Here is a 60,948-nt window from a genome sequence, read left to right as displayed (position 1 = left end):
GAGGATCTGTGCCTGCTCTTCAAGTGACAACTGTGAGGAAAGTAACCAGAATCGTAGATCCCCATGGTCCTCCCTTGTCATATTTTTCTCTTTACTGTTCTCTTACCCCATTTTACTCTCACCGCACCCCCTCCATGCTGCTGTACTACCAGTAGCTCCCCTTACCAAGAGCTTCTATGGAGAATGCGGCTTCCCAGTAATATTGATGCTCCATTGTATAGGAGTTTTTCTAAAGGAAACCCCACTTTCACGGCCCACACCCATATGCCCCTGCACTTCAGACCATACATTTCAATCCCTGTATCTTAAACCTCCTTGTTAAGTTTGTCTCTTCCAGAATCGAAGCTGTAAAACTACAAATCGTTCTTCAAATGGAGCCCCAGATATAGTCCATGACTAAGATCTACTGTGGACCCCTGGACCAGCCTGCTAGCCCATGCTCTGATGTTGATGACATCGAAGGCACCTCTCCCAAGGAAATCTCAACTGCATGACCCCTACTACACCCCACTTCAGCAGGAAGCAGTTAGAGCGGTCGTCAGCCAACCTCCCCAACAGCACTTGGGTTTTCCTGTTGAGAGAGGGGACTGAGAGACAGGACTAGCTGGATTTCCTAGGCCGACCAAGAATTCCTAAGCCTAGCTGGGGAAGGTGACTGCGCCTACCTTTAAACACAGGTCTTGTAACTCAGCTCACACCCGATCAATCAGGTAGTAAAGAGGGCTCACTAAAATACAAATTAGGCTAAAAGCAGGAGGTAAAGAAATAGTCAAATCATATATTGCTTGAGAGCACAGGGGGAGGGACAATGATGGGGATATAAACCCAGGCATTCAAGCAGGGAGTGGCAACCCCCTTTGGGTCCCTTCCCATTGTATGGGAGCTCTGTTTTCATTCTATTAAATCTTGCAACTTCAAAAAAGAAAAAAAAAATTTAAGTATCTTCAGGGCAAGTACAGTGGTTCATGTCTATAATCTCAGCACTTTGGAAGGCTGAGGTGGGAGGATTGCTTGAGCCCAGGAGTTTGAGATCAGCCTGGGCAACATAGTGGACCCTGTCTTTACAAAAAATAAAAAATTATCCAGGTGTACTAGTGCTTGCTTGTAGTCTGGCTACTTGGGAGGCTGAGGTGGGAGGATCACTTGAGCCTGGGAGGGTGAGGCTGCAGTGAGCAGTGATCTTACCACTGCACTCCAGCCTGGGTGACAGAGACCCTTTCGCAAACAAACAAACAAACAAATAAATAAATATTTTCCTTAGCATAAATGTCTTAAAGTCAGAGTAGTTGTAAAAGAATGTAAATGATTCCATTACTCTTGATGTATAATAAAAAGAATTATGTAAATATGGGCTGCTAACAGCAACATATAATAATCTAACTCTTCCCAACTGTGCTTGCAATGGATATTAATCTCTTAATTTTTGTTAGGTATACTTGCTTACTTTTTAATAGGCATACAATAGGATTTCTTTCCTTTTAATTTTCATTTATTTATTAGGCGATTCAAATATTTTCTTTTCTTTTTTTTTTTTTTGAGACGGAGTCTTGCTCTGTCACCCAGGATGGAGTACAGTGGCCGGATCTTAGCTCACTGCAAGCTCTGCCTCCCGGGTTTATGCCATTCTCCTGCCTCAGCCTCCCGAGTAGCTGGGACTACAGGTGCCCGCCACCTCGCCCGGCTAGTTTTTTTTTTTTTGTATTTTTTAGTAGAGACGAGGTTTCATTGGGTTAGCCAGGATGGTCTCGATCTCCTGACCTCATGATCTGCCCGTCTCGGCCTCCCAGAGTGCTGGGATTACAGGCTTGAGCCACCGCGCCCAGCCCAAATACTTTTCAATAAAATATTTGCTCATTTATTGCCATATTTGCTGCAAATATATTTCCAACATGTTTTCCTTTTAAATTCCAATTTTGATAGTTACCTTCACAGAAATTTAAAACTTTCACAGGGTCAAATTTGTTTGTCTCTTTAGTTATAATGTCTCCTATTTCTTGATTTTTAAAATGTTATCACATATTGTGGGTCATTTGTTTAATGGCCAGAATACTATTTGATTTTTGGTACAAAAGTTTTAAATTGTTAGGAAACTATAAAAGTCTCAGAAGTGTCTAAAAGGCTCTAAAGGAAATGTAGTTGGAGCTACATAGAAAACTGTAGTGATTGCTCTGTGACTTACCATATCTAAACTATGCTGTAGCAGTTCACAATTTAATGCCCAGTGTTAATTGAATTTATTTATAGTTCAAAGACCCTGAATCCTTTCCTGTAGCACAGATCTGGCCCGAGACAATAATATCTCCAGTTTTATAGGCTTCAAGCTGTTTTACAGTGTGGAACATTGGAAATGAACTGGCACATACACACCCAACACTGTTAAACTGTTATTTGTTTAAATTTAAAAGGTGGCATGTGGCAATGTTGGGATGTTATCAAGGGAGGTTGGCTGTGTGAATGCTTACATAGCTCCTCAGTTGGCATTTACCTTCTGCAGATTCCACATGATAGCAGGTCAGCTTTTCAGCTTTGCAGCTTCAAATGTTATAAATTTTAAGGATACTTGGTGGGAATCCGGTTCTCTGGGGGCAAAACTCCCATTAACCAATATGACAAGAGACTGATGTATAAATCAAAGTACCAGTATCATTTTGCAATAAAAACCTTGAGCTTTCTTTTGACAGATATTTCAGGCAATATGATGAGCCTATTATCTCTCTCAGCACCTTTCCTAGGAGAGTCAAAATTATACACAGGAGGTTCCCTGATGAATATAGAATAGGAGAAAAGTGAAGGAGTTGTCTAATTTAGATAATAAATCAGTGTGTTTCAGAGGCCATATGTATTTATGTCCACTGACTATAGTACTAGTCTCTACAGGCCACCCTGCCTCCTCCCTTCATTAAGTTTGTGTGGGTACTAACCTGCCCGGTCTTCAAGTTTACCTATTCTGTGTGTGAGGTTGCCTGTGCTTTCAAGTTCAAACAACCTTTCTCGTAACATAATTCAACAGAGTTGACCAAGTTCCTGCTTACCTGATTGCAGTCACAATTTAAGTCCACTTTCCAGTGGTGATCCTTGGGTCCCCTTTACTGCATCTTGGGTGTTTTCAAACGTATTTCAACAGTCTTGGTGAGACCAGACCATGAAGAACTGGAATCGTAGATCCCCTATCTTATATCACATATAGACTTGCTGATTTAGCTCTTTGAGGACAAGCTTTTCCCCATGTTCTTGGGTGGGAGGTACCTCCATGCTACTGCTCTTGGCTCTCTGCATAAGGTGCAGGGAAAATGAGGGGTTTCCATCCCTGTGTCCAAGTCCAAATACCCTTAATTCCTGGCATCTCTTGTTTGCCCCCTCTTGGGAATGTTCCTTAGGATAAATATCTTAAGACGCTTGGCCTACACCTCTCTTTTTTGGCAAATGTCAAACCACACCGATTTGGTGCTTGGTTCTCCCCTGGCAAAAGTCCCACGTGAACCCTCCTGAGCTGAAGCAAAAGGCCCAGACCTGTCTGTGGGCTACCTGAGTCCCCAGATGCTGCATCCCAGCTGTATCCCTGGTCTGTCCTGGTCTCCCTCTTGGGCCCCCTGGTTGCTCCTGTCATGTGAGCCTGGCTCCAGGCTGCACACCTGGCTCACCAATGCCAAACAAGCTTTGCCAGCTGCTGCATGATTGTTGACACTCAGGGGTGCACTGGCTGTTTGGTCACATTCCGGAACACTCTTTGCTAAAACCGACAAAGTAAAGTATTCCTGAACATATAATGTAGTACTTTGGGGGGAAATTTAAGCACTTTAGTAGTATATTAAAAATAGTAAATTTCAGAATATTTCACAGTGCCTAGAGCAATGACCTAGTAGACCAGGGAGCTAGCACATAAGAAACCAGTATTGCAAAAGTGAATTGGTTTTCATTGTAAAGATATAAAATGCAGCTACTGTGCACAAATATAATCCCCAAACAATAACACTTTTGTTATCGGAACTCTGTTAAGTAATCAAGAACTTATGAAACTTATCAAATATTACAGCTGGAAAATTCATCATCATCATCTTTTTTTTTTTTTTTTTTTTTTTTTTTTTTTTTAAGAGGCATGGTCTTGCTATGTTGCCAGGCTGGCTTTGAACTCCTGGGCTTAAAGGATCCTTCTGCCTCAGCCTCGCAAGCAGCTAGGACTATAGGTGTGTGCCACAGCACCCAGCTCATCTTTTTCTTATTGTTACATAATAAATTAAATGGTAGTAGTGCATATGAAATGCACAAAATTAGTCAAACAATAGTTTGTATAATATATATTAGAGATTGTGTGTATATGTATATACTAGTATATATAAATATGCTAGTATTGATTATATTATAGTGTAGCAATGGTTTTATCTGCCTGAATCAGTGGAGACAGACAAACGGGACAATCAAGGCTTGTGGAGATATGTAAGAGCCCTCTCTTACAGAATGGGTTGTCATCACATTAGCTCAGTGGTTCTCGTGAACTTTTGGCTGGAGCATCACTTCAGTAGTGCAAAACTAAGCAGTTAAGAGTATTTGCTCAAAAATGTTCTATCAGAATTCCTGAAAAGAAAATGATGAACTTGAAAAATTAGTTGAAAAAATAATAATTCTGTTGACTGTACATCATAGTGAATCTGACAACCATTTTTTTTTGAAAATGCGCCCTTTGGAGAATACAAGCATGCCCTGTACTGGCATAGCACTTTTAAGCACCTTCATGTCTCCGATCTCCTTACAGCCTTGTGATACATGTGAAACTCATGTTTTCATAGACAAAGAGGTTCCCTTTATAAGAAGCACATCTGGGACTCTAATTTCAGGACTTTCCCTCCATGTGGTGGCCACTCCTGGAGAAATGATGCTTGTGTGTGACTAATGAAAGGTAGGCTTCCCACAGACACACTTTTCTTGCTAAGAGCCTATTCCTTCAGGCTGTTGTATTTTGTTGTTAACAGTGACGATGACAAGCGCTAACAGGATGCTCCCTCTGTGTTTGAGAATGTATAAGTGCTTTTCTGTGTGTGTGCTAGGCGTTTGCTTGTTTGCTCTCAGGCCCAGTGTCTGTCCTTTCTCTCTGCTCTGTCTCTGGATACACTTCCCAGCCTCCTGTATCTTCTGACTTCTACCTCCTCTGGGCAAGGAGAGGCACTGGTAGGAGACTACAGGGTGAGGGGAAAAGAGTAGCCTGGGCCTTTCTCTCCTTCCTATCTTCCTTGTGTGGTATCTCCACATCCAGCAGCAGCTAATTCTCCGTGGCATTAGCTCCCCTGCCCCGCCATGCTCCAGCACCTACTGGGGTGCCTGGATTGACTCCCCGGCTCTACAAAACAGCCATCTTCCTTTGTCCTTCCAGCTGCCTATCTCTAGATGGCCTCTGTTCTGTTTGGCAACTTAGCTCTTCTATCCCCTGTAGAACTAAATCCCTGCCTTGAAATCTGTCTGCTGAAAGACCTACAGTGGTTTCGTTTCATGACTAGACTGTGCTGCTTCAACTTGATATGACTTTTTACCTTCACAGCATTCCTGGAAGGAGTAATATTATTATCTCCATTTACGGACAAGGAAACCGAGGCTTGAAAGAGAAAGAATGTGCCCAAGCTCATACTGTCTATAAGTGGGGGCTCTGGGACTCCAGAAATTGTGTGTTGTGCTTGCCTCCAGAGGACAGGTGACACTGAGAGAGTGCTTCCTTGTGCCAGGTCCCAGGGCATGACTGTGCCTACATGTACCGTCTCATGGTGTCTCCACAGCAACCTCCCCAGTGACCGATGAGGAAATGGAGCTCAGAAGCATTACCTTGCCAAAGGAGCTGAGTTGGTAGGCAGGTAGGCAGCAGAGATGGGATTCAAACCTATTTTTTTTTTTTTTTTTTTGAGATGGAGTCTCACTCTGTCGCCCAGGCTGGAGTGCAGTGGTGCAATCTTGCTCCCTGCAAGCTCTGCCTCCCAGGTTCGAGTGATTCTCCTGCCTCAGCCTCCTGAGTAGCTGGGATAACCGGAGCGAGCTACCACACCCGGTTAATTTGTGTATTTTTAGTAGAGATGGAGTTTCACATATTGGTGAGGCTGGTCTCGAACGCCTGGCCTCAGTTGACCTGCCCGCTTGGGCCTCTGCCTGTACAGTGCTGGGATTACAGGCATGAGGCACCACACCCCACCCAAACCTATTCTTTCTACTACTACTAGTTCTTCCCAAAAGTTAATGTGTATCACCATGTGGAATGTGGTTGAAATATACATTCCCAGTTCCCACTCCAGAAGCTCCAATTCAGTAGATTTGGGAAGGGTGTAATAGCCATTTTGCACAACTCCCCTAAGTGATGCTGAGGTCACATGGGACCAACCCTGCTTATTCCGTATGGCCTTCCTGTTCTACTGGTGACGCCCTGTGTGGCTGGTGCATGCCTCTCCTTGCTGGCCTCAGTTTCCCTGTCTGTAGAGTGAGGGGCTGGACCAGAGAATCTCCCAGGGCCTCCCAGGTTTTAGCTGAGTCCCCTAAACCTGTGTGCTGCAGAGATGCAAGGCACATGATGTTGTGCTTCCAGGGGGATTGCTGCGTCCACTGTGCCCTCCCAGATCAGCAGCCAGACAAGGAGATCGGGGTTTTCTCAGGCACCCCCAGGCCGTGAGGCTCCACAGGAGCCCTCTGGCTTGTGGGTAAAGGAAAGCCCTGTTTATTGGTTTGCAGCAGTTGGCAAACTGACATTTAAAAAAGGAAGTGAATTGTGAGGTGAGGATTTTAATTCAGGGAAATATTTGAAGAACTCAGTGTTTGCTCAGAGAGGTCATTAAATAGGTTTTGTTCCCACACCCTCTGGAAAAATGATGCTTCATTAAAATGGCAACACGAGGTGTAGTGAAAATGGTGAAACTGGGAACGCTGAAAAGACACATTCACTAGATTCCACTTAAAATGTAAAAGGAGTGTAAAGAAAACAAATGGACATTTTCCTGAGGCAGCTGAGCGATACAAAACACAGGCATCTTTGTCTCCTTCTTGAAAACTTCCACAATGCGTTCTCCTTTCTTCCTCTCCACTAATCTGTACTTCCAAGAGGTGTTGAGTTTCGGCCAAACTTTCTGCTCCGCTCGCATCAAAGGCTGCCCTCTTGTGAATAGCCAGCTCTCACCTAATGATCTCCCTGCTCACTCCTGACCAGGATGCAGGTCATTCCCCAGAATAATTAGCTCACAGGCAGAGTTTCCAGGCGCTTCCAGGAGCATCAATCACCGGGATGAATGGGAAGCCCGTGTGTGGGAACTGCAGGGGGAGCTGGGTGCATAGCCACCCCAGCCTTGTCACCCTGCGGCTGTCCTTGCCATGCTTCCTTGGACCCCCATCTACCCCCAGTTTTGGGTGACAGGACGAGTTGGGCCAGTTACCAGGTAAGTGAAGAGGGCTGTGGAAGTATCAGCCCTAACACCCCACCAATGCGAGCCAGGCTGAGCTTCTGTTTCCCTTGTGACAGGATCTTGTCGCCTGGTTCTGATGGTGTCTTGGTTCCCGGCTGGGGTTTTGTGTTGACCACGACCGTTGCCTGCTGTCGGGGAGCTGCGTGTGTTTCACAACAAACAGGGAGCCAGGGAGACCACCCTGCGGGGCTGCCCCTTCCCTCAGAGCTTTCTGCTTGGGTCGCTGGCGTCTTGCGGTGCCTTCATTCGTCTGTGGTGTGACGTGCTAGTCCAGGCTTACGCGCTAACAGTGAATGAGAAGGAGAATACGCTCTGCGAGTGCAGCGGAAGGTCAATATGGAGCCTGGTTTGCTCTTAGACTCTTTCCAAGGCCGATGGGCTTCCTCTTCCCTCCTGACCAGGGGTTTTGATGCCCCTGCCCTGGGCTGCCTGGTTCCTGCTCCCAAGTCTTCAGAAAGATCCCAGGGCCTGGAGACCGTGAATTCAGGTTCAGATGCCTTGCGTGGCCTGTGGATCCTGGGCCTGGTCTCTGTCCCCGGGCCCGTGTTCAGGGACCACCCTGAGCGCCAAAGGCAACCCAGTCCTGCTTTGACTCAGCTCCCAGGGCGGAGTCCCTTGCCCAGCACTGGGCAGAAGGAGGGCCTCTTCAGGGCAAGGGTCTGCCATCAGGGGGCTCTGGCAGCAGCTCCCGGGCACTTTCAGATTCCTGCAGCGCAGAGAGGTTTTCCTGGGGGAAGGGAGGACTCTGTGGCTGGAGAAACCCTGCAGCGAACACCCAGCGACCGGGTCTACAGCAGCACCAGGTCTGTGCTGCCCCCTGGTGGTCACAGATTTTACTATGCGCGGCCCACAAATAAAATGAGTTTCTCTTCAGTGGCCCGGTTATCTTCTGTCGTGTAGGAGGAAGCCCCGAGCCACGGAAATTCGGTAAGGATCGGATAATGGCAATGAAATCACAGCTCTAAATCTTTTCATGGAGTTGAAGACAGACATTTTACTGTGGGAGCCATCTCATCTTTATCTGGTAAGAGCATAACCTGCTAAACAATGCCAGAATAAAAATAACAAATTCAATGTATTTAAGTCGGTTTTGACAATGAGGAATTGAAATTAAATTCATTTAATGTATTTTGACTTTTACCCAAGTTTTTCTTACAGCTCCATCTCATTTTCCCCTCCTTACATAGTTTGGGGAGCAGAGAACAGTCTATTTTTCACTCCCGTGTAACTGACATGGAGACAGAGGCCTGCGGTCCCTTGGGGGATTAGTGGCCGACGCAGGTGTGCAGGCCACGGGCCCCTCAATCAGAAGTGGGATGTGAAGCAGGGAGTTTGGGAGAGCTTTCATTTTGGATTAGTGGTTTCCTCTCGACTTTTCCTCATTTTTGTCACAGCACACTCGAAACATTTCTCATCAGCTGTGTACACTATGTCAGGCATTTCAAATATGTTTCTGGAAGTTGTCAGTGCTGTTCTCTATGAGGCCTGAAGGAAAAATTCAATGTTTGCAGTAAATAAAGTACTAAAATTATATCAGCTATTAAGAGGATGGATTATTTCCAAGTTGCTTAGCCATATTGGTTGAGCATTGAATGCAGCAATGGTGCCAACATATTAAGCACAAAAATCTTGTATTCCTAGATACTGAAAGTTCCTTAGAAGATGGTGGCGGAGGGTCAGCTGGCTGGGGATGTCAAGGGGTGTTCAGTGGACTTCAAGAAGGAGTTTATGGAGATGCAAGAGAAGGTTCTGAAAACTTTGCTAGGATGGACCCTTTGTCGAATTAGTTCTCAGGGAGGCTGATTTGGAGGAGACCGGTGACATCAGAAGCTAGAAATAGTGTTTCACAAACATTGAGCTTCCAGGGAATATTCATTCCTCAAACTGAAGACACACGTATATGGGTTCTGTCTTCCCCTCTGTCTAAGTCTCTGTTTTGGGTGAAATTGGGTCCTCACCCCAAATTCACATGTTGAAGTCCTAACCCCTGTACTTCAGAAAGTTGATTGCATCTGGAGATGTTTTTACTAAGGTGATGAAGTTGAAATGAGGCTGTTAGGGTGGGCTGCAATCCCACATGACTGGTGTCTTTATGCGGAGAGGAGATAAGGACATAGACACACACAGGGGCGGGGAAGATCATATGAAGATCCAGGGAGAAGATGGATCTGTACTGCCCTAGGAGAGAGACCTCAGAAGAAACAACCCTGCCGATGTCTTGATTTTGGGTATCTAGCCTCCAAAACTTGGAGAATATATATTTCCATTGTTTAAGCCACCTGATCTGTGGAGCTTTATTTCAGCAGCCCTAGCTGACGAATCCAGTGTCCTTTTGAACTTAAGGAGCATGACTGGATGACCCATCCATTCAGTATCAGCACCAACCAAGTAGAAACCACCAAAGCAACTGAGCGCGGTGGCTCAGGCCTCTAATCCTGGCACTTTGGGAGACCGAGGTGGGAGGATCACTTGAGCCCTGGAGTTTGAGACCAGCCTGGGCAACATAGGGAGACCCTGTCTCTAAAAAAATTAAAAAATTAGCTGGGTATAGTGGCATGTGCCTGTTGTCTCAGCTACTTGGGAGGCTGAGGTGGGAGAATCGCTTGAACCTAGGAGGTTGAGGCTGCAGTGAGCCAAGATTGCTGCCACTGCACTCCAACCTGGGCCACAGAGTGAGATCCTGCCTCAAAAAACAAAAACAGGCTGGGTGCAATGGCTCATGCCTGTAATCCTAGCACTTTGGGAGGCTGAGGCGGAGGGTTGATTGAGCCCAGGAGTTAGAGACGAGGCTGGGCAAGATGGCGAAACCCCGTCTCTACCAAAAATACATACAAGCAAAAATTAGCTGGATGTGGTGGGGCATGCCTGTGGTCTCAGCTACTCAAGAGGCTGAAATGGGAGGATGTTTTGAGCCTGGAAGGTGGAGGTTGCAGTGAGCCCAGTTTGCACCATTGCACTCCAGCCTGGGTGACAGGGTCAGATCCTATCTCAAGAAAACAAAAAACAAAAAGCAAACCCAAACCCCAAACAAACCAACCAAACAAATAAAAACAACCAAAAAACCCATCTGATATGGTTGGCTGTATCCCCTCCCAAATATCATGTTGAATTGTAATCCCCATGTGTCAGGGGAGGGACCGGGTGGGAGGTGATTGGATCATGGGGGAGAACTTTCCCCTTTCTGTTCTCATGATAGTGAGTGAGTTCTCATGAGATCTGGTAGTTTGAAGGTGTATGGCAGTTTCCTCTTTGCTTTTTCTCTCTCTCCTGCTCTGCCCTGTAAGATGTACTTGCTTCCCCATCACCTTCCCCCATGATCGTAAGTTTCCTGAGGCCACCCAGTCATGCTTCCCCAGTTTTGTGGTGTCCTGAAAAGGAATCCAAATAGTTTGGAAAATATCCTCAAGTCTAAATGAATCATGCAGCCAAGTTTTATGAAACCAGCCTACAAAGTTATCAATTGTTCCACGAAAGAAAATATTTACTTCTGTTACTCCTAGTTTTGTTTTAGCTCTTCTGAGATATCTGGGGTTTAGCTTATGGATTGCATGATTTGATGAAACTCTACACAACAGTTAGCAAGGAAATGAACCTTAGCGCTGAGGACTTAGGGTCCAGCCGATGGTCCGGGTACTGCAGTGTATCTTTCACTCATGGTGGTGGTGAAGGTAACACTGATGATTAACCTAACCTCTACCAAGCACTTCCTGCCCATGGCCACTAAATTCAATGCTTGACATATTTCATCTATGTTTCACAAAAATGCTAAGACCTGAGACATGGTATAAGGGAGTGGTTCAGTTTTGGTTACACTCAGCGATGTGGCCTTGAGCAAATTGCTTCACTCTCTGTGCCTCAGTATTTTCATTTGTAAAAGGTTGTTGGTAACGCAGGTGAGACGCTTGAAGCAGTGCCTGGCACTGACGAAGGTTTTCCTAAGTGTTGACCACTAGTATTTTTCTTCACACCCTCAGTTGAGGAAACGAAGGGCGGTGGAGGTGTTAAGCAATGTGTGTAACCACTTGTATGCCATCACGTGGGGGGAATCTGGCAGCACAAGAGGCTGCATCACTGAGACTCTACACCGCCTCCCAGTTGGGCATGCTATCCTTGCAGGTACTTGTCTCATTCCTGCTGAGATGCACAAAGGTGACTTTAATGTACGTGGCCCGGCTGGGTGTGGTGGCTCATGCCTGTAATCTCAGCACTTTGGGAGGCCGAGGCAGGTGGATCACCTAAGGTCAGGAGTTCAAGACAGCCTGACCAATATGGTGAAACCCTGTCTCTACTAAAAATACGAAAACTTAACTGGGCTTGGCAGCAGGTGCCTGTAATCCCAGCTAGTCGGGAGACTGAGGCAGGAGAATTGCTTGAGCCTGGGATTTGGAAGTTGCAGTGAGTCATGATCGCGCCACTGCACTCCAGCCTGGGTGACAGAGCAAGACCCTGTCTCGAAAAAAAAAAAAAAAAAAATATGTGGCCCATGCTCTTTTACCCCCAACACTTCAGTGTGCATTCTCCAAAAACAAGGTCATTCTCCTCTATATTGATAAAATCAGGAAATTGACACATTTAATCTATAGATCTTATTTGAATTGTATTAACTGTTTCCCTTATGTACTTTTTAGGAAGAGAAAATGGTTATTTTCCTGGTCCAGGAGCCAATATCCAACCAGGGGTCTCACATTTCATTTCACTGTCATCTCTGTCTTTCTTCTGTCGGGAACAGTTCATCAGCCTTTTCGTTTTTAACTTTTATGACCTTGACTTTTAGAGTACAGGACATTTACTTTGTGGACTGCCATTCAATTTGAGAACAGATTTGTTTTTAATGTGCACTTTCTGGAAACACGATATTGTTCCTCAAAGAAATGAAAAAATGTTGGGAATACATGACACATCATAACAGACACCAGGTGGGAATTTTTGAGGTTGGATAGGTCTGAATAACATTCAAATTGAACTGTAAAATGGATATCATGACTGACCCTGCTATGAAAGTTGTTCATGGTTTGTATTGGTAGTTCGGTTGCCTTATATAAAATTATGGGTTTGATGTATGTGGTCTCTAATATTTTGTCAAGCTCTGGCATTATTCTAATGTGAACTTCTGACACATTGTTAATGATGCTATTTACATGCTTTCTTTTTGTTTTGTTTGTTTTATTTATTTTTTTTTGAGACAGAGTCTCGCTCTATCGCCCAGGCTGGAGTGCAGTGGCACAATCTTGGCTCACTGCACCCTCTTCCTCCTGGGTTCAAGTGATTCTCCTGTCTCAGCCTCCCAAGAAGCTGGGATCACAGGCACCCACCAACATGTCCAGCTAATTTTTTGTATTTTTAGTAGAGACAGGGTTTTGCCATGTGGCCATGCTGCTCTTGAACTCCTGACCTCAAGTGATCCACCTGCCTTGGCCTCCCTAAATGCTGGGATTACAGGTGTGAGCCACCATGGCTGTTTGAACCTTCCCACACTGGTTTCCCGTGGTAAGGAACACCCTAATTCATATCACTTTAAGACACATCTTAGTTAATATCCCGTATATCCAGCTGTTCAATTCCCTCTAACTTTACAGTTTTTATTCCACTGTCTTCATGTACTCAAATGCCTTATTCTGAGCATGCCTCTGCCACATGGCTGATTTGGAATGTAGTAAAACCATCACATGCTAGGACTGGGATCCAAAACATTTCCTCCGTAAAGGAAACCACCAGCCACTGGGGGCAGCTCTATGTGTAGAACTTTCAGCTCACTGTCACCTCCGGGGCTGGCTGTAGCTTAGTCTTCCCAAGAAATCCACTGCTGTGTATATACACCTGGCAGCCACTGGACCACCTGCTGAACCACAATGCAGGCTTGGGTTAGCCTTAATGCCATTGTTCCCTGGTGGATGTTCTCAAGCACATTTTGTAGGACCCTCCCACCCCCAACCCAAGGGGCCTATTTGCTCCATGTTTGCTTTTTAGGGTAAAAGAGAGAGGTAAAAGGCCCATGGTAATGTTAGACTTTGGAAATAAGTCTCAGAGAATAATGATGCTGAAAAGAAAGATAAAATTTTGCTGACAATTATAATACATAGCGAAGGTGTAGAGTTTCTAGTTCCTATTGAAATGGAAAAGAATTGGCTCTCTACTTGGAGGGTGAGAAGGATGGAATCTAGGGAAAAAGGGATGTTTGAGTTCCAGATAGCCATTTGTGTGTGATAGTTATAGAATGAATGGAAATTGAATGGTTTGCGCTTCACAAAGCACTTCTAAGTATCCGTCCGTCCATCCATCCATCCATCCATCCATCCATCCATCCACCCACCCACCCACCCACCCATCCACCCATCCACCCATCCACCCATCCACCCATCCATCCATCCATCCATCCATCCATCCATCCATCCATCCATGCATACATTCATCATTTATTTATTTAGCATATTTCATGGTTCATTCTAGATCATGAGAATGCAGAGGTGGAAAGAGGAAAATCTCAGTCTATTTGGTGGTACGGGCAGCACAAAAGGTCATTACAATGCGATGTGCCAAGAACTGTAAAGAGGCCATCGATGGCCGGGCACAGTGGCTCATGCCTGTAATCCCAGCACTTTGGGAGGCCAAGGCAGGTGGATCACAAGGTCAGGTGTTTGAGACCAGCCTGGCCAACATGGTGTAACCCTGTCTCCACTAAAAATACAAAAATTAGCCGGACGTGGTGGCACATGCACTTCCAGTTACTTGGGAGGCTGAGGAGGTTGCAGTGAGCCGAGATCACACCCTGCACTCCAGCCTGGGTGACAGAGTAGGACTCTGTCTCAAAAAAAGAAATAAATAAAAAAATAAAAAAATAAAAATAAATAAATAAATAAAATAAAAAACCACTGATAACTGTAAGGAGGCCTTTAATGGGATATTAGGGATCACAGAAAGACTAAGTCAGGAAACACAGAGTGGAGACAATTAGTCTGGATTTTGCAGAACATGTAGGAGTTTGCTGTGTGGAGAAGAGGAAGAAAGCATTTTAGACGCAGGCAAAGGCCTGGAGTTACATACGAAAAGGAGCTGATCTCTGGAGGCTGGGATTTTGACCAGTTGTTTGGGTAATTGGAGCCATTTTGATTAGGCAAAATCAGCCCAGATGAAGTAGGAAAAGGGAGAAGAAACTCACCTGACCCCCTTCCTGTGCTTTTGCTGGGTTTCATTCTTTTGTTGTCAGAGGGAATGGGCTTGGAAAGTGTGTAATGGAAGAATACAATGAATAACATTTTGAGAGAGTTGTTCTCACCCAGGCATGCATTTCAGAATCTCTTTGGGAAGTTTTTGAAATGTACGTGGCCAGGCCTGACATCTGACTCCGAGGCCCAGGGTGGAGCCAGCACTGACCTGCTCTGCTGAGCTTCTCCTGGTGTCCTTGGTTGGGAACACCTGTCACGTGGGTTTCCTCTACTGGGAGAATCTGCCTATCGGAAGAAAGGGCACAGATGCTGTACAGCCATCTCTGGAGACAGTGCCTGTGGAATTTTTCAGGGTAACCACACCCTTTATTCTGCTAGCTGGGTGAGAATTCTAATGATAGCAACGTCTGCCAGTGTTCCTAGGAATCTCAATTTCAGAAGATACTTTCAAATAAGATTTTCGAATCTCTTCTAGAGTTCTAGAGTCTGTTTACATCCCATTCCTTTGTTAATGTTTATAGTTGGGTTTTATCATCATATTAGAGATGGGGAAGAGGCTGACTGGGGCCTCCTTGCGTGCTGACAGTGCTTGATTTCTTGCCTGGATATTGGTTCCATGGGTGTATTCATGTTGTAAAAATTCAGTGAGTTGCTCATTGAGCATTTGTGCACTTTTCAGTAAATATATGATACTGCATTTAAAAGTCAATTTAGAAACAAATGAATATATTTAAGAGTTGAAATTATAGTGCCGTGAATGCAGAGACCGTTTTCCCCATGGTTAAGTCCCCAAAGGCTGATGTACTCCTAGGATAACTGGCCCCGTGGCTCTGTGCTTTGCCAAGGATGCAGTTTGGCACCCCAGCAGGGACACAGGGTCACCTGTGCAGAGAACCTCCGTGGGCGGTGGGAATGGCAATCTTGGATTTCCTGACTTTTGTGCATTGATGGTTTCACTCACAGAGTTACTTTAACCCAGTTTCGTAGACTGAATGAAACCATTGGCAACTTTCTGATTTGTTTTTCAGCCTGAGTCGAAGCTGGTAAAGAGGCCAAGAATTCCCAAGCTTTCCCAGGCAAGTGGGGAAGAACACTGGGATGCCTTTTCCTCCTCCTCTGTCCATCTGCAGGCCAAGTGTGCATCGGTCACAGGCAAACTCTGAATCGAGCTTTGTGCAAGTCTCTGGAAAGAGACCCAAGATCGTGTGAGGAGCAAAAGTGACAGTGCTGGTGGCAGCGACATCTGCAGAGCCAGCCCCATCCCTGTCTGCAGCAGAATACGTATGGGAATCCTTTGTGCGAACAATCCACCCAGGGTAGAATGGGGCTTTTGACATCAGCTGAGACCCAGGCTGCCTTACAATGAGAGGCCTGTTGGTCAAAGGAAGGACTATTTAATGAACTGAGAATCTGAGGCCAGCTCTGGCCATCTGCACTTAGAATCATTAGAGCAGCTCTACTGTAACTGGCAACATTGAATAATGCAACAAATTCATATTTCAAAATTGTGAACTTTAAAATTTTGTGCTTGTGTCTATGATGAAAAGCATTATATAAACATTTGATACTACCATTTTATTAGTAAGGAAGCCTGAAAAAGTGTCTCTCTTTTGACTCTGAGGTCAATAATGATGATGGTTTTTCACCTACACTGGGATAGAAATGTTCTGTCAAGGATATGAAAGCACTTTATGAGGATGAAATTCATTAAAGCCCTTAATAATCAGGTAGGGAAGACAGGTGCTCACAATTGTCACCACTTGATGAGTGAACACACCGAGGCTCGGGGAGGACAATGACTCAGGAACAAGGTCGAATCGCAGGTGGGGGGTGAAGCTGATCCCTAACAGCATCCTCCAGCCCCCAGCGCTGAGGAAGGACATGGAGGGCTTGCATCGACTTTTCCTGGCAGGCTTGCGATTCCCAGCCAGAATGCAGGTGGCAATGTTATGATTCCTGGCATAACCTTCAATGCTTCAATGATAATCTTTGCCAGTGCCAGGCACCAGCTGAGTGTCACTGTGCAACTCCCAGGCTTAAGTGATGCATGCCGAGGTTTTCAGAGCAGTCTCTCATTTATTAGTTGTGTTGGAAAGAAATCCCTACTACCTAAGTGGGTACCTCTGGATTTTAACAGCTGTGGTTTATAAGAGATTTGAGAGGGGGTTTGTTTTCAAAGTGCCTTTCACAAAGTAACACCTTGGATTGTAGTTTACATTCCATTCCAGTAGGATAACTTGCAACACTTCTGTGCTCAGAAATCCAACTGTGCAAGAAAAGTCAGGTTATATTTTCATACAGCCCATTTTGGCAAATATGCCTTCACACCACTTTCCCTCCTCCTCACCGCTATTGGCAATAGTCCCAATGGAAGAGTTTTATGTCAAATGTTGAGTATCTTGGAAGCTGTCCTGCACAGACACGACTGCTTGGCTGCGTGTTGGAGAGTTGTGGTTGGACTGGGAGACCAGGAAGGTCCCTTCTAGCCTGAGATGTTATGACTCTAGAACTAATTAGTTTCAACTCATAACATGAAATGCTACTAGCTACCATTTGGTAGGCTTTTTCTGTGTTCCAGGCTCTGTGCTAAGATCTTAACATTACTCTAATTACAAAATCCCTGCCAATATTAACCTCGTTTTATACAAGAACAAAGGGGTTTAGGGAAATCAAAAACTTGTCCAATGACACAGATTTAAGATTTAGCAACTGATGGCCCATGGAAATGGATTACAGATTATTCTAATTTGACGCTCTAAACCCGCAATTCAACCAGAATGAAATTTAGGGCTGCGTGCTGTGGCTCATGCCTGTAATCCTAACACTTTGGGAAGCCAGGTGTATCCCTTAAGCCCAGGAGCTTGCGAGCAACTTGGGCAACATGGTGAAACCTGTATCTACACAAAACACAAAAATTAGACAGGTGTGGTGGTGTATGCCTGTAGTTCCAGCTACTCAGAAGGCTGAGAGAAGGGAGGATCGCTTGAGCCTAGGAGGTTGAGGCTGCTGCGAGCTGTGATGGTGCCACTGCACTCCAGCCTGGGCAACAGAGGCAGACCCCGTCTCAAAAAAAAAAAAAAAATGTAGGTAGGTACCTTGTGATTGCCCTTCTCTGAGATTAGCTCATGGCTCCAGCTCTCAGGGTGGCGAGTAATGATTCTGTGGTCAGATGCAGTTTTGAAGTCAGGCAAGAAAACCTTTAACAAGAGCTAGAGATGTCCTGTCTATGAATTTCTCCTCTAGGCTTAGGGATAGCCCCGGGATTCCTGTCATGCCAGTTAGAGATCCACTCATGGTAAGCAATACAAATGCCTGGGAAGAGACAGTGCATTAATTGTCACCAGTTAGCAGCATTGTGTGAATTAATGTGATTTAACACATGCCCAGAGGGATGAAACTCTAGCTCCATAGGGTAGGTCCTGATGACTCCTGGAGCGGGCAGCCAGCTCAGCCAGCTCAGCTCACGGGGAGCTCTGAGAAGCCTCTCAATGCCTGGCATGCAGCCCCTGCTCAGGAGTCATGTGTCACTTCACAGTCTTGCTTTCCAGTGGGTCAAAGCCTGATGTGTATGAGAAACAAATACTCAAAATTCTGACTTGTGCAAATACAGAACACATGCAACAAAACGACCGCAATCTATTTTTAACATGCGGTCTCAGAAGTCAGGTTTAATATGACTATATAAAGAATATATTTTCCACAAAAGGAAAATGTAAATAATAAAATATGTCTATTTCCTTCTTTTCTGGAAAATTACTCCCACAATTTGGTCCCAAGGGGGTCTTATTTGTCATCAGGTCTGTGGCTAAATGTCTTATAAAGCAATGATTCTTTCTTTCCAGAGGGGCAGAGGAACAGTCTGCACTGACTGCTTTTACCTGTAAATGTTTTGAGAATTCAGAAGTCACTTTCCTTCCACAATAGGTGCTAGGCATTTTGTTTAAATAAAGCAAAAACCTTTCTGTCCTAAAGAAGATGTTAATAACTATAGTGTTCTTAAAGCTATGCGGAATATACAAGTACAATCTAATACTCATGGTGAAAAATACAGTAATTAAGAGCAATTCAAGTTTTTTTGTTTTGGTTTAACTTTGGAATTAAACTCAAAAATAAAAAAAATAGAAAATGGTTTTATTACATGTCAGATTATTGAGATATAAAGTATATACCAGATACTGCAAGAAAATGTTTCATCTCATTTTAATGGGCACTCAATGCCCCTTAAAAAATCAATACCCAATACAGATTTCATCCATGAAGCTAATTTTTCAGATTTTATGAGGGCTGTTTTTCAGCTCTGATGGTTTCAAAAACACTTTGAGGCTCAGGTGGAAGCTGTGTGGTGAAGACGGGCTGCCTCCTACTGGTTGGCAAGAAGACGGGGTTTTCTGAGCCTAGCCCAGGGCCAGTGCCTCCTGCATAACTACACTTCTGTGAAGGGGGTAGGACCAAATGCTAACCATGAGGGCTTTTTGGCTTCTGCAAGGAGATCACTGAGACTCTATGGATCACACAAAGTAAGCAAGGAAAATGAACTCCCATATGTATCTCTCTCACTGCCACTGTACCATTTGAAAGATGTCCTAAAACTTCAAATGCATGCAGGCAGGTGAGACCTATTCCACCTTTAAGACCTATGAACTATTATGAGATTCTTTTTGTTCAACAAGTGAGGGGAGCATTTATAAAATGGTAAAAAAATTATCTTGGAAAGCATCCTCACTAGTAGAAGTACCTCATTAAATAGAGGTACAAAGGGTGGGGCAATTTAGGTGGGCCAAGGTTGGAATTGCATCGTGACGCCACACCCGGTCCCGTGTGTCCTGAAGTGTGTGCAGGCCCCTCAGAGTCTTGCTCCTGCTGCAGGGCTCAGGCTAAGGGCATCTCTTGATGAGGATATGTGCTCCGAGGCCAGTGCTGCTGGGGAAACTTCTGCAGCTTCAGTGCCTCCTCTGGATTTGCTGACTTTCTAGACCCATTGGCCTTCTCTTGACCTTTGTAAAATTTGAATCTTTGCTGCCTTTCTGAACACTAGGATTGCCATGGTATATAGAAAGGGGAAAGCATTGGAGGTGAAATCAATCCATCCGTCAATCAACAAATCAATTTTGAACTCACAGAATAAAATGTCCAGTGCAAGACAGGCTGGCTAAAATAGGATTTTGGAGGAGTTATACTTGAAATTTAATTATTAATCTATGTATCTTTGACACTGACATTTCACCCAAACATCCGTTTAATATCTCCAATACCTGTCATGTTTCTTCTGTTTTTGTCTTATTAATTATCTTATTAAGGTAATAGTGTAAATCTTTCAAAATTCTTTTAGTGCTGGCTGGACAAATGAATCCTAAATTAGGGAAAGCAGATATATTTTGACTGGTACTTCTGTTATGGCAAACTGACCAGCTACCAAGTGGACCTTGTGTAGCTATCCCATCTCAATCCTCTTTATGATTTCTTTCTATGTGCTTATCAATAGACCCACAATTCTCCTATTTACTCAGACACAACATGTGGGGACCTGTCACTCATTCATTTATTCATCTACTTGTTTTCTTAATCAATGAATATTTATGGAACATTTATTAGGTCCCAGACATGGTTCTAGATGCTGGGAGTACAGCAGGGACCAAAACTGATCATCTTGCTTTCTTTAGCTTATAGATTAGTAGGGTAGAAAGTCAATAAACTTGATAAATACATTTTATATCGGATAGTGATATATCTTCACATGGCCTCTCCTTCTGGGTCTCTGTGTCTTCTCTTCTGTCTTTTAGCAGGACACATTGGATTTAGGGTCCACCTGGATAATCTGAGATGTTCTCATCTCAAGACCCATAACTTAATTTAATCTACAAAGACCCTCTTCCCAAGTAAGGCACAATCATAGATTCCAGGTGTTAGGATGTAGATTTTTTTTTTGGGGGGGGCACCATCCAACCCACTACAAAGAAGAACACTGGGGCAATTTTTTTCAATTTAAAATTAGACCTTATTGGGGAGGCCTTTCAGAGAAGGTGAAATTTGAATAAAAATGTGAAAGGAGCAAAGGATCTGCAGACTCCTGGGGCAGCTCATGCAGGTGGCAGGAAGGGCAGGTGTGAAGGATTTGCCTGCATTGTTCAGGAACAAAGAGGCCAGGCTGGGTGCATTGCAGGCCCGGGTAATGATATAGGATTTTAAAAATTTATTTTAAGCCAGGCATGATGGCTCACACCTGTAATCCCAGCATTTTGGAGGCTGAGGTAGGAGAACTGCTTGAGCTCAGGAGTTTGAGACCAGCCTAAGCAACATAGCAAGAACTCATCTCTACAAAAAAAAAAAAAAAAAAAAAAAAAAAAAGTGGCTGAATGTGGTGGTATGCACCTGTAGTCTCAGCGACTCTGGAGGCTCAGGCAGAAGGATCACTTGAGCCTAGAGGTTGAAGCTACAGTGAGCCATGATCGTGCCACTGCACTCCAGTCTGAACGACAGAGTGAGACCCTCTCTCAACAATTTTTTTAAAATTTCATATATATGTTTTCATTATTTTTCTTTTATATTTCAGAGATGGGGTCTTGCTATGTTGCCCAGGCTGGAGGACAGTGGCTATTTTTTCTTTTTTCTTTTTTGTATTTCTAGTAGAGACGGGGTTTTATCATGTTGGCCAGGCTGGTCTCAAACTCCTGACCTCAGGTGATCTGCCTGCCTTGGCCACCCCAAGTGCTGGGATTACAGGAGTGAGACACTGGGCCCGGCCTTGCAGTGGCTATTCACAAGTGCAGTCATAGCTACTTGTAGCCTTGAACTCCCATGCTCAAGCAACCCTCCTGCCTCAGCCTCCTGAGTAGCTGAGACCACAGGCATATGCACCAGCACTGCAGGCTGACACGACCTGACTTCTGCTTAACAGCACAATGCTGGCTGCTGTGTGAAGAACAGACAGAAAAGCCAAGGAGAGAGGCAAGAAGATCTGCTCAGATGCGATAGTCACACAGGAGTAGATGGTGGCTTGAACCACAACGGGCGCTGCAGAAATGGTTGGATTCTGCCTGTGTTTTAAAGACACCGTTGACAGGATTTGCTTATTGATCAAATGTGGGGGTGAAGGAAAAAGAGGAGTCAAGGATGACTCCACATGTTTGGCCTGAGTAACTGGAAAAATAAAAAGTCATTACTGAGACGTGGAAGACTGGGGGCATCAGAAGCTTAGTTGTGGACACTGCAGGCCATCCAGATGACATGGCTAGGAGGGAGTGGGGTATGCAAGTCTGCGGAACGGGGAGGTCTGAGCTGGAGATGTACATTTGGGACTTACAAACCTAGAGAAGATACTTAAAGCCACGATATGGGGTGACACCACCAAGTGTGGAAAGGAAAGAGAAGTGTGCCAGGAACTGTGCTCTGGGACACTCCAGTCCTTAGCGTCCTGAGGAACCAAGGAAACTGAGAAGGAGAAGGTGGAAAATCAGAAAGTATGGTGTAGGTCAGACGTGGTGGCTCATGCCTGTAATCCCAGCACTTTGGGAGGCCGAGGTGGGTGGATCAGCTGAGGTCAGGAGTTTGAGACCAGCCTGATTAATATGGGGGAAACCCCATCTCTACTAAAAATACAAAAAATTAGCCAGATGTGGTGGCATGCACCTGTAGTCCTAACTACTTGGGAGGCTGAGACAGCAGAATTGCTTGAATCCAGGAGGTAGAGGTTGCAGTGAGCCAAGATCATGCCATGCACTCCAGCCTGCGTGACAGAGTGAGACTCAAAAAAAGAAAGCAAGGAGGGCCGAGTCCGGTGGTTCTTACACTTAACACAACACTTTGGGGGGCAGAGGCGGGAGGATTACTTGAGCTTAGCAGTTCAGGATCAGCCTGGGCAATACATTGAGACTCTGTCTCTACAAATAATAATTTTTTTAAAAAAATAGCCAGGCATGGTGGCCTGCATCTGAAGTCCCAGCTACTAAGAGGCTGAGGTGGGAGGATGGCTTGAGCCTGGGAGGTGGAGACTGTAGTGAGCTATGATTGCGCCATTGCCCTCCAGTCTGGGTGACAAAGCAAGGCTTTGTCTCAAAAAAAAAAAAAAAAAAAAAAAAAAAAAAAAAAAAAAAATTTTAAAAAGCATGAAGCAGGGAAGGCAAGAGAAGAAAGTTCTCGATTTTCTCCTCATTCATCCTCTCTCCAGATATGGCCCACGCACATCCTCCAATGCAGCTATTTCTTCCTTTCAATCATTTCTTATCCCTCCCCTGTTCTTCCTACACTCACGCTCTTCCCCATTTTCTATAACTAGAATCAGTTTGAGGTACAAAAGGTGAGATTTCATTCTTAAAGTTTTGAGAAAAATAAAGAGGAGAAAAAGAAACCCCAATGATGGGATTTCAGACCCCCATTCTTCCACCACGGGCACACTGGTTCCTCCTCTTTTTATTCTGTCTGCATGGTGGGGGTCCTTCTTGATCGGCTGGTGGAGGAGGAGAAAGGCCAAGCTTAGTTTGTGGACGGGTCAGCGTGGGATAAGATGCAAGCCGACACTGGACTGCTGCTGCACTGCAGCTTCTCTCAGGCTGGCCCTGAAACACAGAGGTGACAGGAACGCCAAGGGGTGGTGAGTTGGGCAGTGCGCCTCATCATCCACTGAGCGCTGAGGAGAGTGGCTGGGATTCCTGAACTAGGGCAGACGGCTGGGCTGGTGGGCCTAGGCCTGCAAGGAGAAAGCCTGGACCATCAGGGACAAGCAGGTCTGGGGCAGAAGTGAGTGGCTGGGCACCGGCATGAAGATCTTGGTTTCTCTCACTGGAGCCTGCCAGAGAGCATCCACCATACCTGAGGCACTGAAAAAGCAGGAAGAGAAGGGCTCACTCCGCAGAAGCCATCCAGCCTTGTCACTGGCCACCCCAGTGCTGGTGGCATGGCAACACTGCAGATGGAATAGCCACGGTGCCGGATTCCAGGCAAGGCATGGGCCCACTCTGGAGACTCTGGCATGATGCAATCCCTCTAGGCGACTGCCTGGGGCAGGTGGATCGCATTGGACTCTGTAGCGTCTGGGTGGAAGAGAAAAAATAGGAAAGAAAAAAGATGAACACCTGACAGGATGTCATTGACTGATAGGAAGTGCGGTCACCACTACTCTTGGTGTCTTTATTTCTGTGTCTGTATCACAAACAGGCATGCACGTTTACATTTTATTACACTTTTCAAAATATCCACTAGGTGGAGAACTTGCACCAAGTTTGCCACAAACGGTGTTGCCCATCTAGAATCAAGGGAGTTGCATTTATTTATTTATTTAACCACTACTGAAGTAAAATGATAGGTTCCAGCCGACAATGAAATGCATTTATGATTCTTCTTTGTGGCCTAAGCTTTTCATACATTTTAGGCCTGAAAACATTATACAGAATTACATTTCTCTTGTGATTGACTGTTACTGTGGAATGTTTTAAGTAGGAAGAGATGAACTGTGTGAGGACAAGACTAACATTTTCACATAATTGTTTTTGCTGAACTCTGCCTCTTGATTAGTTTATTGTGATTTATTCTAAGCTTTAAAAAATTTTCAAGGTGGTCTTCTTTTTTTTCTGAAAGTGACTGTTGATTGAAAGATAACTGCAGATTAAGAAAACAATTTTACTCACTAAAAAGCCTTATCCGTTGATGTGCTTTTTACATCTCAATTTTCAAACACCAGGCAAAGGAATTTCTTTCTCCATGCATTGTTATTCTTCCTGATTATGGAGAAAGTTTTATGGAGGTCATAGAATGTAGGTTAATAGAATTTAGTATACTGCGCGTTCCTGGTTGCCGCTCCAAGCAGTGGGAATGTGGCCCCAATTTAGGAGCCAGCCAGCCCTGCTGCGAGAACATTGTACCAGGAATCCTTGCTGGCTCTAGAGGCCGCTGCTGTGCAGGCCTGTGTAGGTCCAGAGCCAAGAGCAGCATCTAGTTAGGGTCAGCCCTACCCACAGTCACAGCAGGGTGTCCTGAAAATAGCCTAGACCTCCGTCTCTAGCTCTTTAGAGCAGGGATTAGCAAACCAGCCCTTAGGCCAAATCCAGCTCACTGCCTGCGCTCCTAAGGCCCTCAAGCTAAGAATCGCTCCTACAAGCAAACATCTGCCATGGATTTAGGGAGAGGGAATGCTAACTTCCAATCACAATTAGGTGAACTGTTTTTCCTTCCCTGCCACATCCATTCTTCCCATTAGTAGACTTGTATTACAGAAAGATTATACTCAATTATTATTGCTATGTTTTGAATTTTATCAATTAAAGTGTGTGGGAATTTATTTTCTCTATTATATAAGTACATACATAATGTCCAAGATTTTACCTCTTGACCTACAAAGTCTAAAATAGTTACTATCTGGCTTTTACAGAAAACGTTTGCTGACAGCTGCTTTAGAGGGATATTAACTTTTTGCTCCTCCTAAAATTATAGCTAAAATAGTGTGTGAAGCAAGTGAAGCTTTTCTGGAGAGAAGGTACCGGCTTTCTTTGATCTGAAAGGTGGCTATGATTAGCTACATGTTAAGAACCACCTGTCCCACTGGACAAAGGCCTGTCCATGCCATATAGTAATAATAATACTAATGGTAGTAGTAGTAGTAACTCAAAGTATTATGGGGCCAATACACAAAGATTGATCATGCATGCAAATATCTGTCTCCACCGTGAATTTACGGGACCAAGTGGAGGGCTGAATTGAATTATTAAGAGTTTGAGGACAGTTCTTTAGCCATAAACACAAAATACACAGATGCTCCTGAATCTATGATGGGTTATCTCCCAAACCCATCATATGTTGAAAACATTGTTTAAGTTGAAAATGCATCTAACACTCCTCACCTGCTGAACATCACAGCTTAGCTTTACCTGCCTTCAACACACTCAGAGCACTTACATTATCCTACAGTTGGGCAAAATCATCTAACACAATGCATATTTTAAATAAAGTGTTGAAGATCTCACATAATTTATTGAATTTTTACTGAAAGTGAAAAATAGAATGGTTGTACGTGTACTCAAAGTACAGTTTCTACTGAATGAATCAAAAACAGGAGTTACTCCCTCCGCCCCACCTTTTCTTGAGACAGGGTCTCACTCTGTCACCCAGGCTAGCATGATCACAGCTCACTGCAACCTTGAACTCGTGGGCTCAAGCGATGTTTCTGTCTCAGCCTCTTGAATAGCTGGGACTACAAGCATGAACCACCACGTCTGTCTAATTTTTAAATTTTCTGTGGAGACAGGGTCTTGTTATGTTGCCCGGGCTGGTCTTGAACTCCTGGCCTCAAGAAATTCTCCTACCTTGGCTTCCCTAAGTGCTAAGATTACAAGAGTGAACCACCACGCTTGGCAGGGGCACCCTTTTTTGATGGACTTAAAGAAAAGCACAGACCTTAGCACTGAATATGCTTGTCATGTGTGTCTATAACTGAATGGTACATTGAATACGATTAACTGGGCATTTAAAACAGGTTACAATTAAATGTATGCAATGAGAGTTACTGAAGTTATTTATTCTTACAAATTTGAAGCTAACCTAACTATGATAGTACTCACAAGGAGTGAAGACATAAATTCTGTTATTTGGCATTTTCTGTGTCTCCTAGGGCCTATTCTGTTGTTCTAATAACGACTGCAAGACTCTGAGAGCTAACGCCTCTTGGAAAGCAGAGAGGGGAAGAAAACCCTCTGACAACCAATAGTGAGTCCTTAGAAAGCATGTTCAATATTTTAGTTCCATTCAGTTAGAATTTCTGGGAAGCTGAGCCTGTTCTAGGCTTTTCAGATCACACCCACATGAATATTCAAATAGTCTAAATGAATGTTGACCAAACACACCCTTCACCTTCTTGGTGGTATGTGCCTGTAGTGTCGTGTCAGCTACCCTGGAGGCTGAGGCAGGAGGATTGCTTGCACCCAGGAGTTGGAGGTTGCAGTGCACCATAATAGAAGCTGTGAATAGCCACTGCACTCCAGCCTGGGCAACACAGCAACACCCCATCTCTTAAAAAAAAAAATCAAAACCCAAAAAAATCCCACAATGCCTGCTTCATTTCTGGAGGTGGCTCAGGTTTATCCTTTTTGCAAAGATGGATGAAAACACTGGGTCTTTAACCCACCCACTGGAAAGAACTAGGGCAGAAAGGAAAACAGACAGGACTATTACCTGTCATCCAAGCCAGCATATTCTTGCCCAGCAACCTGGGAAGTGGTGTCTCAAATGACTGTCTTTTTCTTTCTTTTTTTTCCAACAGGATACTTGCTCCACCTCATAAAAAGGAAGAGGATTTGCACCCCTTCTTTGATTGAGCTGTTTATGTTGGTGTGATTTCTGGCAAATGCCTCTGAGGGCTTAGCTGAGTGATTTGGATACAACATTGCCGACTGTTCCAATTTAGGAAACTCTCATGAGATTGCACGACTACAAAGACTCTGCAGAGAGGCGCAGCCCCATAGCGTTCGAATGCTCTAATCTGAGTTCCGCTCTGCAAAGTTCCTTCTAATCCTCTTGTACCCTGCTGTGGCTAGCAGTCTAGGGAAGGGCAGCAAGAGTGAAAGCTGCAGGATACAGATTTAATTCAATCTAGCAAACATTGACTGAGCACCTCTGGTGTGCCAGACACTGGGCCAGGTTCTGGGGCTATAAAGATTAATAGGATATGGTCCCAGAACTCAAGGAGGCCATTGTTTACAGGCAAAGAGCCACAACCACAGTAGATAATAAAACAGAAACAGGGATGGAAGGGAGTTTGCCACTGAAGGAATGACATGGATGTGTCTTTAATGATAAGGAGACCTTGATAGGGAGAGAAGGGCAAGTGGCCATCCGAGGCAGCGAAAACCTCACAAAGTTAAGGAGGTGTCAAAGTCCATGATATTTAGGGTAAAAGTTGGAATTACTTTGTCTTGGGGAGAGGTGGGAGAAAAGACTAGAAATGTGCGGCAATTGAGGGGCAATTGTTTGTTCATTCAACAAATACGTACTGCTGGGATATAAAAACAAAAAGAAACAAACAAATCCCTACCTATGTAGAGCTCACCTTTGGAGGCAGGAGGTGGAGTAGGGTGAAGACAGGTAATAAATAAAAAACCCAGCCAAATGATATAGTATATGTTTCAGTTTGCTAAGGTTGCCATAACAAAGTATCACAAACTGTGTTGTTTAGGCAACAGAAGTTTACCGTCTCATAATTCTTGAAGCTGGAAGTCCAAGATCGAGGTGTCAACAGGGTTGGTTCCTTCTGGGGGTGGTGAGGGAGGATCTGTTCCAGCTCTTGTCCCCAGCTGCTGGTGGCTTGCTGGCAATCTTTGGTGTTTCTTGGCTTGTAGGAGCATCACTTAGATCTCTGCCTTCACCTTTGTGTGGCATTCTTCCTGTGTGTCCCTGTATCCAAATTTCTTTTTATGTAAGGACATAACTTTATTGGATAACTGTATTGGATTAGGGCTCACTCTAATGACCCTATCTTTAGTTGATAATCTACAAAGATCCTGTTTTAGTCCACTTTTGTGTTGCTACAAGGAATACTGAGCTGAGTAATTCATAAAGAAAAAAGATTTATTTGGTTCACAATTCTGCAGGTTGTGCAAGAAGCCTGGTGTCAGCATCTCCTTCTGGTGAGGCCTCAGGAAGCAAAGTGGAGCCTTGCAGAGGTCACATGGCCAGAGCAGAAGCAAGAGAGGGAGGGGAGGAGGTGCCAGGCTCTTTTTAACAATCAGTGCTCATGGGAACTAATAGAGCTAGAACTCAACACTGTGAGGACAGCACCAAACGTTCGTGAGGGACCTGTCCCCACAAAACAAACACCTTCCGCCAGGCTCCATCTCCAACACTGGGATCAAACTTCAACATGAGGTTTGGGAGACAAAGAGCCAAACCATAGCAGACCCTCTTTCCAAATAATGTCACCTTCACAGGCTCTGGGGGTTAGGACTTCAACATTTTTTGGAGAGACTCAATTCAACCCATAGCAGTCTGTGAGCATGTAATGAGGCTTTGGAGAAAGATAAAACAGCAACAGTGTATCGAGGAGGGCATCTGTGTGTGGCACAGGAAAGGAGGAGGTTTGCAGATCTCAATAAGGAGGTCTAGAATACGGTTCACTGCAGAGGAGACATTTGAACAACATCCAGAAGGAGGTGAGGGAGTGAGGTTCACAAATGCCTCGGGGAAGAGTGTTCTCAGCAGAGGGAAAAGTGGTGCAAAGGCCTTGAGTTAGAGTGTGCCTGCTGGATGTGAGAGGGGAGGAGGCTGGTGAGGCTGGAGCAGGGTAAGAAGAAGGCCTTATTAGGAAATGAGGTCAGTGATCATGGGCAGCAGGGGCAGGCAGGGTCTTACCACCACTGGGAAGACTTTGACCCTAGTCAGGGAATAGTATGGCACAGAAGAGTGAGACAATCCAATTTCAGCTTTAAAAACTTTCCAGGATTGGCACAGTGGCCCACACCTGTAATCCCAGCAATTTGGGAGGCTGAGGTGGGAGGATTGCTTGAGCCCAGGAGTTCAAGACCAGCTTGGACAACACAGTGGGACTCTGTTTCTACAAAAAAATTTTGTTTTTAAATTAGCTGGGTGTGGTGGCATGCACCTATAGGCCTGGCTACTCTGAAGGCTGAGTTGGGAGGATCGCTTGAGCCCAGGAGTTTGAGGCTGTAGTGTCACTGCACACCAGCTTTGGCAATAGAGCTAGACCCCTAAAAGAATCTCCCAAAACAATTTTAAAGTGACTTCCAAAATGCTTCTCCTAAAATATGAAATCTAGTCCATAGATTCCTATCAGATGATACACATCACCCCCGCCCTGCTTCCTCTTGACAACTCCATGATTTCTTTTTCTTTCTTTTTTATTTTTTTTTTGAGATGGAGTTTCACGTTTATTGCTCAGACTGGAGCGCAGTGGCACGATCTCAGCTCAATGCAACCTCCACCTCCTGGGTTCAAGTGATTCTCCTGCCTCAGCCTCCTGAATAGCTGGGATTACAGGCATGCACCACCACACCTTGCTAATTTTGTATTTTTAGTAGAGACAGGGTTCCACCACATTGGTCAGGCTGGTCTCGAACTCCCGACCTCAGGTGATCCGCCTGCCTTGGCCTCCCAAAGTGCTGGGATTACAGGTGTGAGCCACCGCAACCAGCCAACCCCGTGATGTTTTACAGCAGCTGACTTTCCCTGTACTGGCCCACAAAGCCGTTCCCTCCCTGCCCAGAACTGCCTTCCCAGTCTGCCTGCCACTGCTCTTGACCTCAGATTCCATATCTCATCCTCACTGGACTGGTGCTTTTCAGGTCTTTCCTCCAGTCCCCACTTCTCTATACCCAGAAGAAGACTGTGATGGGGAACAGTAATCATGGTTTAATATCCTGCCTTTTTACTGATGTTGTTCATCTTTGTGGAACAGTGGAAAGAGCATAGATGTCTGGGGCAGGTGCGGTGGCTCACGCCTGTAATCCCAGCACCTTGGGAGGTTGAGGTGGGTGGATCACGAGGTTGGGAGTTGGAGACCAGCCTGGCCAACATAGTGAAACCCCATGTCTACTAAAAATACAAAGGTTAACTGGGTGTGGTGTTTGTAGTCCCAGGTACTTGGGACGCTGAGGCAGGAGAATCACTTGAATCCAGGAGGTGGCGGTTGCAGTGAGCCAAGACCATGTTGTTGTACTCCAGCGTAGGTGACAGTGAGACTCCATCTCAAAAAAAAAAAAAAAAAAAAAAAAAGCATGGATGTCTGAGCCAGGAATACTTGCATTACAATCAGGGCTTTGACAAGTGACAAGTGATCGAAGTGTGTCTTAATCACTCTCTGATCTCCATCTCGATGACGGACATAGCAATGTTTACTTAGTGGGAGTATTATAAAGGTAGAGGCAATGTGGTTAGAGTCATACTCAGTACCAGACTTGTAAGAGGCACTCAAGGAGTGGAAACTATTAGTATTAAATATTAGTTTGGAGCTCAGGGGAGAAATTGTCTGGAATGAGACTCTCAGGAGTTGTGAATATCTGTGGAAACTTGGGCAATTTACAATTTCCCAGGCAGATGGTGTAGAGAAAGAGACAAGGACCCAAGACAGATCATGCACAATTAATTTAAATTTTAAATGACACTTAAAATTTCACCACATTTCACCGGTTTAAATTCAACTAATTTAGATTTTATGATATTGCAGGCAAAACTGGGTTGCAACTTACTTTTGTGCTATTTATGAGAAAATTAATAGGGGGAATGTGATTCAGAGCTCCTAATGTGGGGATGTTTAACCTACTTAAACAAGTAAACAACTTTTTAACGTTTTGTGAGAATCAGTTTAGTAGGATCCATTTATGTAGCGACCATGTGCTACTTGAAATGATGTAGAGATGTGAAATTAGAATTTTGAAGTCAGAAAGAATGTAGATGATTAACATAGCCCCCTCATTTTAAAGATGGGAAAATAGAGGAACAAAAAGGTCAACTGATTTATGCAAGCCCACAAAGAATAAGCCACAAAACTGAGTTGAGAAGCCAGGCCACATGACTCCTGTAAAGGTTCCTTTGGATAGGCTGGACATGAATTTCTGCATTAAAAGTCATCAACATTTTTTTTCTAGGCCACACCTGGTTAGCCGTTAGTGTTTTTGCAAATTCTTGTTGGCAGTTAAGTGGGTGCTATTCACAAATTATTGTGTAACTCAGACTTACTATTAATTCATGCTAGTGTTCCCAGTGTGATTCTGGAATGGACTACAGGGATTTGGCTGGTTTACTTGGGCAGAGTTATAAAGAGAGACCAGTACAATGAATAAAATCCTGTTGGCAGTATCACACCGAACAAATGTTCTTTATTCAAAATAAAAAAAAAAATTGGCTTCTAAACACTCAATTTAACTCACTGGTCCTTAATTAGGACCATTGTAAGTTTAAGATTTGCTGTCCGGAGTAAATTTTCTGAATCTTAAAGTCTGGCTTGCTAAGCAACTTAGTCTCAGTTAAGATACAGAGCATTTTATCCACAATACAAAACCCTCCCCTTATGATCTCACAACAAGGAACTACGGGAAATGCACTTTCAGCACCATGGCTTTTCACGCTTCCTCATTGGCTGAAATGTGAACACGCACACATTTATCAAACTGGTTGTGTTCTGAGAAAAATCAGCTGACTAAGACGAATGGTCTTAAAGAGTGAAGAGTTTATGCAGATTATTGTTGTTTGTAAAACCTTTTTGGCCAAGAGTGTATGAATTCTCCAGAATTCTTACTACTTGACTTCAAGAGAATCTGGAAAGAAGGAATCCAGTGTGATTCATTTTCAAAAGGTCTGTGTGTTTGTTTGACATAAAAATGTGTACTCTTAGCATTGTTGCTCCAGGCTGCCAAGACAAAATAAATCAGTGTGTTAATTACTTGAATAAAATAACAGTAGAAAAACAGCTGCAACTAATGGAAAGAAAACAAATAGAAGTCTTAAGTGTTATTCCACTGTGGAAGATTACAGACTACGCTGGAATTATACACATTAAGAAATCAATGAGAATGGACGCTTCGGACCTCTCTGAATCACATGACCACAATTAACTGTATGGACTTCTTTCTACCTGGGGAGGAAGCAGACAAATTATGACTCACCCTTTAACATCCCATCATAATTATAAATTCAAGGAGAAAGCAAGGGAGAAAAAAAGAAGAAAAGACAAAGTCTTGGATGTTAAAGGGTGAGTCATTAATTATGATGGGAAGAAAAATGTAGATAACACTTAAACATATATTTTTGGTCAGAAGAACAAAGAATCTATAAAAGATGTTGGCATGAACCCTACTGCATTTATCATTTTTCCAAACTGATTCAAACTTCAGCATGTGGCTGGGATGTTCCAGATGCCCTAGGGCCAATCTTTCGTGCTGCAGGGTACTGGAACTTGCTGCTCCCTCTGCCTGGAACCTGCCCTTTCCTTGTCTAGTGAACTCTGACTCATGATGCAAAATTCAGTTCAAATACTTCCTAGTGACCCTCCCTGTAGACAAGGACCCCAATGTGTGCTGTCATTTCCTCCCGTACTTTTCCTTCATAGCTCTTCTCAGACATCGTAATTAAGGATTTACTTGATACTTTGGTCAATGTCTGCCTCTCCCTCTCAATGGTAAGATCCGTAGGGCAGGGTCCTAGGTTGGTTTTCTCATCACTGTATGCCCAGGGCCTGGAATAGTGTTGGATTATTATTTTTTTAAATACCAATAGCTGGTTTTAATTTTTTTTTAAGGAAATACTACAATTTAAAAAAAGAGTTCCAAAAAATTAACAAAATTTCCAGCAATGATTACTTTTGACATGTAAAGATTTGAAACATAATTTATACAAAACTAAAACCCGAAAGGATTTATTCCTACTTTTTCCTTTTTAAAAAAATCCAGACAATTTGTCACAAGAAAGTTCAGCAAGTTACAGCAGCTGCAGCCTCCATCACCCTTGGAATCACTGTCCCTCTTCATGAGGACAGAGTGCCACACTGAGGACAGCAACACGTCTTCAGTTGGTTTCTTAGGGTTTTCCTCCAAGTCTGTGTTACTTGCTCCAGATTCAGACAGTTTCCACTCCAACTTATCTCTTGTCAAGTTCATGCTGCCCTACACCAGAGGACGGATAAACTGAGGCTTGATATCTCCTTCCAGGTAAACAAATATCGTGGGCAGATTCCTATCAGGATAATTGGGTGTGCAGGTTGTTGTTGAAATGGCTTTGATAAATTTGACATCAGGAAACTTCCTGGCAAGTCCACTGAGGTGCTGATTTATCAGGGCACAGAGGGGAAGTCCTTGTTTGTAAAGGTGCAAGATGACCCACAAACCCTCACCAGGTAACTTCTTGAACATAATCCTTTCCTGAGACCTCCAAGACTTCTCCACATTTATTCTTCAATTTGGTTACTTTCCACTCACCCAGTCTCTGCTGCCTGTATAGTTCAACAGCATGTTCATCCTCCTCATTACATTCGTCTTCATGACCCTCCAACTCTTCAAAGTCAAATCTTCATATGTTTTCACCACAGACTGCTGGAGGACACATTGCTACTCTTCCTCCTTTTTCTCCAATTCTTTCAGACTTTCCTTGGCAGCAAATTACATCTTACACAACAGGGGCATGTTGAAAGAACTGTGTCTGCATTGGGGTCCTGCATCTTGTTGGCAATTGCTCAAGCCAGTTGTGCCGCGGTGCCCCCGCCCCTCAGCTCCCTTTTGCCCAGAGTTGGATTCTTAATCAGTATTTGTTCAGTAAAATAACAAACCTCTGCCTGCTCATGCCTGTAATTCCAGCACTTTGGGAGGAGGCCGAGGCAGGAGGATTGCTTGAGGCCAGGAGTTCAAGACTGGCCTGGGCAACATAGTGAGACCTTGTCTCTACAAAAAGTACAAAAATTTAGTCAGTGTGGTGGCACTAGCCTGTGGTTCCAGCTACTTGGGAGGCTGAGGTACAGGATTCCTTGAGCCCAGAAAGTTGAGCTAAAGTGACCGGTGATCATGCCACTGCACTCCAGCTGGGTGACAGAGCAAGACTTTCTCAAAAAAACAAACAAAACACTTTAACTAACAATAATACCCACTGTTTATGTAATGTTGTTATGTCAGGTACTGTAATAAATGCTTGCCGTATTTTAATTAAATATCACTTCACAAAGTTTTACTTTATTCCCAATGTATATAACACTATCTTCATTAGTCAGTCATTTGATATAAGTCCAGACCTTTTCTTTGATTATGAGTTCATTGATTGGAAGTTCCATAGTTTTTGTTGGATAAAATACATCTATAATGCTTCATTTATAATTTCTAAAACGTCTAGGATATAAGAACACCTGCAATGGAATTTGAGTGCAGAATCTTTTCAGATTTTTAAAACTTCTCCCAAACCAATTTTTCTAGCTAATCACCAACAACTAATTTGACAGTATTTTAAAATGACTTGTCTTTTATTTTTTGCCTTTGTACTTTACGGGTATATAAAATGTTTGTTCTGTAATTAAAATAGCAACTAAAATTGGCACATTTAAAAACAAACGCAATTGTATTTTGGTGGTGAACCACTGGTAGGCGGGGCTTTATCTTCTTGTGGGCCTGCTTGCGTGGGGGATTCTGGGAGTGTGCGGAAAAGATATTGATGCTAAAGGGAGCTGGGAAGATCTTTTTTCCTCTGGAAATGCTGAATAAACTTTGTATTATGGGCCTGTGTTTCTACTGTGACTCATCACATGAGGTCAGGTGTGAAACTTTCAACTTTCCACTGATGGCATCATGTTGGCATTCAAAAAGTTTCAGATTTTAGAGCATTTTGGATTTCAGATTTTCAGGATTTTAGGAATGCTTAACCTATAATAGGAATCTCAGAAGACCGTACAGAAAAAAATGGGTGGGAGGAAATATTTCAAGAAATAACAAAAGAGGTTTTCCCACAGCTGAATGATGCTAGTTTCCCAGAACAATGACTAGGTAATAGACTCATTTCAACTTACCACTGTAAAGTTTCCAGAAAAATATTAAAAGAGAATAAGAAATTTCCAGAGATAAAGAAAACAAATAAGCAAAAAAACAAGGTCACTCATAAAAGAACAAAAATCAGACTATCTTTTGAACTTCCCCTCAGCAATCCTGGATTACTAATACTGGCATGTACTTTCTTTTCTTTTCTTTTTAAAGAGAAGAGTCCCCCCCTGTTGCCCAGGCTGGAGCATAGCGATGCGATCTTAGCTCACTGCAGCCTTAAATTCCTGGGTGTGGCACAGGCAGGTCTTGAACTCCTGGCCTCAAGCGATCCTCCTGCCTTGGCCTCCCAAGGTGCTGGGATTACAGGCGTGAGCCACTGCACCCAGCTAGAATGCATGTTCTAAGTTACAAGGCAACACTATTTTCAATCTCACATTTTATACTCAGCAAAGCTCTCAATCAAGAATGAAGGTAGAATGAATAGCTCTTCAGGTATGTAGGATTTAGGTTTACTTGTTCCATATAGTTTCTTAGGGAGTTACTTGGAGGACATGATCCAGCTCAAGAAGGGAGTAAATCAAGAAAGAAGGCATGGGGTCCATCTCAGAGGAATAACAAAGTGAGGTTCCCGCATCATAGCTAAGGAGCACATCTGCAGACCCTCTCAGTCTAGATGGAGACACAAAGAGGGAAAGATCTGGAAAAATGGGAGGCTGACGATTTGTGGGATCTTTGAGAAATTGGAAAAGTAAAGATTTGATACAGGCAAGCAATGCAAAGAAGCAACTGAAGCAGAAGAAAGGAGAAACAGGAAAAGGGAGAGGAGGAGGAGGAGGAGGAGAAACTCTTAAAGAACACAAAAATTTGGAATGTAATAATAATACTTGGCAGAACAGTCAATAATATTACATAGTCATAATAACAGAAATACTGTTTGCTGATTTTCAAATTTTCAGATCAATCAAATAACAAGGGAAAGAAGTCTTGATTATGTATACACACACAAAAAGAGTTATCAAAACTGACAAGAAAAAGTCAGTCAAGGTACTTAAAGTAGTGCTGAAAGTTATAAGGTAAGGTGGAGAGAAAAGAAGAAAGAAAAAGACCACTAATAATCCCTTTTTACCACATAAGAGCTCAAGAGATATCTGCATATTTATATGCAATATTTAAGTTAATAGATAATCAACAGGCCGGGCGCGGTGGCTCATGCCTGTAATCCCAGCACTTTGGGAGGCCGAGGTGAGTAGATCACAAGGTCAGGAGATCGAGAGCATCCTGGCCAACACGGTGAAACCCATTTTCTACTAAAAATACAAAAAAGTAGCCGGGCGCTGTGGTGGGCGCCTGCAGTCCCAGGCACAGGGAGGCTGAGGCAGGAGAATGGCGGGAACCTGGAAGGTGGAGCTTGCAGTGAGCTGAGCTTGCACTCCAGCCTGGGAGACGGAGTGAGCCTCCATCTCAAAAAAAAGAAAAGAGAAAAAAAAAAAGAAATCAACAGAGGAACGAACAATTCTTACTTTCAGTGGCAGGAGGGGAGGAGAGAGGAAGGCTGTCATGCCTTAGAAAGTCCATAGGTGTGGATACTTAATGTATCAACCCATAGTGATTTAAGCTTGTTATTTAGAGAGCAGGCAACTACCAGAAAAACTAAAAATGAAAAAATTATCATAGTTAATATAGTGCCTCCGATACACAGAATTGAGATTGTGGAGGCCTGGGAAACAGAATTGTTGCTTTTCATTTTAAACTCTTCTATTTTATTAAATTCGAGCACTCATTAGCTTCATCAAAATTTAAAATATATCCATTTAAAAATAATGCTAGTGGGCAAGTGCAGTGGCTCACGCCTGTAATCCCAGCACTTTGGGAGGCCGAGGTGGCTGGATCACAAGGTCAGGAGTTCAAGACCAGTCTGACTAACATGGTGAAACCCCGTCTCTGCTAAAAATATGCTAATTAGCCAGGTGTGGTGGTGTGCACCTGTAATCCCAGCTACTCAGGAGACTGAGGCTGGAGAATCGCTTGAACCCGGGAGGCAGAGGTTGCAGTGAGCCGAGATTGCGCCACTGCACTCCAGCCTGGACGACAGAGAAAGACTCGATCTCAAAATAATAATAATAATAATAATAATAATAATAATAATAATGCTAGTGAACATATCACGTTAAACTTTGGTTATTGCTTGGTTATTTCTTCTATGTTTTAGGAAAAAAATTTGACTAGCTAAATTATAACAATTATTACTATTTCTAATACTGAGAAAAGTATTTCAACATAGGCATGTGTCTAGGACAGGGGACTCCAAAAGCTCTAGTCAGTCTTTTGCTGTTAGTAAATCTAGGAAAATGTTTTAATGTTCAGCCACAAGGCAGTCTTTTCAAGGGTGAGATGTTTTTGTAGCTGCCTCTGTTATTTTCTCCAGAGGACTGCAGAGTGTGAAGACTATAGACAATTGCTGAGATGCTTCTCGGGGTGTTTCCAACCAGTATCAAGGAGATGGCCACCTTTGTGCCTCTCTGGATGGGAGCTGGGGTGCATGAAGGCTTGGTATTTGTCCTTGTACTCAAAGGTGTTAGATGGGGCATCCTGTGCTTTTGCTCAAGTGTCAACTTTCCAGAAAGGCTATCCTGGGCCCTGCTTTCTGAAGCAGTGTTCCCTGACCCCACTCTTTTCTATTCCTTTACGCACTTTGTATTTTCTAAACTTCTCCTCACCTAGCATTATGCTACACAGGTTTTGGCTTTTGTTTTTAGATTTGAGGTCTCACTGTTTTGCCCAGGCTGATCTCAAACTCCTGGCCTCAAGCAATCCTCCCACCTTGGCCTCACAGTGCTGGGATTACAGGCATGAGCCACTGTGCCTGGCTGGTTTTTGTTTATTCTCCATCTATTCCACACCAAAAGATATGATGTACTCACTTCTCTATCTGTTGTTCTTTCTATTATATTTCTGGTTTTTTTTTTCATATTAAGTCTTTGAAATCTGGTGTATATTTTACATTTAAGTTACATCTTTATATTACTCAATAGCCACATTTTAAGTGCACATTGGACACAAGGTATGCTCGGGACAATTCCTGAGTGTCTTCTGGAACATACTCTCTCACTTACTTAGGTCTGTCTTCTGGGGCATTTGGGGGCTTCCTTTCTGGGGAAGCAGATAGGAAGAAGCAATTAGCTACCTGAAAAAGTTGCAGGTTCTAAGAAGCTGTGAAAGTCCAGAGCAACAGCCCTCCTTGGTGTTTATTGGATTTTAAATGGGTTTAACCTTAAGTTTGCTTAGTGACTGTCATGTCCTTACCAACATGTCTCTCCGTGATTTTTCTGGAGGTCAGTAACACCTAACTCCTCTCGCCTTTGTTTTTGGCTGGGCAAAAGGCTTCTGAAGTTCCTTGCCTCCTACCTCTTAAGGTGTTCTTTCATATCTCAACCGCTGGGTCTTGGGTGACATTAGCTGGTAATGGGGTTATGCAAAGGGCTGAACCACAGTTTTAGATCTTTCTAGAAAACTCCAGATTAAGCACTTTGCTCTCAATGTCCTGTTTTATTTACGGAAATCATGCTAAGTCTATTTCTGTATGTCATTTCTAGGACATCCCTATTTAACCGCGTTTGCTCTCTTCCTTTGTTCATAAGAGATAGGATTGTGTTGATTACAAGAAGGAGGCAACACTGTCTTGTCATTGCCACTGAATATGATTAGTGTCTGTCTGCAAAGCAGCTCCTAAGGCATTGAGGGAAGGGGCTCATTGTCAGACCAGGGCCCAATGTATAGCCATGCAGCAAGGTTTGTTGGGTGCTAAATAAATATTTCCATAACACACTCTAACAACTACTTCTTTCTTTTGGCTAATTACTTGGGAACAATATTAATTATGAGCGACTGTGGCAAGTTTCACTTGTAAAATGATTTATGCAACTCTGACAAGGGTATTGGGACCCAATAGGAACGTAAGAGCAGTCTGAGTATATGTGAACTTGCTGTTCTTCTTTAGTTACCCAGTACTGAAAAATGGAAAGTTTTTGAACATTCTTGAAACATTTTAAAAACTAAGACCGAAAGGCCCGTTAACAGAAATACGATTTAGTTTAGAAAATGATTCATAAAGCTCACGTTATCATGTTTTTTTTCTACCTCATGTTATCCCAGTGTGAAAACTGTCTTTTGCACAATCTCTAAGACTAAGGTCTTCATCGGAACACTGGATCTCAGCTGTCAGAACTTTGCCTGCTCTAGGTATTTTTTGTTGAATACAGTATTCCCGTTTAACAAGTGTGATGGCTCAGGTAGAGATATGCTGCTGATAGGAAGAAAGGATTTCCTAATAGTGAGTTTTTACTCTGCTTATGGCTGCTTACATACCTGCTGGAAGTCAGTTTAATCTTGCAGACTTCTATCTGGCATTTCAGCCACGTTCCCTATACTTTCCCAAATGTCAGTTGTTCTCTCTGTAAAACTTGCAATGGAATTTTTACTGGCACACAAGTGTAGATTCAACCTTTTTGCTTTTTTCTTCGATCTCTATCAGCAAAATGAGGTTTGGGATTTGATGGGGTCATGTCAGAATCAAATTCCCTTAATTCTCATTCTAACACAGTGTTCTATCTAGTTGAAAGGTCTTCTGCTCTCCTGACATTTATTTTTTCTACATGTGTTGTATCTGAGGAGGGAGTATGAGAGTCTTGGGTTTTACATATCAATCGGAACTGCAGCACGGATGGCTGATGTTAGTCCTGTCATGGATTTTTAACTACAGTGTATGAGTTGGAAGTTGTAATTATTGAAGGCCTTCATCTAAAATGACTTTACAAAATGTTGTGTTCATTACATTTCCAGATTTTTTCCATATTTTCAGTCAAGACTCTTGTTTCATCTTGTAATACACATTTTAGAGTAGCAACATTAAACTATTCATTTGATGTTTACAGCTTGATGTTTCATTTTCTAAGGAACAATACTGTTTTCTATTTTGTCATTGTGTCTCCAGGGTTTTTTGAACCCATTTTGGTGGCTTTATTCCGGATTGTTTGAAAATGTTTTCCTTCTCTGGGGGGTCTGGAGAAAGAGCCTGAATTTCTCACTATTCAGTTTCTTTACTGGCAAGAATAAAATTATACCCATAGTGCTTAGACTAAATTATGTGATTTCCTCCTCCTAAGCCACAAACCATAAATGATGTTGGAATCATCTGTTATGGAAACAAAGTTTCATAATCTGAAATATCTGGCTTTAATAGTCATATAATAAATGGTTGGGTGTGGAAGCTCACTCCTGTAATCCTAGCACTTTGGGAGGCCGAGGCGGGTGGATTGCTTGAGGCCAGGAGTTCGAGACCAGCCTGGCCAATGTGGCAAAACCCCCTTTCTACTAAAAATACAAAAATTAGCCAGCACAGTGGCACACACCTGTGGTCCCAGCTACTCTTGGAGGTTGAGGTGGGAGGATTGCCTGAGCCTGGAGGTGGAGGCTGCAGTAAGCCAAGATGGCACCACTGGGAAACAGAGGGAGACCCTGTCTCAAAAAAAAAAAAAAAAAAAAAAAGTTTTATAATAGATGATACTGAGATAATGGTAGAGATGTCTGGGATGAATAGAAATTTGGCTCCAGAACTGAGGCCAGAATGAAAGAGTCTGCAGATGGAGGCACAAATAGAGGGCCAATTTCCATCTTTCTGTTTTACATTTTCCCAGGACATCGTATTTAAGATACATTGGCTTCTTCTGTTTTGCATTGTAAAGATGGACAGATGGTGAAATGGGATCAAATAACAGAAAGCTGACATACCCTGTTCCCAAGCAGTTTAGCAGGTTCATAGATTAAAGGGTAAGCCCTTTCCCCACCAAGAGGGCCTTATCAAGTCTCTGACTTTGGGTCACGAATTTGATGAAATTAGGGAGGAGTGGTCTAACTGCAGATTGACATGGCTCTGAGCTTGTCACCAAAGAAACATTCCCGTCTGCCAAAATAGTTAACAATAGAATACATACACAGCCCTTCTTTCCCCTGGAACTAGTTTATTCTTTTATTTTCTTAAGCTCTAAGTCAAACCACAATATCTTATCAGTACCCTTTGATGGGGTTTATTATTGCTTTTCTTTTAACACAGAATTTTTACATTTGAATTGTTAATATGCTTTAAAATAAAAGTACTGACTTTTTATTGGGCTTGCAAGGGTTCTACATTTTTTGGAAAGTTTAGATAGAAACAAAATGCTTACTTTTCAGTTGAATATATCTAAATTGAAAAGGATAAAATTCACACCCTTTGTCCCTGAAAATAAGTCTAAGCATTTTATTATATGCAGATCATGTGGTTTAATTTTATGAACAATGAATGACCTTCCTTAGTTGACAACTGGCTTCCCTTTGAAAGTATTTCCAGAAAGAGGGTCTTCAGAAACAAACAAAAAAAAATCTCTTAATTTTTAATAGATCCCTCCAACCTACAACTGGTTTATAGTTAACAACCCTACAAAACAGGTAAATCCAGTTAATTACATTGAGGTCAATTCAGCCAACTATCTTAGGGGTTTGATAGATACTTAACACTACTTAAAGTTGGGTGCTCAACTGGTGTTTTAATGAGGTGGGTTTTTTTTTTGTTGTTTTTTTTTGTTTTGCTGAGATATTGGTAAATAATTTTCCCTGCAAAGATTATTGTTTCTATATTCTAAATAACAGAGTTTGAGACCCAGCTACTTCTTTTTCTGTGTATTAGAGTAGAAAACCTTGTCTGTGTCCCCCTGTACTCTCTGCCCTCCTCTGTGTAGGCACTGAGGCTTTCTATTCTGTGTGTGACCTTTTTAGGTGCCTCTTTTTATTTTTATTTTTATTTTTTTGAGACAGAGTCTCACTCTGTCACTCAGGCTGGAGTACAGCGGCGCGATCTCAGCTTACTGCAATCTCCACCTCCTATGTTCAAGTGATTCTCCTGCCTTAGACTCCTGAGTAGCTGGGATTACTGGCACGCACCACCATGCCTGGCTAAGTTTTGTATTTTTAGTAGAGACCGGGTCTTGCCATGTTGGCCACGCTGGTTTTGAACTCCTAACCTCAGGTGATCTGTCCACCTTGGCCTCCCGAAATGCTTGGATTACAGGTGTGAGCCACTGTGCCCAGCTCAACTTTTAAGAATCTGCTAACTTCACTCCTGGCTCAGCCAACTGAGGCTGAAGTATATGTGTCAGCTTTTAAACGGCAACACAGAATATCTGCATGTCTAAGTACTTGTCAAGAAGGGTTACCCTGGTTCTAGGGTACTCTGAAACAAGATTTATGGAATTATGTCTGAAAAATTTGCAGGCCATTTTCTAGATATTCACTTTGATTTTTGCCTGAAACTTAAACCAAATAGTTTTTCCCTCCTACAGTGAAATTACTGAACTCTGTTGATACAACATGTCATAAATACACTTTAAAGCAATATTACAAATGACCTTATGAACATTTTTGTATTTACTCTAAGAGTAATGGTAAAGATTAAGGGTACTAAATTAAAGAGAAACTTCCTTATAAAGCTCTATCCGTAGGAGATGTTTCTCAGATTTCAGATACTGAGGATGAAGTAGATTTTGTTTATGATTCACTTTTTTTGAAGTGCCTGCTAGACAGCTCAGAGATAAATATTCAGGCCACCTCAAGCAAATACACATGATTATATGGCTTGCATTCTATGCATCAATTTCACTTATAGTTTCATTTTTTATCTTTCTAACATTATGTTTCTATAAACTCACTTCCTACTTGTTATCTAGTTTCCTTGTACATATTTTTAAAATTTTAAATCTTTCTGGAACTAGGTAAGGCACAAATAAAGAAATAGCACAGAACTAATTACATTTTTTTGGGTTTAGAACCAATTAAAATGTCCACAGGGTACGATCCCAGTGGTAGGAAGTGACTCCAGCATTCATGACAGTGGGTGGGGCCTTCGGCAGCTTGGAGGCAGCAGGCTGTGTCCCTCACTAAAGGGAACAGGAACAAGATAGCAATAAAATGACAGGTGCAGACAGGATATGAGCCCCCACCTCCCACAAAAACCTCACAGAAGTAATTGGGGATGGGGATGCTTTCTAACGGGATGGGCTCTAATTGCAGACGGATGGAGGAGTAAGGGATACACACTTACCTACTGTTTGGACAGCTCTCTTTTAAACCCCAAATTGGGCTGGCTTAAGGAGACATGCTTTAATATGCAAATGAAGCAAGCAATTCTTCAGTGTGGATTTTGAAGGAAACTCCATCTTCACCAATCTGCTACAAAGACTGACATACCATGATATAAACTTACCCTTGAGGATGAAAGTTTTGTGTTTTCAGGAGTCTTTTGTTGAAGATCAGATAAATGTGAAGGTAACATGGTGAGACTTGGCTATTGCTAACAATATGTGGGAAGGAGGGAATATGAAACAAGGAGTGTTGTAGGGGAAAGCGTTTGGGACATTAGGCCTAGGCTGGGGAAGTGGGAGGCTGTCTGGTGCTGGGAGACACAAGAAAATACCATTAGGGCACAAGGGAGGATTTTCCAACAAAACCTCAACCTCACTTTTTTTATTGACAGTAGTTCTCACTTGGCTCAACTCTCTATCTTCTTCCCCTTTTTCTTTACTTTTCCTGCCTTTTCTTCATCAGTTTCTAAGACCTGTTGACTATTTGCTACTGACACCACTTTTGGAGCTCACACAAACTCTAGCAGCAGCTGCAGCCTCCAGACTTCTTTCCTGCCTCCGTGCCAGGGCCACCTGCCATCCTCGTGCCAGTTCTTCTCAAGAGGGGTTTCACTTACAGTCTGGAGCCTTTCCTTTATCTACCCTGGCTGGGGGAATAATTTTTCCCAGGTGTGTCCCTGTAACTGGCCATCTCCACAGAGATTGGAGATCCAGACCTCCCTGCCTGTGAAGCTGAGGGGGCGCCTGCCACTTCCACTGGCGTCACCCTGGTTCCCTGGGTAGTTTCCTGAAGTCGGGCTCTCTCTGCCACTGCTTTCATACACAGAGTCCCACGCCAGCTCAAACACCTAGCTCTATGCTTGTCAAGAAGCTGTTAAAACAATGCACCCAGGGCTCCCGAGACCCCACAGAGACATAGGGTCACGCCACCCTCTGCCTTTTCTACATTTACCCATTGTCCCCAGGACTCAGATGCTACTCCATGAAGTCTGTTCAAGGACCCATGTCAGAAAAGACACAGATCTTTTCCCAAATATCTTGGAGTCCATAGTCAGCTCTCTCTGATAGAGAACTTGCATTTCACTTTGAAGCTTTAACTACAGGCCTATAAGCCCATCTCTGTGGACCTGTTTCAGACATGAATTGAAACAGCATGGTCAGGCATGGTGGCTCATGCCTATAATCCCAGCACTTTGGGAGGCTGAGGCAGGTGGATCACTTGAGGTCAGGAGTTTGAGACCAGCCTGGCCAACATGGTGAAACCTCATCTCTACTAAAAATACACAAAATTAGCCGGGCGTGGTGGTGCATGCCTGTAATCCCAGATACTAGGGAGGGTGAGGCATGAGAATCTCTTGAACCCGGGAGGCGCAGATTGCAGTGAGCCGAGATGGCGCCACTGCACTCTAGCCTGGGCGACAGAGCAATACTCTGTCTCAAAACAAAAAACAAGCAAATAAAAAACCCAAAACAGCGTGCAGCTCCATCTTTTGAAGTGGTAAGAGGGATTGAGATGTACCTCTGGCCCTGCATCCAGGCCCATCATTGGCCAAATATACTGACAACAATGTTCCTCAGTATGTGGTCAGTCCTACTTCTGGCTTTCATTTTTGATAAACTGATTTATCAAAATGTTTTACCAATTGTTTTCCAGTGTAATATTTAAGCTGTAGGGAGTCCTTACAATTATTGCAAATTGATTGATAGGTCATGTAGGTATATATACATATCTATATAGATAGATAGATAGATAGAATTTTTTTTTTTTTTTTTTTTTTTTTTTTTTTTTTTTTTTTTTTGCTGGGGTTTTGCCATGTTGCTTAGGCTGGTCTTGAACTCTTGGGCTCAAGTGATCCTCCTGCCTTGATCTCCCAAAGTGTTGGGATTACAGGCCTGAGCCACCATGCCCGGCCTAGATGATTAACTGTTTAGAAAACAAATCTGTTTATTTGTAATCACTTGTAAATGAGTCCCAGATGCCATATAAAGAACTTTGGCACATTATTTTAATTTCAAGTTTAGAGCGCAATGGGAAGAGGTTGCACATATCTACTAGATATTCATAGCATCCAGTATCATCAATGTTCTTGCTGAATTATCTCATTTGTTTTCTGATGGTCCCAATCCCCTTCTTAGAGAAAGTAATTAGGTTTACTAATGCTCGTCTTAGTCCATTTGGGCTGCTCTAACAAAATACTATAAACCGGGTATCGTAAACAGCACATTTATTTCTCACAAATCTGGAGGCTGGGAAATCTAAAATCAAGGCAACCAGCAGATTTGGTATTTGGCGAGGCTTTCTGTTTAATAGGTGGCGCTTTCTCACTGTGTCCTTATATGGTGGAAAGGATAAATGTACCCTCCCCCACTGTACCCTCCCCCAACAGCACCTATCTGTTTTCAGGCAGAGGGCGAGAGGGGCTTGAAAATTTGCCCAAGGCTATCCACCTCCCAGCTGCGAGAGAAAAGGGCTTTAGTTCTTCCCCTGCCTGTGAAGTCTGTACGCCCGCCCGGATTTGCACCCTCTCCTGAGTTCTGGCCAGGAGGCTTCTCGCCCTGTTCAAATTGCCAGGCTTGGCTCTCTCATTTGACTCAACTCTAGGTAAAGTTGGAAACTTCCCCCGCAAACAGACCGACTTCTCCAGTGGGGGTGTGTGTGTTCGGGAGAGGAGGGTCTCCCTTTCCCACTTTAGCAGTTGGGATACTCACAGTACTCGGAGTGTCTCCCAGGTCCTGCAGGAACAGTTCGCTTCCTTCAGAGCCTCTGTGGGTCATCTCCGCATTGCTGGTTTGCTCTTGCAGTCGATCTGGAGCTGAAATTTACAACACAAGCCTCCGCATGCTACTCTGTCCAGAGCTGCTGTCTAGTCCTGCCTGGCGTCCGCCATGATCCTCGGGCCTGTTTTATAAGGGCACTAACCCCATGAGAGCGACACCCTCATGACTTATCACCTCCCCGAAGGCCCCACCACCTATAACTATCACCTTGGGAAGTTAGGATTTCAAAATATGAATTTTGGGGGGGACACAAAAAAACTTCGGACCATAGCAATGCGTGTGGTTTTATTTTTACTCTTTTGATCCTTAAATCTCTGGTGATGGTGGCCCTGTCCAGTTAACCATTCCCCACATGCAGAATCTAGAGTGATGGAAGGCTGGAGAGTTCCTCTTCTGTATTTGAGCATGGGTTGTTGTCAACATGGCTGGTAGCTGCAGGAAGCCGGGCTTCCTCTATAAGGGGCCACCACACTATTTACCCGGATGCCAACAGAGCTAAGTGAATGACTCTACAGTACACTGTGGGAGACGATCCTGAAAAAGCACCTACACCTGTTTGCCATTCAAATGACAGCCTGCCGGACAGTAAAGAATGCAGTCATTCAATAACATTTTGGGCTTCTTTCAATCCTCTGTTACAGTGAAACAATTCTGATGTGTCATTGTTATTTAAATAGCAAAAATCTATGAGTGTTATTTGAAGAAAAAAACCATGGCAATGTTTTCGGTATCAGTGGGATATTATTAGTTATGTAACTTTGTCTCTAAAAGCACATCTGCTGACTACACAGACTGTACAAGCCTTTCATAGTTGTCAAGAATTCTCTGAAAATTCTTTTCAGAGGCATGTGAGATTGGGGATTAAATCCAGGAAAAAGAAAACAGGAACTACTAAATTTGCGCTCTGCATAGCAGATCAGTGGAGAAAAATTACTCTCGCAGGTGGCTTAGTGGGAAGGTGGAACTTTGGAGATAGACTGATTTAATGGTGATTTCTTCTTAAGTAGATTTAACGGTGTGGGATTTGGTCCTGTTCGTCCATTTCTTCTATGAAATATTTAGAAACATTACTACCGTTAACTCATATTCTCAATGTGACTACAGTCAGTCTTTTCTGGACTTGTGAAGACTGCTGAGTTCAGAAATACAGTTAACATAAAGCAAAACAGGTGATGCAATGGGTTGAGCTGACTCTTGGGCATGTCAACAGAAGATGGAACCTCGGACAGAAATGAGAAGGACCATGGAGAGATGGGAAAATATTGACACATATTCCAGGACACATTCAGGGCAGAATTAGGAGACATAGTTTTTAGATTGAAATTAGTCTTACAGGAGGCATGGACCACATAGAAATCCAGAGAGGTGATAGGGAGACAGAGTTACTACAGCCTTTGGTCTCTTAGTGACTAGGAGGAGCTGAGCTAGTTTCTACATGGAATAAAACCACTGTCAAGAAGATCTTAGCCTGTAAAACCATATTCCCTATAAATAACAAGCATAAGAAGCAAAAAGGCACCATCTAAATCTAGAATCAAAAGGAACCATGTAAACACACTGAGAGAGCATCATAGGTGTTTCTGCCATTGCCAATAGTTCCGTAAACCAGAATCCCAAATCTACCAAAGGAATTACAAGATTCTGTTTGTTGGATGGTGTAAGATAAGGGGGTGTTCTCATAACCAGGAGCCACCAGGACGGCTCAGAAAGAATGGAATTAAATGAACAGAAATGTAGACAATAGGTCAGAAGTTAGTTTTCTTCCTTAACATCACTATACTACGAATTTCTTATTGCCTCCACTTTTGTAACAAAACATATCCATTCTTTAGGATGGTAATTTTTGGACTCTCTTTTTAAAGTAAGAAAACACTTTCTTTGAAGATATCTTTAAAGATAACTCATGTGAAATCCTACTTCATAAAATTAGTAAAGGTGGATCTTTTTTGGTTGAAGTTTATTCTTACAGCCAAGGGCTCTGCCTCTTTGACCATCCTCCTTTCTCCCCATCTATCTGTCTGCCTCCTGCATTCCTCCAAATCCAAGCCCCTTTTAAAACTTTTTGAATCTGAGAGCACTGTATGTATGAAGGTGCTTCTCTAATTAAAGTCTTCAGAATTGTTTTTGTATATTGGTTGCCAGACCTTTGAGATTTCTACTTCCAACCTGAAAGTATATATGCAGAAATGAATGTCATAATGAAGCAACTGCCTAAAAAGTTTAATTATTGGCTGTGATTCTGACTGGTTGATTATTGTACTTAAAACATGAAGCGATTTCTGGCTCTGATTTAGCTTCTTTAATCGAAGGGTCACCCACACTACTTTGCCCTGAGCATACTTCAAGGCTGCAAGTCATTTTCTTGTTTGTTTTCTTGTTGTTCTGTTTTCCATATTAAAAATATTGTCTCACAGATCTGGAACCAAGCATAACTTTGATAAATTAAAATGAAATGTGAAATAAAATGACATGGTTACTCTGGTCTCCTGCCAGTGAGTTTGTGTTGTAAGTTTTTCCCAGTCATCAAATCTCACAAGTTATATTTTTAATGATAGTTCAATGTATTGAAGCATATTTCACTGAATTATGTTGACAAATTATTTGTCTGTCATCTGTAATGTCTGTGTGGCAACCAAATGTCCAAATCTGGTAACAAATTTTTACTTCTGTGATTCTCTGATATTCAACTGTCATTACTAGGATCTCAACATGCTCTATACTTACAAAAAGATATCTGCATTTACTTAAAATACATTATTCAGCATATTGGGGTATTATTGGAAGATAAAAGTATGTTAATAACATTAGATCACTTACATATAGTCTCCTGAATCCCACCTGGCCCATTAAAGTAAAGAGATTTCTTAAAGATATTATGTGTATTACCTTTGAATTCTATCATTCAGTACTTTGGTGTATCAGGAGTTGCCAAACCAAGATTTAGAACAGAGAAATCCAGTTAGGGTTAAAAGTGATTCAACAGCTCACATGCCATCTATTTTCTAGCATGATTATGTGTGTCTGCATAGTATACTTGAGTTTATTGCATTTAGATAATGTAATAAAGTAGTGTGCACTAGTTCTTAGAAATGTATTCCATGGAGTCTATGGAATATCTGATTACGTATTATATTCTTTATCTTTTTCGTTCTCTTCCTCTCTCCTCTTGCAATCATGTGGTATGCAGACTGCTCCAATAAGGCTTTAAGACTGCAAATGCTGGTGAGTGTCAGTTCCTGACTTCAAGGATATCATAGGAGGAAGATGTGTGAGCAAAGTTATGTAATGGAGAGAAAAATGCTTATGGAGATTTGTGCAGGGTTGTGGAATTATGTATTTTGGCCCCTAAAATTTATCTTTCTTTGTCACCCTCTCCCAATCCCTTCTTCTGCCCCTTGGGTTTGTAGTAGTTTTCTATTGCTGTTATAACAAATTACCACAAAGTTAGTGGCTTCAAACAACGCAGATTTATTATGTTACAGCTTTTGAGGTCAGAAGTCCAAAATAAGTCTCACTGGGTTAACATCAAGGTGTGAGCAAGGCTTCCTTCCTTGTGTGGGTTCTGGTGGAGAATCCGTTTCCTTGCCTTCCCAGCTTCCAGAGGCTGCCCCATTCCTTGGCTGGTGGCTCCCTTCCATCTTCAAAGTTGGAAATGGCATCACTGTGACCTCTACTTCCTCTCTTTTTCTGTGACTCTCCTCCCTCCTTCATCCACTTATAAAGACCCTGTGATTACACTGTGCCTACCTAAATAATTCAGAATAATCTCCCCATTGCAAAATAAGCTGATGAGCAATTTTAATCCCATCTGCAACCTTACTTTTCCTGGTCATATAAAAGAACCTGCTCACAGGTTCTGCAGATTAGGTCATAGGCAGCTTTGGAGGCTGTGATGTTGTAAAATATATATTTGATCTTCATTCCCCTTTCCTGGCACACAACTCCTAAAATCCTTGGACTCTCCAGAGTACTTTTTGTGTGTTGACTGACAGTGTCAGGGTGGGGCTGGTCACTGGAAAGAGAAAGGCATGATTCAAAGGTTGGGACCTTCAGCCTTACCTCCCAAACTCTAGGGAGAGGAAAAAGACTGAAGGTCAAGTTGATCACCAATGGCCAATGGTTTAATCAATCATGCCTATGAAATGAAGTCTCCATAAAAACCCAAGGGAACAGCATTGGGAGAGCTTCAGGATAGCTGAACACATGGAGCTTCCTGGAAGGTGGCATGCCCAGGGAGGGCGTGGAAGCTTCGTGCCCCTTCTCCCATACCTTGCCCTACATATCTGTTCATCTATATCCTTTGCAATATCCTATGTAACAAACTGGTAAATGTAAGTAATTGTTTCTTTGAATTCTGTGAGCCACTCCGGCAAATTAACCCAAAGAGCAGGACATGGGAACTCCAACTTGAAACTGCTCAGAAGTGCCAGAGTCCCAGAATCATGACTGGTATCTGGGGCAGGGGAGTCTTGTGAGACTAAGCCTTCAATCCGGACCTCACAGTATCTGCAAGTAGTGTGGGAATTGAACTGCAGTCTACTGCAGAATTAATTGCTTGCTTGCTGGTAGGGAGAAACCCATCCCTCCACATTTGGTTACAGAAATCTTCTGTGTTCATGATTGTTGTTGTTTTAAGTGAGATAATAGGAAAAATGGTTTAAGAGTTTTTTTCCCCCCCCCAAAACAGGGGCTATTATTTTGTCTATCCCAAGGTTACTCCGCTGATTCAAACTTTATACTTTGTGACCATATCTTTTAAAAAAAAAAACCCTTAGTAGTTCTTTTTTTTTTTTTTTTTTTTTTTTTTTGAGATGGAGTCTTGTTCTGTTGCCTGCCGAGGCTGTGCAGTGGCATGATCTTGGCTCAGTGCAATCTCAGCCTCCTGGGTTCAAGTCATTTTCCCATCTCAGCCTTCTGAGTAGCTGGGATTACAGGCACCTGCCATCATGCCTGGCTAAGTTTTGTATTTTTAATAGAGATGCCTTTTCACCATGTTGGCCAGGCTGGTCTTGAACTCCTGACCTCAGGTTATCCACCCACCTCAGCCTCCCAAAGTGCTAGGATTACAGGCGTGAGCCACCACGCACAGCCAAAAAAACCTGTAGCAATTCTTTAATCACATCTATTATCCAGGGAGTATTCACATTTCCCGGGTTGTCCCATAAAGATTTCTTTTTCCTCTGGCAATTTGTTGTTTTTTCACTGAAGAAACTAGGTCACTTCTGTAAATTTTTCATAGTCTGGGTTTTGCTGACTACATTTCTGTGGTATGAGGTATATGTTCCCTGACCCCTGGATTTCTTATAAATTGGTATCTATAAACTGGTATCTAGAAGTTTGCTTAGATTCAGATTCAGTAGTTTGGCAAGGTTTTAGTAGGTAGTATTGATTGTATACTTCTACCAGAGTTTAGCTTGATATTTTTTGGCAAGAAGACCTCTTCATGGGGGGTGGGTGGTTAAGTCCAGTCAAGTGGAAGAAACCACACCACACTGAACACAGGTCACTTTAATATAAAGGATTGTTAATGGGCACAGAGTTGTTAATAGATATGTGGAGAGGTAAACAGAGAATGTGAAGTTATCACAGAGTAGCAACCTCAGAAGCCAGCAAAGTTGGAAACAAGAAAAGAATGGGTTAGATTTATGAATATTGAGGAGCACAAGAGGAATCTTGAGGAGTGAGCATGGACCCTGTAGAGAAAGCCTGGTGCTGGCTGGTGTGTCTGAGCTTAAAATAGCATCTCTTAGTGCCTTCTTTCTTTTTATTGTCAAATAATATTTCATTTCTTTATTCTCTCATCAGTTGGTGGATATTTTGGGTTGTGCCCAGTTTTGGCTGTTATAAGTAATACTGCTATGAATATTTGAGTGCAGGTTTTTGTGTGGACATATATTTTCATTTCTCCTGAGTAATATACTGGTAGTGGATTTTCTGGGCCATATGGTAATTCTGTGTTTATCGTTTTGAGGAGCTGCCAGACTTTTCCAAAATGCCTGCACATTTTACATTCTTAACAGCGATGTGTGAGGGTACTAATTTCTCCACATCCTTGCCAACACTTGTTATCCAACTTTCTGATTATAGCCATTCTAGTAGGGGTAAAGTGGTGTTTCATTTTGGTTCTGATTTGCATTTCCCTGATGGCTAGTGATGTTGAACATCTTTTCATGCACTTATTGGCCATTTGTGTATCTTTGAAGAAATGCCTATTCCTATTCCTTTTCTTTTCTTTCCTTTGTTTTTTTTTTTTTTTAAGAGATGGGGTCTCACTATGTTGCCCAGGCTGATCCTGAACTCCAGGGCTTACGTGATCCGCCTACCTTGGCCTCCCAAAGTGCTGGGATTACAGATGTAAGCTGCTGTGCTTGGCCTCCATTCCTATTCTTTGCCCATTTTAAAATTAGGTTGTCTCTTTATTATTGAGTTATAAGAGGACAGGCCTGTTGGCTCATGCCTGTAATCCCAGCACCTAGGGAGGCCAAGGCAGGAGGATCACCTGAGTTCAGGAGTTGGAGACCAGCTTGGTCAACAAGGTGAAATCCCGTCTCTACTAAAAAAATTAGCCAGGCATGGTGGTGCACGCCTGTAATCCCAGTTACTCGGGAGGCTGAGGCATGAGAATCGCTTGAACCTGGGAAGCTGGGATGTAGAGGTTGCAGTGAGCTATGATTCTACCACTGCACTCGAGTCTGGGAGACAGAGCGAGACTCCTTCTCAAAAAAAGAAAAAAGAAAAAAACAGTTACAAGGGTCTTTATATATTCTAACAAGTCCTTTATCAGATATAGAATATGCAAAATGAGTTGGGAAGTGTTCCCTTGCTACACTCTCTTCTATTTTGAAAGGGTTTGTGAATAACTGATATTAATTTTTCTGTAAATGTTTGGTAGAATATACCTGTGAAGCTAACTGGTCTTGGGCTTTTTATTGCAAGTTTTTTTATTTTTTAATTTTTACTAATTCCATCTGTTTGTTTGTTGCAGATTTGTTCAAATTTTCTATTTCTTTTGAGTTAGTTTGAGTAGTTTGTGTCTTTCTTGGCATGTGCCCACTTCATCTAAGTTACTTTTTTTTTTTTTTTTTTTGAGATGAAGTCTCACTCTGTCACCCAGGCTGGAGTGCAGTGGCGCAGTCTTGGCTCACTGCAACCTCTGCCTTCTGGGTTCAAACAATTCTCTTGTCTCAGCCTCCCGAGTAGCTGGGATTACAGGCATGCGCCACCACACTTGGCTGATTTTTGTATTTTTAATAGAGATGGGGTTTCATCATGTTGGCCAGGCTGGTCTCAGACTCCTGAATTCAAGTGATCCACCCACCTCAGTCTCCCAAAGTGCCGGGATTACAGGAGTGAGCCACCGCACCCGGCCCTAAGTTACCTAATTCATTGGCATAAAATTGTTCATAGTATCCTTTTATAATTACTTTTGTTTCTGCAATGTTGGTAGTGATGTGCCCTCTTTTATTTACACTTTTAGTAACTTAAGTCTTCTTTTTCCTTTTTTAGTTTGGCTAAAAGGGTTTGTCAATTCTGATCTTTTCAACCAACTAATATTTGCTTTTGCTGCTTTTCTTTATTGTTTTTCTACTCTCCACTTAATTAATTTACACTCTTGTTTTTACTAATTTCTTTCTTCTGCTTGCTTGTATTTACTTTGTTCTTCCTTTTTCCAGCATCTTAACATGGAAGCATAAGATTAAGTTGTTGATTTGCAATCTTTTTTTAATGTAGACATTTGCAGCTATCAATTTCCTATGAGCTTTGCTTTAGCTGTATCCCATAAATGTTGGTATGTGCATCTTCATTTTCACTTATTTCAAAGTTCTTTCTAGTTTCCTGTGGCATTTATTCTCTGACTCATTGACTATTTAGTAGTATGTTGTTTACTTTCCACATATTTATGATATTACAACTTTTTCCTGTTATTAATTTTTTATTTCATTCTGATGAGACAGAAAATATATTAATTGATTTCAGTCTTTTAAAACTTGTGGAGGCTTATTTTATGGCCTAATATATGGCCTATTCTAAGGAATGCTCCATGTGCACTGAGAAGAACGTGTTCTGCTATTGTTGGGGAAGTTTCCTGCTGCGTATAGTTTGTGTAGTCCTCTATCTTTCCCTTTATACATTTTCTTTATTTTAAATTGACAGCATTGTGTTTTTATGGGTATAGTATGATGTTTTGAAGTATATATATGTTTTGGAATGGTTAAATCTAGATAATTACCAGGTGCGTTACCTCACATTACCTTGCTATACAAGAGCTCTCTTGAAATGTATTCCTTCTATTATGCAGTCATAAAAAGGAAAGAGATCATGTCCTTTGCAGGGACATGGATGAAGCTGGAAGCCATTATCCTCAGCAAACTAACACAGGAGCATAAAACCAAACACCGCATGTTCTCTCTTATAAGTTGGAGCTGAACAATGAGATCACATGGATAAAGGGAGGGGAACAACACACACTGGGGCCTGTTAGTGGGGGGGATGGGGTGGTGGGAAGGGAGAATATTAGGAAAAATAGTTAATGCATGCTGGGCTTAATACCTAGGTGATGGGTTGATAGGTACAACAAACCACTATGGCATACTTTTACCTATTACCAAACCTGTACATCCTGCACATGTACCCCAGAACTAAAAATTAAAATTAAAATTAAAAAAGAGAAATGTATTCCTTCTAACCATAATTATGTATCCTTTGACTAACATCTCCCATTTCCTCCCAGATCCTCTATTTTCTTTCTTATCTGCCTAGTTGTTCTATTCATTATTGGAAGTGGAACATTGGAGTGTTCAGCTATTATTGTGGAACTCTATTCTTCCCTTTAATTCTGTCAGCTTCTCCTTTATGTGTTTTGGGGCTCTGTTGTTAGATGTATTTATATTTATAATTTGTATACCTTCCTGATGAGATTTACCATTTTATCATTAAAAAATGTCCCTCTTTATCTTTAGTAACTTTTTTGTTTTAAAGTGTACCTTGATGTTAGTATAGCCACTCCAGCTCTCTAGTGGCTATTCTTTGCATGATGTATCTTTGCCCATCCTTATACTTTCAACCTATTTGTATCTTTGTACCTAAAGTTTGTAAGAATATTATCGTATAGAGAGCATACAGTTGGATTTTTTTTAAAATCCAGTCTTACAATCTCTGCCTTTCGAATAGATCATTTTACCCATTCACAATTAATATTGTTATTGATACTGCTCAATTTGTGTCTACTATTTTTTGTTTATGTCACATATCTTTTGTTCTATTCCTTCTTTACCCATCCTTTTGCATTAAGAAAGTATGCTCTCTTGCCACATTTTAATTCTTTTAATAACACTTTCACTTTTTAAAGTTAATTCCTTAGTAGTTGCTCTAGGGATTACTATGTACACCTTAATTTATCAGGATCTAAATTAGATTTAATTCCAGTGAGATATAGAGATGCTAATTCTATATAGCTTTATTCTCTCTTCTTTTTTCCTGTGCTAATATTATTATATATATTATATCTTTTAATTTTATAAACCAATAATATATTGTCATAGTTATTACTTTATGTAATTTTATGTCTATTGAAGAATCCAATAAAAGAAAGGAGAGGAAGTATTTATTTATTTATAGTTTGTTATATTTCTTCTAATTCTTCTAATTTACAGTTTCTGATTCACTTAATTTGTTCCTGTGTGTCCCAGTTATAATCAGCTGTTATTTTGCTACTTCAGTACAACTCTGCTCCCACCCATTTCCTTGGTGCCATGGATGTCAAATATATTACATTTGTATACACTATAGATGCAACAAAATAATTATGTACCATTCTTTTATGTAATTGGTTTTAAAATCAGTTAAGAGAAGAAAGAAATAGAAATAAGCATTTAGATTGCCTTTTATAATTATTTAATTACTTTTCTTGGTTGTGTGTGTGTGTGTGTGTGTGTGTTGTTTCAAATTACTATCTGAGAGGTCAGATGATTTCAGCTTAAAAATCTTGCTTTACTATTCTCTGTAAGATGAGTCTTCTACAACAAATTATCTCAGATTTTGTTTACCTGGAGATATCTTTATTTTGACTGCAGGTTGAAAAGATGTTTTTGCTGAACATAAGATTCTTGGTTGATAGATTTTCCCCCTCCACTTGGAATAGGACATCTCACTGCTTTCTGGCCTACATTGTTTCTGAGAATTTAGCTGTCTATCTTATTGGAGGTTGCTTGTATATCAGTTTTCTCTTGTGCCTTTCAAAATTTTCTGCTTAATTTTATCTTTTAACATATTTACTATGATATGTATGGGTGTGGACTTCTTTGTGTTTGTCCTACTTGGAGTTTGTTGAGCTTGTTGAATGTGTAGATTTCGGTTTTTCAGCAAAATTGGAAAGTTTTCATCCATGATTACTTTGAATATTTTTTCTGTTTCTTTTTCTTTCTCTTCTCTTTTTGATATTTCTATTATATTTATGTTGGTGTAACTAAAGATGTCTAATATTTCTCTGAGGCTCCATTCATTTTTACTTATTCTTTTTCTGTAATTCAGATCATGTGATTTACAGAAAACCAAAATAAAAGGTATCTGTAGCTCTGTTCTCCTCCCCATGTTTATTTGGATTCCCTTTTTCTTTGGTCCACATGTCCCTGTCCTGCTCAGTTTATTAATTTCTCCTCAGTGAAATTCAATTTATTCTCAGTGAGAGTGCTATAGACTGAAATATGTTCCCTTCCTCAAAATTCATATGCTGAAGCCCTAACCCCCATGTGACCATATTGGAGACAGAGCTTTTAAGGATGTGATTAAGATTAAACAAGATCATAAGAATGGAGCCCTGTATTTAGGGTTCTTTAGAGAAATAGACCCAAACTTATTTTATATATAAAAAAATAAGTTATTTTGCAGACTCCCGTCTGGGAATATTCCCAACTCCTTAGGCTCATATGATTATGGAGGCCAAAAAGTCTTGTGATCTGCTGTCTGCAAGCTGGAGACACAGTAAAGCTGGTGGTGTAGTTTCAACGTCTGAGAGTTAGAGAGTTGGTGATGTAGCTTCCAATCTGGGACTAAAGTCTGAGAATCAGAAGCACCAAGGGCAGAAGACTGATGCCTCAGCTCAAGCAATCAGGCAGAAAGTGAATTCAACCTTCTTTGCCTTTTTGTTCTATATAAGCCCTCAACAGATTGGATGATGCCCACCCACACTGGTGAGAGCAGATCTTCTCTACTCAGTCTAATGATTTAAATGTAATCTCTTTTGGAAACATCCTCACAGACATACCTGGAAGTAATGATTTACCAGTTGTCTGGACATTCTGATGCCCCATTCAAGTTGACACATAAAGTTAACCATCCATAAGCCCTGACCTGGTAAAAGTGATATCCTTATAAAAGAGAAAGTGATATCAGAGTGTGCTTTTTTTCTCTCTTTACCATGTCTGCACACAGTGAGAAGACAGCCATCTGCATGTCAAGAAGAGGACCCTCACCGGAAACTGAGTTGGCTGAAACTTTGATCTTGAACTTCCCAGCCTCCAGAACCATGAGAAATCAATTTCTGTCATTTAAACCACCCAGCATATGGTGTTTTGTAATGGCAGTGTGAGCTGATAGAGGAGTTTGCTCTAGAAGTGAGCTCAGGATTACAAGTTTTGAGAATTCCTAGGACCAAGATTATTTCTGCATGTGTTGACCTTCCCACAGCGTCCTTGCTTTTACCTGTGCATCAGTTTGCTGATCCCATCTAGGAATGTTCTCAACCTCTTAGGCAGTTACTAAGAGTGATTTTAGATGCTTTTGTTCTCAGGGCACTCAGATGCCCCATTTTTCTCTTTCCATTTGCTCCCACATGAATGTGGATAGCAAGTGAATCTTGTCAATACTGGTGGTTCATTCCTTCTTCTCATATTTTGGGATTCTTATCCACTAGTTTTATTGCAGATCAGTATATCCTTTTGATAGTGTAGTTTTAGCCTAGGGATCACTATATCAATAAATATGTGACTTACATGGACTTCATAGGCCACACCTAGAAATCATTCTGTACTTTTAATCTTGATGTGAACTGAAGAATACCACTTATGAAGCAGAAGGGCGATAAACTATCCAGGAGCTTTATCGTACTGGACAGGTCTCGGAATTAGCTTAAGCCTGATGAGCTAGTTGATCTAAATTTCACTACATTTTAACTTTATCTCTGAGCCAGATCTAATGATCTTCAGAAGGGAGAAATGAGAGTTTTGGATTTCATTCCACTTCTGTTTTAAAAAAGATTCTCCATCCTTGAAAAATATATGTCTGCACCCAGTGAAATTCTTAACCTCTTGGAATCACTTTGTTCTTACATAACAAGGCCTTGATCCTCTATTAGAACTAAAATTTACAAAGTTATGAACTGTAAAGGTATCCAATTATTTTCAAAATAAGTCTGCAGTTATGAGCTAATCATATATATGAGAAAAGAAATCACAGTTGAATCATGGTCATTTTTTCCTTGTCAGAGAAGAGACATGGAACTTACACTGAGTTCTCTAAGTCAGCTATTTTATATGCATATGGGTTTGAAATAGGAAATATTTCTTTCCTGAAACATTGATGTGTAAATCTGGGACATATCCTACTTTAGGAAGTTGTTCTGTAATAAAATATAAGGCTTGGATTTATTAAAAAAAAAAAAAAAAAAACAATGCCCTACCATTGCTAAAAGCTTCACTTGTTCAGGGACAGAATAAGTCATGGGGTTTAGAAAATCATAATGATGGCTTTGACAATTCTAGTTTATTTTGTCAATTATTAATTACAAGTATCATTTGATTTTTCTGCATATTTCCCCATCAACAAGTAAAAGCTTTTGATCTGTGTTCTATGTGGAATCACATGGGGAGAGAGAGAAATAATAGGAAAGAGTGAAATAAAAGGAAATGGAAATTAGAAAAATATTTGCTTTTATATTTTTAAAATACTGAATTCACATTCCAATAAATTTATCTTTTTTGAAAGTTTTAAAAATGCGAACTCAATAATCTACAAATAGACTGTTTTAGTCTATCTACTATGTTTTATAGGATTTTTCTCCCTTAGTAGTATAAAATGGTTTCCAACTTGGTCCCCAAATTGCTTATTGATATGCAATAAGCCAAGGTACTTCTATCCACTGTGGTAGAGAATAAAGGGAAGCCAGGCAGTGTGGGTCAGGATCTCTGGGAAACTGCTAGCTTCTAGCAAGGCTGACAGGGATGTTCCCACGGAAGGAAAGAACCAAGGGTGCTGGTGAGTAGTTCACCACGAGGGTCAGCCCTGCGGCCCTCTCTGTGAGATTGTCCTCAGCCTGTGCCTTGGGAAGTAGAATTTCCTATATGTTCTCCACTTAGCATGTTATCAACAATATACCCCATCAGGCACTCAGTAAATAAATGAATGGAAATCCTCCAAATCAGGATAAAGCTTGAATACTGTCTCTTCTGTGAAGACTACTTGGATCACCCAATCAAGAACAATCCTTTGCCCTTCCCTTCCCTTCTCTGGCTGCCTGAGATGAAACATATTTCCTGGTGTTGACTAAATCCAGGGCTCACCCTAAGATTTTTACTACAGAGTAAGAATGTGGGAAAAATTGTATATCCCATTGGTGGCCACATCTATATATTTATTCCATCCCACTTGCTTCTCTTGCAGTCTGACGGACACTCCCCCACCAGGAGCTGGGAGTGACGGGAGTGATGTTCACTACTCTTTAATTGGGGTATAGTCTTGTGCATGTCCTGACTGCCCCAGCAGGCTATGGTGGAAGGAATCCCATGTGGCTTCTGAGGCTAAGAAGCTAGATCACAAAATGGAGAGTTTTTTTTTTTCTTCTATCTCTGTCTCCCATGATGCTTACCCTTGGAACTCAGCTGCTATGTTGTAAGGAAGTCCATGCCTCTGCTAGATCTGCAGCCAGTAGCCAGTCTCACCACCAGATGTATAAATGAGCCTCAGATGATGCCAGCCTCAGCCTTCGAGTCTTCCTATTGAGGCCCCATTGTGCAGAAGACATAAGGCATCCCCACATGCCCTGTCTGAATTCCTGTCCCACAGACACTATCAGAGATAATAAACGATCACTGTTTTCAGTTACTAAGTTTTAAGTTACTTAATTATGCAGCAATAAATAGATAATCAATACAAAGACACATACTATTCCATGTATAAATGTCTAATGTATCTTTCATGCCTTCCTCCAACCCTAACTTGTAACACTTTTGTAGCAATTAGCACCCAATTTGCACATGAAATACAAATCATATTTCTTTAAATGGTCATGAAGGTCCAATAAGATCACACACATGAAAGAACCAGGTGGGGTATTCAGTAATATGAAATACTCAGTAAATGTTAACTGCACACGAATTTGCTGAAACATGTTTCTTATGTTTAAATAATGAATTTGCTTTCCCTTGTTTTTCTTGCCTGTATGACACAAAAAGAAACAGTCTGATCACATCAGTTCAGCAAAGGCACACCCCATCAGTTGGTAAAAAAATTGGTTTAATGAATTGCAATCACACCAACAAAACTACAACTTATTTGATTAATTTTTCCACCTCTCATCTGGTTTCTCTACCTTATATTTGTATTCTGATTCTGTCCTTTTATGGTTTTCCTTTCCTTTTAAATCCTTGGATGAATTTTTAAATATCCATTGCATTTTTTTTTATGTGGCCAAAGTCTCTGGAATAAAGTCTTACTGAAATTTCTACAATGGCTGGATAAAATTGCATCTCAACTCAATTTTTGCATCCTGGCACAGGAAGTCTCAAGTACTGCAGAACTGGATGGAGACTCGTAGGCCCTCTGGGCAGGCTAATACTTTGCTTTCCCGTCACATGGATATTCATAAAATACTTGTTAGATATTATGTAGGGGTGAGGCTAGAGAAGGCTAGCAGGACCAGGGCTTACCCACAATCTGGCTCTGTAAGACAGTGATCTGGCCGTAATGGCCACAA

General features: G+C 42.1%; 1 protein-coding gene and 1 pseudogene across 4 annotated transcripts; one reads left to right on the top strand and one right to left on the bottom strand.

The window, feature by feature from the left end:
- Nucleotides 1–7,153: 7,153 nt before the first annotated feature.
- LOC102139826 (uncharacterized) lies at nt 7,154–26,967 on the top strand. 4 transcript variants are annotated; one of them, XM_065519254.2, is made up of 3 exons: nt 7,154–7,397; nt 8,325–8,351; nt 15,616–17,502. In XM_065519254.2, the coding sequence occupies exons 1-3, from the start codon at nt 7,251–7,253 to the stop codon at nt 15,748–15,750; spliced, it is 309 nt and encodes a 102-aa protein (XP_065375326.1). In that variant the 5' UTR covers nt 7,154–7,250; the 3' UTR covers nt 15,751–17,502. The 4 variants fall into 4 exon arrangements, 1 of the variants encoding a protein (XP_065375326.1); XR_012416440.1 differs by lacking the exon at nt 15,616–17,502 and adding an exon at nt 26,832–26,967 and having other exon boundaries at nt 7,291–7,397; nt 8,325–8,448; XR_279893.5 differs by having other exon boundaries at nt 7,291–7,397; nt 8,325–8,448; nt 15,616–15,752.
- A 5,838-nt stretch (nt 26,968–32,805) lies between these two features.
- Nucleotides 32,806–33,731, bottom strand: LOC123575206 (phosducin-like protein 3 pseudogene; annotated as a pseudogene).
- Nucleotides 33,732–60,948: the final 27,217 nt, after the last annotated feature.

This window comes from Macaca fascicularis, chromosome 8 (genome assembly GCF_037993035.2).
Source record: "Macaca fascicularis isolate 582-1 chromosome 8, T2T-MFA8v1.1".
NCBI lineage: Eukaryota > Metazoa > Chordata > Mammalia > Primates > Cercopithecidae > Macaca > Macaca fascicularis.
The sequence above is the reverse complement of the archived record's forward strand: the minus strand, read 5'-3'. Positions and strand labels throughout refer to the sequence as shown.

Coding starts and splice junctions, on each gene's coding strand:
- LOC102139826 (XM_065519254.2), top strand. CDS start 7,251: ATGGGAAGCCCGTGTGTGGGAACTGCAGGGGGAGCTGGGTGCATAGCC. Junction 7,398..8,324: donor CGAGTTGGGCCAGTTACCAG/GTAAGTGAAGAG, acceptor TCTGTCGTGTAG/GAGGAAGCCCCGAGCCACGG. Junction 8,352..15,615: donor CCCCGAGCCACGGAAATTCG/GTAAGGATCGGA, acceptor TTTGTTTTTCAG/CCTGAGTCGAAGCTGGTAAA.